The 72,089-nt window shown below is 35.8% G+C and overlaps 1 protein-coding gene across 10 annotated transcripts; it reads left to right on the forward strand.

Moving 5' to 3' along the window:
- Positions 1-31,356: 31,356 nt before the first annotated feature.
- LOC131168206 (vacuolar cation/proton exchanger 5-like) lies at positions 31,357-47,733 on the forward strand. 10 transcript variants are annotated; one of them, XR_009140252.1, is made up of 14 exons: positions 31,376-31,651; positions 32,072-32,220; positions 32,382-32,642; positions 32,726-32,793; positions 32,882-32,910; positions 37,482-37,678; positions 37,769-37,981; positions 40,063-40,197; positions 41,353-41,469; positions 41,545-41,598; positions 44,798-44,914; positions 45,615-45,711; positions 45,860-46,000; positions 47,530-47,733. XR_009140252.1 is itself a non-coding variant. In XM_058127528.1 (12 exons), the coding sequence occupies exons 1-12, from the start codon at positions 31,616-31,618 to the stop codon at positions 45,883-45,885; spliced, it is 1,350 nt and encodes a 449-aa protein (XP_057983511.1). In that variant the 5' UTR covers positions 31,376-31,615; the 3' UTR covers positions 45,886-47,475. The 10 variants fall into 10 exon arrangements, 1 of the variants encoding a protein (XP_057983511.1); XR_009140246.1 differs by lacking the exon at positions 47,530-47,733 and adding an exon at positions 46,948-47,475 and having other exon boundaries at positions 31,376-31,729; positions 31,831-32,220; XR_009140248.1 differs by lacking the exon at positions 47,530-47,733 and adding an exon at positions 46,871-47,475.
- The last annotated feature ends 24,356 nt before the right edge of the window (positions 47,734-72,089 follow it).

Below are 72,089 nucleotides of genomic sequence, written 5' to 3' on the forward strand. Positions count from 1 at the left end.
TCCAGTACACATGCCCGCAACCTATTCTTTGGAATCTGAATAGTCCTCTCTAACTGATCATCGGTCTGTAAGTGAAAAACAATACTGAAAGTGAGTTGAGTTCCCAAAACTTCCTATAGACTCTTCCAAGATCAGGAAGTAAACTGTGGGTCCCTATCTAAAACAATAGGCAGGGGCACCCTGTGCAGTTTGACTATCTCCTGCACATAAAGTTCTACCAGCCTATTCATAGAATAACTGACTTTAATCGGAATGAAATAGGCAGTCTTTGTCAACCTGTCAACAACTACCCAAATAACATTCTTTCCCTGAAGTGCCGATGGCAATCCTATGACGAAGTCCATGGAAATGTGCTCCTACTTCTACGTAGGAATGAAAATTACTATAATATCTAATTATTATTTTGGGCAAAGTTAAGTTAGAGAATATGTCAAAAACACATATTGAGATATTTTAACAACCATGTTGCTTAGGTAATATCGGACACATACTATAGAAAATTTCTTACATTCTAACAAATCTCTTTTAGGTTGCAAAATTATAAGTCAAAAAATTAAATTTACTTGTTGGAAACTAGAAGAGCACAATGTAAAGTATTTTAACAATTACAAAAAATTCTAGACAATGTCAAAGCTAAAGAAATTGTCACAATAAACAAGTTTATATTTTTTAACCATTATAATATGTGTGTATGAAATATTTATAAAAAATTAAAAATTTACCCATTGAAAATGGCTACTGTAGTATTCCACGATCAAGGACCAATGGTCAAGAGTGAACCTCTATAAATTTTTTATTTTATTTTAGAAGATTAAATTTTAATAAATATTCATAATTATAAACTACTATAATATTAATTTAGACATAAAATTAGAACGGTACACTCAAGAAAAGATAAAAAGTTTTTATTTTTTAGGAAAATTTAATTAAAAATTGATAATGGTGTCAACTCTTAATTTAGGGCTTTAATAAAAAATTCAAATGCACTCTCTTTGTAACGACCTGCTTATTAAATTGATTTTTTTTTTACACTAATATTCTACATGCTCTAATATCATACTGGGGGTAAACCTAACCAAAACCTAAGCAGTAAGAAACGGAAATCATGTAATATAACCATAAATTATTACATACAATACCAGAGTTCAGAAATGTTTTCCCCAAAATATATACATATATCACTATTCCCAAAGTAACCTCAACTAGTGAGGGCTATAAAAAAATGCTCCCAAAAATGATACTAACTCTCTGGCAGGGCACTACTGAAGCCCCTTTATTTGCGAGCCTGGTCTGCTCGCCTACCTAGATCACCTGAAAAATATTTCAACACTAGGATGAGCCAACGCTCAGTGAGAAGAAATATATTATTACTAGTGTGTGGCAAATGAGCTACTATATATATATATATATATATATATATATATATATATATATATATATATATCATGAAATCTGTTTTCATATAAACATGAATAACTGAATACGAAAGTACCATACAAATAATAAAATACACCATCCCTTTTCCCTATTACTTGACATATCAGTATTATGGTTATAATTTAAAAATACTTCTAATGTATATAAGTAGGATCCTCGTTTCTGTAAATCAATATGTAAGTAATAGTAACTAAAACTGTTCCCTGTGGCTATTTGTGTCATGACATGCCCCTCATGACGAGGTTGTGCGGCCCATAGGCTGGATTTATCCTGACTGGCCAACCAGGAATAAATCACTGAACTTCGTCAGTCGACCTGCCCACCTCAACCCATATTTGGATGGAGAGCCTAACCTCTTCAAGGGCCTAGGTGGTCGAATTTACCACGTATATCTGAATAGGTGGTTGCACTTGTAAAGTAACATAGTATCTGTAACAACGGTACCGTGCTCTGTAGCTGCAAGTCCAACAGGGTCTGATATCATATAATATTTTTCTATACATATTTATCTGATTTACCATGATTATGAAATAATCATAATAACCATGATGCTGCAAAACGTACTGAAATCTGAATAATCATAACATGGAACTGCATATTCGTAATACTGGAATTCGTATAATCATGGTACTGAGATTCGTATAATCATGGTACTAAAATCCGTAAAATCATGGTACTGAAGTTCACATAATCATAGTACTTAAGTCCGTAAAATCATGGTACTGGAGTTCATAAAAATCATGAAACTACAATTCGTAAAACATATTCCCGTACTACATACATATTCACAAGCCACATCATACTTTAATACATAATTTTCGTAAATAAATACACTGTATAATATATAGAATTTTCCTAGCATAGCATATTTCCCTTACCTTAACTTTGAAAAGCCCCTAGGGAATACAAGCCTAACACCCACAGGGCCTTCTACAAAATACCCTGAAACCAAGATATGCCAGAACATAACATCAGTATTTTTCTACCTATATCATTTCCTATAACTGGCAGGAAGTCAAAAAACTGGATAAAAGACCTTACCTTGAATTTGGGATGAAATCCAACTTCGTTTTCTTGACGATCAGCTCCAAAAGTATTGTAGAGAACTCTGCCAGGAGGGTCGTGGTAGCTTCGGATCGTCTATCCGGCAACCGGTGGGGCCGAAAATGAAGAGAGAAGGGAGAGAGAGTCGTAGGAGAGAGAGAGAGAGAGGAGAGAGAGAGCGGCGAGAGAAATGGTAAAAAATCTCGAGTTTCCACTATTTATAAGGCCAGGTTCGTCGATGAGACACGTCACCTCGTCGACGAGCCCTTCACAAAATTCGTCGACGAGACCCTGTGTTCGTCAACGAAATTCAGAGTAGCCAGAACCGTCTCTCGGTATTTTCTCGTTGATGAACACGACGAAGCCCTATGTTCGTCGATGAAATTCTGAAGACCTTCGTCGACGAGACCCTGTGTTTATCAACGAAGCTGGGCAATTTCCTGAATTTATGATTATTTAATATTATCTCCAAAATGCAATGTTGTCGACGAACTCCTTCTTTTTCTGTTTCTATTTTCTCTCCCTCTTTAATACTTAAAATGCTATTATTCTTCGGGTCACTACACTCTCAGTGTAAAGACTTGAAAATAAAATAATGAAAGAAAATGAGAAAAATAGATTTTTGGCAAAGTAGGGAGAAAATCAGTGATGGTTTTCTGAAGGAGGCATAAAATCGGCGACAGTTTTGGGTTTTAACCATGGTCAGGTAAAAGGTAAACCGTAAATTCTGGTCGGTTAAAGAGAAAATTGGCGATAGTTTTTGAGAGTTCAAGAAAATTATCGACGGTTTTGGTTGCAGTGTTGAAAGTATAAAAGGATCCCGAGAGCATTTGTCTAACGACCTGCTACTTATGGAATCTTTTTTTTTTCATTTATATATATATCATAAATACCATCTATCTGAGATACTACTGAAAACATCTCAGGCTCAAAGGAGCACCAAGGAAACTCTGTATGTCATACACACCTAAGCAGCGGTATACAAGAAACTATAAACGGTCATATATACAATACCAGAAAGCTATAATATTATGAAGTATATTTACAACACAAAATACCCAGTGACAACATCAAAAACCTGGGATCTACCCCAACTCACTAGCACCAAAATACACCCACCCTCTCAGCAACAGCAGCACAAGACAACCTCTACCCGCGAACCTGATCTACTCGCCTAGCTGGATCTCTAGAAAAATAATAAGTCACTGGGATAAGACAATGCTCAGTAAAAGAAAATATGCTATTACTAGTGTGTGGCGGCTGAGTTGCACATATAATATACTAAGATAATACTGATACTGTAAAATGAATAAACTAATATACTGTACAAAACACATGTAATGTATTTTAAAAGACAACTATGTATCTGAGTTTACTATTTATACATACTGCTAATATGATAATATAACTGCTGCAGTATGATATATTTGTATATAAGAACTTCTTCTATACCCTGGGATCTGTAAGTCATGATATAACCCCTCATAATAGGGTTGTGCGGCCTGTAGGCTGGACTTACTTTGGTTGGCCTACCAGGCAAGTCAATGTGTATCTAACATCCGCCAATCTGGCCCACTGCAATCTCTCCGAGCAATCTCCATATCTAACATCGTCTAACCAACCACCTCAACACAACTCGCTGGGGAGACTGCAATCCCTCCTGGCGCATCAAGGAAATTAAGCTATGTTAAGGAAATACGTCCCGGACCCATCCCACATAATCAAATATGCAGAGATAGAACTTAAAGATTCACTAGCTTATGAGGAAGCACCAATATAGATCTTAGACCGGAAGACACAAGATCTGCGCACCAAGGAAATTCAACTAGTGAAAGTTTTGTGGAGGAACCTTGCTATAGAAGAAGTTTCATAGGAACTTGAAGATGAAATTAGACAGAAACACCTGTATTTGTTTAGTGAGATCTAGTAGTGGTTTGTAAAGTTCAAGAATAATCATTTTAGTATAGAATAATGAATGTATAGTTGAATTTTCTTTAGATTATAGGATAGGTAGTATTTTGGTTTTGGGAGAATTTTCTTTTATAGTTGTAATCTCCTAGGACTTTGAATGTAACCACGGTATTCCTTTGCCATAAGTGAAGGTAAGTAATAAAATAAGTAGACCATTTGCCTCTATGGGATGGTAGATTGTATGGATGGTATTCAACACAAATAGTTGTTGACTCTATGAGTCAAATCCAGTTTTGATAATGACAAATCACTTGGTATTTGATCTGTGCATTGAGATTGTGAACATGAACTATGTTTAAGCATGCACGGAAGGATAACAAGTTATGGAAGCCATAAAGAATAAAGTTTACACAACTTGGCAAAATCCATGGAACTCAAAGAGTACAAGAATGAAGATGTAAGCACCAAGCTCAAGAGCGTCATGGGAATGGGTACTTAGAACTCATGTATTTACATTTTTATATAATTTAATTTGAGGCTCAAATCATACCTTAGAATGACTTTAGGACTCATGCATTTCATGAACATCATTAGGAGACATTCATGGACTTAAAAATATTTTTAAAACCCCAGAAAATATTTTTATAAAAGAGCCAAGAAAGAGAGGAAAGCAGTTTTTCAAAGTATATAAAAAAAAAAATTCAGGAAAGAGGAACTTCAGACGATCGAACTCAGCGGTCAGTAGCCCAAAGTTGCCACTTCAAAAGACCAAAGTTAACTTCAGTCATCTGAAGAATTTCTTCAGAAGACCAAAGATTAAGTTCAGTCGTCTAAAGAAATTCTGGTGAAACTCAGAACCTGGCAGAAGCACCTCAGAAGACTGAACTCACACTTGAGTCATCTCAACCCTACTCTTCGGTCGTATGAGCCCTAACCTCAGTCGTCTGACCCTGTGTTCAGGTTATTTTTTCGAAATTTAAAAAGAACTTCAGCCGTCTGGGCCCTTGACCTCAGTCTTCTGAACTTGTGAGAAAAGTTAAAAATTTAAGTTTTATTAAGAGAACTTGCGAAATATTTTTGATCCAACGGTTGAGATCTATTCTAAAGGCAAGATCACTATATATACTAAATATCTAAACCCTAGCACAGTAGTGACGATAAACGAGAAGAGAAGAGAACATCTTTTTGAAAGAAAAGTGAGAAACTTGAGCTGATTGCTACACGATTGCCTGCACTCCATTCTAAATTCATTTTCCTTGGGCAAATCCACTCAAAAAACCAAAAGGGATCTCACTCATACGTCTTGATTTCAACTTGGTATTGAGGTTTGGTTAATCTATCTAGTTTTTTCAAGAGATTCTCATATCAACATTTGTTTTTGAATATCTTTAGGAAAGTTTGATATTGAGTTTTCACATTCATATAAAGATTGTTTTTGACAAGTTCAATACTTGAGAAAGTTTTTATTAGGCCATTCATCAAAGAATAACATTCAAGTGTGTTCTTAGTTAAAAACTTGATGTTTTGAATATTTCTGAACTATTTGGTTAGATATCCTTAGAAGTGCATAACTATATATGTATTAGGAATTTGAATTGTACTCACTAGCTTTGTTGGAAGCAACTTTGAGTGTTTTACAAATTTCATTGTATTCACGATTCGGATTGTGAACCGGGTTTAAGGAGAGAGCTATATCTCTTGTAAGCAGCGGATTAGGAGGAAGTTATACTTCTTGTAAGCAGCGGATTGTAAGGGAAGCTCCATCCTAATTTAAGGAGCAAAGATTATAGTGGAATCCTTGAGTGGGTTGCTCAAGGCGAGGACGTAGACCGGGTTGGCTGAACCTCGTAAAAACTGTGTTTGCATTCTCTCTTCCCTTATCTTTTTAATTTCTGCAACACACTTCATTAATTACATTGCATATATGTTTGTTGAATAATCTCACACGAACTTGATAAGTAACTAGTTAAATTTAGACATACGGACTAAGTGGGGAATAAGTTTCAAAGAATTTTTAAAATACCCCATTCACCCCCCCTCTTGGGATTACACCTAAATCAACATTTGGTATCAGAGTGGGTTTACATAGACTTAATAGTTCATTTGTAAAAAGATCACGATGGCTTATTGTGGTGTATCCCCATTTGGTGTGGGACAAATCTCTGCAAGACCTCCAATGTTTTATGGTGAAAATTTCACCGAGTGGAAAATAAGAATGACTATTTTTATCAAATTAATGGATTGAAGAACTTGGAGAGTAATTGCTCGAGGAAACTTTGTTCCTATGAAAGTTATTGACAATGTTGAAATTCCTAAATCTGAATATGAGTTGAATGAGTATGACATGAAATTAATGCAAGTAAATTTCGGTGCTATAAATATTCTATTGCTTGGTTTAGATACTAATGTGTTTCATGAAATCAAGTCATGTCAAAGTGCTAAGGAGATATAGGAAGAACTCGATAGGAGATTTGGGGAGACCAAAGGAAAGAAGTCACCTACTTGGGAAGATTCATGCTCAAATGATCAGGTAGTAGAAAATTGTGGCCTAGTTGCATTAGTTGATATAGAGGCACACTCTACTCATTCTACTTCTTATTCAAATTCTCAAAATGATTCATGCAATGATTGTGATACATCTTGTAATAATTCTGGTAGTGAATATTATGATGAATCTGATAATGATAACATGTCATCTTATGAGGAATTACAAAAGGAATTTGCTAAGGCTTATAAAATGTTAACAAAGTTGACCAAAAAGAAAATAATGTTGGAAAGTGAAAATAAAGACTTAGCAAAACAGTTAGAAGAGTTTCGAGAGTCTCATACTTTTTAGGAAAAAGAAAAGATTGAAATGGAATTAGAAATTAAGAAATTAGTAACCAAGAATGAGGCATCACTGAAAGATTTAGAATCAAAAATTAGTGTTGAAAAAGAAAAGGAGTTGAAAATCATGAAATTAGAAAACAGGAATGATATGATGGCAGAAGAGCTGAAAGAGTTAAGATCCATGATTTCGAGTGATAATGCAAAAGATCTTAAAATTTCTGAACTTGAATGTAAAACAAACAAAATGATCGAAGAATTGGTAAAATTACAAGTTGTTTGCAAAGATTAAAGAATTTAGAAATTCAAAACCTAGAAAGAAAGATAGAGGATCAAGCTAAGATAATCCACACTTTTACTAAGGGAAAAAAAAAATTTTTGACAAGCTCTTAGGTTCCCAAAAGATGACCTTAGACAAAGAAGGTATAGGTTACAATGGAATTGAAAATAGGAGAAGAAAGAACCTATACATGGGTATTTTGTTAAAGCGTCAAAATTCTATGCTAGTACCTCCTCCGATTCGTATGCTCACACCACCTGCATATTATGTAAAAATAAAGGACACATTAAATTTGATTGTCCATTTAAAAGGAAAGGTGTGAAGTTCAAATAGGTTTGGCGAGTCAAGGAAAAATGAGTACCAAATAAACCTCAAAAACTCCACTTTAGACTTTAGGATTGAGAATTTAGTGAAGTCAGCCACACAAACAAAAGGGGGACGTGATATCTAATAGGCTTGGGAATAGTATATGCTTAAAATGTAAAATCTTAGTGTGTGTATTTACTACACTATTATTATACTAGGAATCCTACAAGAAAGTTAAGTTAATATGATTCCTTTAAGCAATATATCCAATCTAACTACCTAATGCTTTTATATCGTAATGATTAGGTTAAATGTTAAAATATTGAATAGCATGCAAATCTTGATGTATTCAAAGTGAAGGTTGAGAGACTAACTGTTAAAATATCAGGAATCTAATATCCTTGCAATGAGTAACAAAAATCATAATATTGAAGATTAAATCCACTTCCAAAATGGATTAAAGCATTGATGTTTAACAAATAATTTTTATTGCTAAACTCATGCTTAAATATTAAAATCCCAAGTTAAGCAGATTATGTTCATTGCATCAGACTGAGCCTTAGGAATAAATCATATTTTAAAAGTCATCTAATCCTAAACTCATTCTTGGAGCCTCAAAGGGTTAAATCAATGATTATTCTAGCCATAGGCACTAATAATCATAAATTCCATATCTATCAAGTGTTTATTAAAAGACATCCTATTGTAATCAAATCAGGGGCATTCTCTAAGGGAATCAAATTGTTTACCAATACATTTTTAATAAATATTCCCGTTGTGCTTAAAATGTGAAAATCTCTAATTTTGATTTGTGATTAAGCAATTTCCTCCACAAGAAATCTTTACCATACCATGAACATATCCGGTAAAGATTCATTTATTATAGGCTCGTACCCTTGCCTAAAATTGAAGACATACTTATGAGGTACCGTCCAATAATTGGATAATCAGAAATATCCAAAGAGCAGTATTCAAAAATTAATATTCTCCCAAATTGTTCTTTGGCCTATGTAGTTGGATATATTCACTTCCACGAATATATTTTGAATATTGTCCACTCATAATGAATATTCTTCTGAACTTAATGATAACTAAATTGTTAAGAATATTTGCAAAATCTCACTTCACAAGCTTTAAAACTTCAAGTAGAATCTATTAGAAGATTTTGAATATGTCAAATGACTAAGTTATATGCTATAGTTTTGAATTTATATGATAATGCAAATGACTAGGAAACCTGTGCGTTGAGATCCATAAGAAAAGAAGCAATATAGGCTTGTGACCTTGAAGTAAAAGTATTTATGACCTTTTGGTTGTCAAAGCTAAAGCAGGTAAAGTTAAGTATAAATCATTCAAAATCTTAGAACACTCGGCTAAACTGGTGAAGAATGATTACAAGGAAAAGACATAAGAATATGATAAGTGCATAATCGAAGGGGATCAAATTAACTTAAAAATACTATGGTTCTGAAACATAAGTATAATCACATTTAGTATCATAGTGTGTATTTACATTTGGTATCAAATCTTGAAGGGTATGTTTCTTGTGTGCATATTTGATACAACATGTTAACCACGTGATGTTTTATTTTTGAAACTATACTGAACTAAACTTGTTGAATGCTTGAAAATATTTAGGGGAGCTGAGGTCCATTCCTAGAGAAAGAGCATAACGAACTCATGGGCATCATAGTATCGTTATAGTTGTTATAAAATGATTGCTTATATGGCTGTGAACTAGTAGTGAAATTAATCTTTGATAAGTATAAACATTTCATTTCATCTATGCAAGTATTCAAATTCATAGGGGGAACATCTTGAAATTATTTCCTATCTTACTATGCTTAACAATATTTCTTATGCTTAGATGTGCAGTGAACTTTCTGTAGCATATACTCAATTATGGTGATTTTGTTGAATATTCTAAATGAAAAATATACTGCTTTGCCTAAAATTCCTTGAGTTAACCATATGATCAGGTTTTGAAATGCATTGATATAATTAGCACCTGTATGGTTAGTCCTTCTGGTTATATTTCTTTTTGGAATGTACTTAAAACAAATTTCTATAGCACAACTTGTTTTGAAGATCCACAAAGTGAGAGATATATACTAGAGAAATTTTTTGATGAGAACTAAAGCGGGAGAGATTTTTTATTGCATAATCTATAATGTGTATGAGTTAAAATATATAAAGTTGCCTAGAATTATAGTAAATGACTTAATTCAAGGGGAGCAACATTGCTTAATATTCACAATTTGTTCAAAATTTCATATTTCACTCATTTCTTCTCATTCGGTATCACATTTTAAAGATGTAAATAGTTGGTATCAAATTAATCAACATTTGGTATCCTCACATAATATTTGCAAATTTGGCACATTGTGTATGTTCACAGTGTAATTTACTTTCTACAACACAGATTTATGTATTAGCAAGGGGGATGATTGATGTAAAAAGGAGAGAAGTATTTTTTTTTTTTTTTGGGTCAAATCTGATAACTGAACAAGTTTAAAACTTTAAGATTTAAAATGAAAGAAGAACATAGGGGTACGCACTATTTTTCATACACCTTTTTGTTGATGTCAAAAGGGGGAGAAAATTAAGGAGCAAAAATTGTAATGAGCAAACATTTATTGGCAAAACTAATTGTGCGAAGGAGAAGAATAGCAAAAATTGTTGGCAGCACTAGTTGTGTAACAAGGGAGAAATATTAGGTCAAAGGAGGAATTAAGCTAAACAACATGTGTATGAACTTGAGCATTTCACTTGGAATCAGACTAAACAGCATGTGTATGAACATGAACATATTTTATTTATTGATTATTTAATGCATTATTTGAGGGGGAGTCTTGTTAGGCATAACACATTATGTATTTTTGCTCGTGCATTTGTCATCATAAAAAAAATGGAGATTATTGACTCTATGAGTCCAATCCTGTTTTGATAATGACAAATCACTTGGTATTTGATCTGTGCATTGAGATTGTGAACATGAACTATGTTTAAGCATGCACGGAAGGATAACAAGTCATGGAAGTCATAAAGAATAAAGTTTACACAACTTGGCAAAATCCATGGAACTCAAAGAGTACAAGAATGAAGATGTAAGCACCAAGCTCAAGAGCGTCATGGGAATGGGTACTTAGAACTCATATATTTACATTTTCATATGATTTAATTTGAGGCTCAAATCATACCTTAGAATGACTTTAGGACTCATGCATTTCATGAACATCATTAGGAGACATTCATGGACTTAAAAATATTTTTAAAACTCTAGAAAATATTTTTATAAAAGAGCCAAGAAAGAGAGGAAAGCAGTTTTTCAAAGTATAAAAAAAAAGTTCAGGAAAGAGGAACTTCAGACAACCGAATTCAGTGGTCAGTCGCCTAAAGTTGCCACTTCAGAAGACCGAAGTTAACTTCAGTCGTCTGAAGAATTTCTTCAGAAGACCGAAGATTAAGTTCAGTCGTCTGAAGAATTTCTGGTGAAACTCAAAACCTGACAGAAGCACCTTAGAAGACTGAACTCACACTTCAGTCGTCTGAATCCTACTCTTCGGTCGTATAAGCCCTAACCTCAGTCGTTTAACCCTGTGCCCAGGTTTTTTTTTTTTTCAAAACTTAAAAAGAACTTCAGTTGTCTGAGCCCTTGACCTCAGTCGTCTGAACTTGCGGGAAAAATTAAAAATATAATTTTTATTAAGAGAACTCGCGAGATATTTTTGATCCAATGGTTGAGATGTAACGACCTGCTTAATAAACTGTTTTTATTTTTGTTTTTTGTTTTTTGTTTTTTGTTTTTTGTTTTAAATAACATTCTACATGCTCTGATACCATACTGGGGAAAACCCAACCATAAACGTAAGCAGCAAGAAGCAGAAACTGAATAAACATATCCATATGTATTATATACACAATACAAAACCAATACCATACAATACCAATACCAGAGTACAAACATGTTTCCCAAAATATACACATGTCACTGTTTTCCCAAAATACCCACAACCATGCTAGGATATACAAAAACACTCCCAAAATATACTCACTCTCTGATAGGGCACTACTGAAGCCCCTCTATCTGCAAGCTTGGTCTGCTCGCCTACCTGGATCACCTGAAAAATGTTTCAACACTGGGATGAGCCAACGCTCAGTAAGAAGAAATATGCTATTACTAGTGTGTGGCAAATGAGCTACTATATCATGAAAATTTGTTTTCAAATAAACATGTATAACTGAGTATATAAATAAAGTACAAGTGATAAAGTACACCCTCCCCCTTTCCATGTTGCTTAACATAACAATATCGTAGGTTACTAATCAAAATACTTCTATTATACATAGGTATATTCCCTGTTTTTGTAAATCTGTACATACATAGTAGTAACTAAAAATGTTCCCTGTGGATATCTGTATGTCATGACTTACACCCTCATGATAGGGTTGTGCGACCCGTAGACTGGATTTACCCTGGCTGACCAACCAGGAATAAATCACTATACTCCATCAGTTGATCTGCCCACCTCAACCCATATCTGGATGGGGAGCCTATCCTCTTCAAGGGCCTAGGTGATCGACCTTACCACGTATTATCTAAATAGGTGGTTGCACTTATAAAGTAACATAATATCTGTAGCAACGGTACCGTGCTATGTGGCTGCATACACCAACAGGGTCTGATATCATATAATATATTTATATATATATATATATCTATATGATTTACTATGATTCTGAAATACTGAAATAACCATGATGCTGCATAAACTGTAACTGTGGTTCATACGTAATACTGAGAACTGTATAATCATAACACTGACATCCGCATAATCATAATACTGAAACTGCATAATCATAATACTGATATTTGTATTATCATGGTATTGAGATTCATGAAATCATGGTACTGAAATATCGTAAAATCAGAATACTGAAATATCGTAAAACATATCTTTGTACTATATTCATATTCACAAGCCACACGATACTTAATACATAATTTTCATGATTAAATAAACTATATAATATTTCAAAAGTTCCTAGCATAGCATATTTCTCTTACCTGACTACTGGAAAGCCCCTATGAAAAACAAGCCTAACACCCGCAGGGCCTCCTACACAACACCCTGAAACCAACATATGTAGTGACCCGAAGAATAATAACACTTTAATAATAAGAGGGAGATAAAATAGACACAGAAACAGAAGGAAGTTGTAGACTTTGTCGACGAACGCAGAGCGTTCGTTAACGACATTGCATTTTGGAGAATAAAATAAATTCAAGAAATTACAAGGACTCATCGACGAATACAGGGATTCGTCGACGAGTGGTTAAGAAATTTCGTCGACGAACACAGGGCTTCATCGATGAGAAAATACTAAGAGGGGTTCTGAGGCAGCCTGAATTTCGTCGACGAATACAGGGCCTCGTCGACGAAATTTGTGAAGGACTCGTCGACATATACAGGATCTCGTTGACGAAATCCCCTGTTATATATATATATATATACGAAATTCGAGAATTATTTCATTTTAAGAAGTCTCTCTCTCTTTCCTCTCTCTCTCTCTCTACGACTCTCTCTCCCTTCTCTCTTCGTTTCCGGCCCCACCAGTCACCGGATCGACGATCCAAAGCTACCACGACGCTCCTCGCGGAATTCTCTACAAGTCTGCCGGAGCGGATCGTCAGGAAAATGAAGTTGGATTTCATCCCAAATTTGGGGTAAGGTCTTTTATTGAGTTTTTGACTTTCTGAAAGTTATAGAAAATGATGTAGACTAAGAAATACTGAAGTTTTGTTCTGGGACATTGTGTTTTTAGGATGTTGGGTTAGGAATCCTGCGGGTATACAGCCAGATTTTTATAAGGGCTTTTCAAAGTTGAGGTAAGGGAAATATGCTATGCTAGGAGTTTTTATAATAATATTAGAGATTTTATAAATGCATAACTACACCATTTTACTATACAGAATTTTCAGAATATGAGTTTGAAACAGAAATTGTTTTAGAATATAAGTTTAAATGCTTGTGTGGCCTAAGGAGATTTTTATGAGATGAAGAAATTTATACAGTCATTATATTATGTCATGCTATACTGAATTGAGGGACGGCGGTACGTAACGCCTCAATCTCAGTGAGAGATTATACAAATTATATAGATAAGGATATGCATATACAGAGAAATTTTACATGCATATACAGTTTTTATACAAGTAGTTTTATGATCAGATATTTATATATATACATATACATGTATGCATATTTATTCAGATCAGTATTTTATATTACAGTTTATTACAGAACAGTATATATATATATATAGACAGTGTTATAACATGCCATGTTTTCCTATTACCATAACATACCGAACACACAGACAGAGTATATATACAAAATACATAGATAGATATACAGAGGTAGCATCAAGATGCTACAGATATAGTGTTTACAGTACAGAAAGACAGAGTTATGGTAATTCTGGAAACACGATGAAAATAGTAAAAGAGTATATATATGTATATATGTATATAGTATCAGATCCCTGAGGAAAGTTACACAGACAAATACAGAGCACAGTACCATTGCTAGATACAGATAGAGTGCAACCACATAGCTCAGATAGTATGTGGGTATCGTCAGCTGTGCTCGGAGAGTATGTAGCTCCCCAGTACACTGGGTTGAGGGGGCCGATTTGACGAGGTAGTAGCCAGTCTCGAGCTTAGGAGAGGATGCAGTTTGGCCGGACTGAGGTAGTGTAGAGTATGATGACCTATCTGGAGGGCCGACCAGATAGAGTCCCGCCTATGAGCCGCACAACCCTGTCATGAGGGGTCAAATCATGACGTACAGAGTCCCAGGGATGAAAGCACATTTATATATGTATGTTTACAGTTTTACAGTATAGTATGATATTATCAGTATGAAAAGTAGAAAAACAGACGATACCATGTGTTTTAAATTGTGAAGGAAACATATGTTTTACATATGATTTATTTCATTGCAGTTCAGCTATTATTTTTAAAAAGTATTCTTAACTTAGTTGCCACACACTAGTGATAGCATATTTCCACTTACTGAGCGTTGACTCACCCCATTACTCTAACATTTTTCAAGTGAGCTAGATAGACGAGCAAATCAGGCTCACGGATAGAGAGAGTGTTTGGTCACCCTGGTTATAGGGTGAGTTTTTGGCAGAGTTGTGTATGTTTTTGGGATAGATGATACTGGAGTGGCATTTTGTATGGTCTGTATATTCTAGAATCTGGTACTATACAGTTTATGTATAAATGGTTTTATGATTTGTGTTTCCGTTGCGTAAGAATGTTTATTGTATATAATATAAAAAAAAATGATAAGAATTTTGAGGTCGTTACAACATATGCCAGAACAAAATATCAGTATTTTTTTCTACCTATGTCATTTCCTATAACTGACATAAGGCCAAAAACGAACTAAAAGGCCTTACCTTGAATTTGGGATGAATTCCAACTTCATTTCCCCAACGATCCACTCCAGCAGACGTGTAGAGAACTTCGCCAGGAGCGTCGTGGTAGCCTTAAATATTCGATCCAACAATTAACGAGGCCAGAAACGAAGAGAGAAGGGAGAGAATTCATAGAGAGAGAGAGAGGAGAGAGAGAGAGGCGTTGAAAAATGGATAAAAATCTAGTTTTTAGCTATTTATAGGGCCAGATTCGTCAACGAGACACGTCACCTTGTCGATGAGTCCTTCATTAAATTCGTCGACGAGACCCTGTATTCGTCGACAAAATTCAGAGCAGCCAAAAACCTCGCTCAGTATTTTCTCGTCGACGAATCCCTGTATTCGTCAACGAATTCTAGTATTCGTCGATGAGTCCTGATAATTTACTAAAACTATTATTATCCCCCAAAATGCAATGTCATCGACGAACGCTCCGTGTTCGTCGACGAAATCTACGGCCTCCTTTTGTTTCTATTTCTATTTCTCTCCCTCTTATTATTTAAATAATATCATTCTTTGGGTCACTACATGAGATCTATTCTAAAGGCAAGATCACTATATATACTGAATATCTAAACCCTAGTACAGTAGTGACGACAAACGAGAAGAGAAGAGAACATCTTTTTGAAAGAAAAGTGAGAAACTTGAGCTGATTGCTACACGATTTCCTGCACTCCATTCTAAATTCATTTTCCTTGGGCAAATCCACTTAAAAAACCAAAAGGGGATCCCACTCATATGTCTTGATTTCAATTTGGTATTGAGGTTTGGTTAATCTATCTAGTTCTATCAAGAGATTCTCATATCAACATCTATTTTTGAATATCTTTAGGAAAGTTTGATATTGAGTTTTCACATTCATATAAAGATTGTTTTTGACAAGTTCAATACTTGAGAAAGTTTTTACTAGGCCATTGATCAAAAAGTAACATTCAAGTGTGTTCTTAGTTAAAGACTTGATGTTTTGAATATTTCTAAACTATTTGGTTAGATATCCTTAGAAGTGTATAACTATATATATATTGAAGGATATTTTCTAAAAATCATATATTAAGTTTGTTGATCTTTGGTATTCTAATCACATAGATACTTATATATACATTAAGTCAAATATTACCAAGATCACATTAAGATTGAAATCTTGAGAGAAATATTGTTTTTAACTAACTGTGATTAAAATCTTTTCAATCTTCAAAACTGTTTTTGTATTCAAAGATTTAACCTAAGTTCTCCAAAGTATTGAGTTTTGGTAGACTTTATAAAAAAGGGATTTGTGTGTTGAAGCATATCATTTATAAACGATTGTATTGTTTCATACATTCTGAACTTCAAATTTCATCATATGGTAATGTATTAGGAATTTGAATTGCACTTACTAGCTTTGTTGGAAGCAACTTTGAGTGTTTTACAGATTTCATTGTATTCACGGTTCGGGTTGTGAACCAGTTTGAGAAGAGAGTTGCATCTCTTGTAAGCAGTGGATTAGGAGGAAGTTGTACCTCTTGTAAGCAGCGGATTGTAAGGGAAGCTCCGTCTTAATTTAAAGAGTAGGGATTATAGTGGAATCCTTAAGTGGGTTGCTCAAGGTGAGGATGTAGGCTGGGTTGGCTGAACCACATAAAAACTGTGTTTGCATTCTCTCTTCCCTTATCTTTTTAATTTCCGCAACACACTTCATTACTTACATTGCATGTATGTTTGTTGAATAATCTCACACGAACTTGATAAGTAATTGGTTAAATTTAGACATAGGTACTAAGTGGTGAATAAGTTTCAAAGAATTTTTAAAATACCCAATTCACCTCCCCTCTTAGGATTACACCTAAATCAACAACAGTAAATTTCGAGGATGAAATTTTATAAGGAGGGGAGAATGTAATAACCCAAGAAATTAATTAAGGGAATTTTCGACGAAGGTACATGGGGGTCTCATCGATGAGGTCACGTCTCGTCGACGAGAAGATACCGAGAGAGGGTTTGTGGCAGACTAAAATTCATTGACGAGGGGTGCAGGTTTGTCGACGAAACTTCTTCAGGGACTCGTCGACGAGATGACATTTCCCGTCAACGAACCCGAGACTATAAATAGCTAAAACCCAAATTTTTTGGCAGAAACTGGCGCAGGAATTCTTCATCTCTCTCTCTCTCTCTAAAAGTCCCTCTCCTCTTCTCTCTTCAATTCCAGCTCCATTTCTTGTCGGATCGACTATCCGAGGCCATCACGACGCTTCTGGGAAAGTTCTCTACAAATCTACCGGAGTAGATTGTTGGTGGGATTGATTCGAATTCTATCCCAATTTCAGGGTAAGACATTTTATTCAGTATTTGCCTTTCCCATGGTTATATAAAATGTTGTACATAGAAAAATAGTGATATTTATTTTGGGAGATGTTGTTTTCAGGGTGTTGAGTGGGAAACCCTATGGGTGTATGACCAGGCACAGTGGGAGGTTTTTGTAGAAATCAGGTAATGAAAATATGCTATGCTAGGAGTTTTAGCCATGTTATTAGAGATTTTATGTATATACATGTATACCAGTTTATTATTCAGCTTTTATAGAATAAGAGTTTTTAATGTATGTAACGACCCAGAAAATATTCATATTCAAATATTAAAGAGAGAGGAAAATAGATACAGAAACAAAAGGAGGCCGTAGACTTCGTCGACGACATTGCATTTTGGAGAATAAAACAAATTCAAGAAATTACAAGGACTCGTCGACTAATACAGGGATTCGTCGACGAGTGGTTAAGAAATTTCGTCGATGAACACAGGGCTTCGTCGACGAGAAAATGCTGAGAGGGGTTCTGAGGCAGCCTGAATTTCATCGACAAATACAATGCCTCGTCGACAAAATTTGTGAAGGACTCGTCGATGAATACAGAGTCTCGTTGACGAAATCCCCTGTTCTATAAATAGTTGAAATCCGGGATTTTTGTCATTTTCCTCTGAGCTCTCTCTCTCTCTTGTCTCTCTCTCTCTCTCTCTCTCCCTTCTCTCTTCATTTTCGGCCCCACCAATCACCGGATCGACGATCCGAGGCTACCACGACGCTCTTGGTGGAATTCCCTACAAGTTTGCCAGAGTGGATCGTCGAGAAAACGAAGTTGGATTTCATCCCAAATTCTGGGTAAGGTCTTTTATTGAGTTTTTGACTTCCTGACAGTTATAGAAAATGATGTAGACTAGGAAATATTGATATTTTGTTCTAGGGGATTGCGTTTTCAGGATGTTGGGTTAGGAATCCTGCGAGTATACAACCAAATTTTTATAAGGGCTTTTCAAATTTGAGGTAAGAGAAATATACTATGCTAGGAGTTTTTATACAATTAATAGAGATTTTTTAAACATATTTTCATGCCTGTTTATTATACAGCTCTTATAGGAAATGAGCATAAATGTTTGTGTGGCCTAAGTAGACTTTCATGTAAAGAATGAATTTATACAGTTGTTATGAAACATCATACTATACTAGATACAAAGATATAGATAGTATATATATTTGATATAGTTTTCCAGCATATGAGATTATACAGATATAGATTTATATTCACAAAAAAATGTACATGCTTATACAGATTCTATATGGATGGCTTCATGAAACAGTTATATACATATATCCATATACATGTATACAGATACACAGATTACTATTTTATATTACAGTTTATTACAGAACAGTATATATATATATATATATATATATATATATATATATATATATAAATAGACAGTGTTATAACATGCCATGTTTTTCCTATTACCATAACATACAGAACACAGACAGAGTATATATACAGAATACACAGATAGATATACAGAGGTAGCATCAAGATGCTACAGATACAGTGTTTACAGTACAGAAAGACAGAGTTATGGTAATTTTGGAAACACAATGAAAATAGTAAAAGAGTATATATATGTATATATGTATATAGTATCAGATCCTTGAGGAAAGTTATACAGACAGATACAGATTACAAAGCACGGTACCGTTGCTAGATACAGATAGAGTGCAACCACATAGCTCAGATAGTATGTGGGTACCGTCAGCCATGCTCGGAGAGTATGCAGCTCTCCAGTACACTAGGTTGAGGGGGCCGGTTTGACAAGGTAGTAGCCAGTCCCGAGCTTAGGAGAGGATGCAGTTTGGCCGGGCTGAGGTAGTGTAGAGTATGATGACCTATCTGGAGGGCTGATCAGATAGAGTCCCGCCTACGGGCCGCACAACCTTGTCATGAGGGGTCAAATCATGACGTACAGAGTCCTAGGGATAAAGTACAGATATTTATATATTTACAGTTTTACAGTATAGTATGATATTATCAGTATAAAAAGTAGAAAAATACAGATGATACAGTGTACTTTAAATTGAGAAGGAAATATATGTTTGAAAGATATGATTTACAGATTGTTTATTGCATTACAAAACAGTTATTATTTTAAAAGCATACTTAACTTAGTTGCCACACACTAGTGATAGCATATTTCCTCTTACTGAGCGTCGACTCACCCCTTTATTCTAACATTTTTCAAGTGAACCAGATAGGCAAGCAGATCAGGCTCACGGATAGAGAGAGTGTTTGGTCACCTTGGTTATAGGGTGAGTTTTTGGCAAAATTGTGTATGTTTTTGGGATAGATGATACTGGAGTGACATTTTTGTATGGTTTGTATATTCTAGAATCTGGTATTGTACAGTTTATGTATAAATGGTTTCATGATATTTGTTTCCGCTGCGTAGGAATGTTTACTGTATATATATATATATATATAAAATGATAGAATTTTGAGGTCGTTACAATGTATGTGTGTCCTAAGTAGATATTTATCTGATATAGAATTTACATAGTTTTTTCGGTATATCATGTTATACAGTATATACAGGTATAGACAGATATTCATAGATATTTATCAGATAGATATAAACAGATTTTATTCAGTTCAGTATATTATAGTATTTATAGAATGCCATGTTTCCTAATGCCATAACACTCAGATTATACAGACAGATTACATAGACTGACTATACAGATAGATTATACAGTTATAGCATCTAGATGCTATAGTTATATTATTCATAAATACAGTATATATAGTACATAATTATAGTGTTATGGTTATTTTAAAAACATGATGAAAACAGTAAAGATGATTATAGTATATATATTTATACAGTATCAGATCTCTGAGAAAATAGACGGACAGATACAGTTTACAGAGCTCGATACCGTTGTTATTTACAGAATAGAGTGCAACCACATATCTCAGATAGTATGTGCGTACAGTCAACCATGCTCGGAGTGGATGTAACTCCCCAGTTTCTAGGTTGAGGGGGCCGGTTTAACGAGGTAGCAGTCCAATTCCGTGCCTAGGAGAGGATACAGTTTGGCCGGGCTGAGGTAGTGTAGAGTATAGTGACTTACCTGGAGGGCCAACCAGCGTTAAGTCTTGCCTACGGACCGCACAACCCTGTCATGAGGGGTCAAATTATGACATATAAACTTCTAGGGAAAAAACACAGTTATGTATATGTATACAATTTTAAAGGATTTTATAAGTATAGTATGATATTAGCAGTATGAGAAATAGAAAATTCAGATGATACAATTATATTTTAAGTTACGATAAATGTAAGATATATTTTTATTGATTTGTTAGCTTATACAGTTTCAAATGTTATTATTATAATTATGCAACTTGATCGCCACATACTAGCAATAGCATATTTCCACTTACTGAGCGTCGACTCATCCCATACTTTAACATTTTTCAGGTGAACCAGCTAGACAAACTGATCAGGCTCGTAGATAGAGTGGCCTCTTGTTTGCCCTGTGTTAGGGTAAGTGTGTATGAAGGGTTGAATTTTTTGGGAAATGGTACTGGTTTATGTAACTATGACATGAGAAATGTTGAATTCTGGTATTGTATATTACGTTTCTGTTGTATAGGTGTGTTTATTATGTACAAGAATACCTTAGTGCCCATCTGAGGCCTGAGATACTCTAGTAGGGGTATTAGAGTAATTTATTTATTAAGGAAAAAAAAAAAGAAATGGAGAAATAATAGGGTCTTTACACTGACCATCTACAATCACTCTGAGGCACGGTACTGGTATCTACCTCGTCAAACTGACCACCTCAACCTAGTCTTCTGAGGAGCCTGTAATCTCTCCAGGCACAGTTGACGGAATCCTCCACACACTATCTGAAATGTGTGGTTGCATTTTGTTCTGTAATAGCAACGGTGCCGTACTCTACTAATATCTAAACTGATTCATCAGGGTCTAATACTGTATAATACTATTTTCTATATATATACATCTCACTGTTTCATCATGATTCCAAAATAACCATAATACCAAAAACTGTTATGCAAATATTGTAATATCTGAACTGTAATAGCTGTATTAACTGATCTGTAATATCTGAACTGCATAAACTGTATATCATAGTGTTATGGCTTTAAAATTCTAGAAATCATGGTAATCTGCAAATGCTATAAAATATTTGTCTGTACAATATATGATAATATCTTATGCCACACAACTAAATAAAAAAATATTTCATAGTCTGAAAATTAAATCTTTTAATATACAAATAATTTGCATACTGAATAATAATATGGAAAACATATAATTTATTGATACATATTCTAAAATTCCTAGCATAGCATATTTCCCTTACCTTTCTGATTGGGAGGCTTGCCTCCAATTCAACCCTTACGCCCTTCCTATAATGACCCGAATAAAATGGTAGTTAAATAATAAAAGAAAAGGGATATGGAAACCGGAAACAGAATGAGGCCGTCGACAAAGGCTTTAGATAATTCGTTGACGAACACAGGGGCTCGTCGACGAGAAAATACCGAGAGGGGTTATGAGGCAGCCTAAATTTCGTCGACAAATACAGGGTCTCATCGACGAAATTTGTGAAGGACTCGTCGACGAAGAATGGGCTCGTCGACGAAATCCTCTATTTTATATATACGAAAATCCGGATAATTTAAGCTTCTTAAAGAAGCTAACACTCTCTCTCTCTCCCCCCTTCGACTCTCTCTCTCTCTCTCTTCGTTTTGGCCTATTTTTACGCTGGATTGACAATCCGAAGTCACCACGACGCTCCTGGTGGAGTTCTCTCCAAATCTGTTGGAGTGGATCGTGGGAGAAAGCTAGTTGGAAATCATCACAAAGTTGAGGTAAGGCTTTTTAAGCTATATTTGGTCTTGCGCTAGTTATAAGAAATATTGTACGCATGAAAATACTGAAATTTAATACTGAAAGTTTTCGTTTCTAGGGTGTTGATTGGGAACGTTGGGAATCCTCCCTAAGTTGAGGTAAGGCTTTTAAGCCTAATTTGACTTAGTGATAGTTATAGAAAATGTTGTACGTACGAAAATACTGAACTTTAGTTCTGGTGAATTTCATTTTCAGGGTATTGAGTCGGAAACCCTACGGGTGCGGGGCAGTTCTATTAGGGGCTTTCCAGGAATCAGGTAAGGGGATAAACTAAGTTAGTTTCTATTTTTGAGAAAATGCTTATATATATATATATATATATATATTTATCATTTGATTTATGAAAAATGTATAAGTTTATATATATGTTTTATGTTTGCAAAATAATGTGAAAATGATCGTATGTTGAATATGTGGAAAATCTGTTGTGTGGCATAAGTAAAATGTTGGGAAATACTGTTTTCTGTGAATGTGGATGATATGGATTTTTATGATGGAAAACTAGTGTACGGGCCGAGATATATATATATATATATATATATATATGATTTGCCAGCATACGAGCCGTGCTATGTGGATGAGATTTGCCAGCGTACGGGTTGTGCTATGTGATTTGCCGGCGTACGGGCCGAGCTATGATAAAATGTGTAATACCGGCATACGGGCCAATGATTTTCATGATACACATATATATGTGAAATGATATGATTGATGTGAAAATAAATGATATGAGATATCTATGTATCACAGTTTTAGTATATGTTATATGATATCAGAACCTGGTTGGCTTGGTCTAGGCTAGCACTTGCACGGTACCGCTGCTATGTGTTCATGGTCTTCGTGATCATGATATCTGTGTTAACGCCGCTGTACGAAGTGGTGTGAGATTGGATGGTCGATGTGGTTATTTTCAAGAAGTGTGTTTTTATCGCCCCTAGTGTACGAACCAGTCTAGGTAGACCCATCGGACCTACAGACTAGACTATTGACTTGGCAGTGGTTGGCCAACCATTGTCAGGTCTCGCCTTCGGACCACACAACCCAGTCATGTGGGGATAATACATGACAACAGCCAGCTAACCTACCAGGATGGTTTTTATGTTATTATAATTATTATGATATGAGATGAGAAATATTTATGAAAATGTAGTATGTTCTGCCATGTTTTGATATACATATGTTTTCCTAGATTTGATAAATAGTATTGAGTATGATATGTATGATATATGTAGAACACGGTATACTCATGTTGCCACACACTGGTATTAGTTTATTTCCTTTACTGAGAGGTGTCTCACCCCTAAATTTGATTAACTTTTCAAGAGCCCCAAATAGGAGAGCGGGAAAAGCCCCGCTGACATAATGTGGATTATCAGCCCTTTTTGGAAGGGTAAGTTTTTGTTAGGGACAGTTGGGTTTTTGTGAAATTTGTCCCTAGATTCCATTTTTGGAATGTATATACGGAGAGATAGTGATTGTAGTACTCTGGTATGTTGTATTGCACATTATGATGAGATGTATATGATTTTATACTTTCTACTGCGTAGGCCTTTCCTATATGTTCTGATGTATCTCTAGTACCCACGGGTCCAGGTGGATTGTGACCTGCTGAGCTGGAATGTGAGATGTGTGATGTTGATATTATTATATATAAAATAAAAAAAAAATGTGAAAATGAGCAGGTCGTGACACTTCCCTCACGCCCTTGGCGTACCAACCTCAAAATCCTGTAATTATATATATACAAATTCCCCAATAAAACACTAAATTTTCCAAAAAATCATCATACCCACATTTCCTGAATCTGCCTTTTCGTAATTTCCTAAACTATAATTTACCTAGGTTCCTGGAAAAATAACCACTGGAGTCCTAAACTCATGCTTGTAGGGTCCCAAAAACACCATAACCCTGAAATCATAATACCCTAATTTTATTCCATAAAACACCGGTATATTCTCATACAACACAAAATTTGGGTTCAAATATACCTGGTAATACTGAAAATACCAAAATAACCTATTTACCCTGAAATTGGGATGGTACCCAAACTTCTCAAATCAACATTCTGCTCCAGTTAGGTTGTAGAGAATTTCGCTAAGATCACCGTGGTAGCTTCTGATCGTCAAACCGGGGGAGAAACGAAGCCAAAAATGTCACGACCTGCTTATTTTCCACATATTTTTTTTAATAATATCATCATAAAATCAATACCACACATCTCACATTCCAGCTCAGCAGGTCACAATCCACTTGGACCCGTGGGTACCAGGGATACATCAGAACATACAGCAAAAGCCTACGCAACAGAAAATGTATAATCATATACATACCATCATATCATACATCACAATGTACCAGAGTTACTACAATCACTGTACTTCCACATATACATCCCAAAAATGAAATCTAGGGACAATTCCCACAAAACCATACTATCCCTACCAAAAACTTACCCTTCAAAAAGGGCAGATAAACCACACTATGTCAGCGGGGCTTTTCCCGCCCTCCTATCTGTGACTCCTAAAAAATTTGTAAAGTTTAGGGGTAAGACATCTCTCAGTAAGGGAAATAAACTAATACTAGTGTGTGGCAACATGAGTATTCTGTGTTCAACATATATCATACATAACATGTTCAGTACTATTTATCAAATCTGGGAAAAACATACATATACCATCAAAACATGACAAAACATACTGCATTTTTCATAATCATATTTCATCTCATATAATAATAATAACATAAAAACATTCCTAGTAGGTTAGCTGGCTGTTGTCATGTATTACCCTCACATGACTGGGTTGTGTGGCCCGAAGGCGGGACCTGACAATGGTTAGCTGACTACTGCCAAGTCAAATAGTAGTCTGTAGGTCCGATGGGTCTGCCAAACCTGGTCCGTACACCAAGGGCGATCAACACACTTCTTATAAACCACATCGACCATCCAATCTCACACCACTCCGTACAGCGGCGTTAACACAAATATCATGATCACGAAGACCATGGACACATAGCAACCGTACCGTGCAAGTGCTAGCCTAGACCAAGCCAACCAGGTTCTGATATCATATACATATACTAAAATCGTGATACATGGATAACTCATATCATTAATTATCAAATCATTCATATCATTTTTCACATATACATATATCACGAAAATCATTGGCCCATACGCCGGTATATCACATTTTATCATAGTTCGGCCCGTACACCGGCAAATCACATAGCACAGCCCGTACACTGGCAAATCACATAGCTCGGCACGTACGCCGGCAAATCACATAGCACAACCCGTACGCCGGCAAATCACACACATATATATATATATATAAATATCTCGGCCCGTAGTCCGGTTTTCCATCATAGAAATCCATATCATCCCCATTCCCAAAAAACAGTATTTCACAACATTTTTATACTTATGCCACACTGAACAAATTTTCCACGTATTCAACATATCATCATTTAAATAGTATTTTCCAAATATAAATCATATATATAAATATATTTATTTTTCCTGAAACCAGATGCTACATATATATACATGCATTTTCTCAAAACAAAACTAGCTTAGTTTATCCCCTTACCTGACTACTGAGAAAGCCCCCAAGACAATCTAGTCTAACCCCCGTAAGATTTCCTGACCAATACCCCGAAACCAAAAATTTCCAGTATTAAACTTCAGAATTTTCGTACGTATAACATTTTCTATAACAATCACAAAGTCAAATTTGGCTTAACAAGCCTTACCTCAACTTAGGGATGATTCCCAACGTTCCCAATCAACACCCCTGGAAACGAAAACTCTCAGTATTAAACTTTAATATTTCAACGCGTATAACAATTTTCTCAACTGTCACAACTTCAAATTTGGCTTAAAAAGTCTTACCTCAACTTAGGGATGATTTTCAAATTGCTTTCTCCAACGATCCGCTCCAGTAGATTTGCAGAGAACTTCGCCAGGAGCGTCGTGGTTGTTAGAATTGGTGTATTCCCAAGAGGGGGGTGAATTGAAATTTAAAACTTTTTCTCCTAGGTTAATCTATCCAACAATAATATATATACAACCTAGGGTCAGTCTACTCAAATTCCAAATGCGTAGATAAATATAATGTGGAAATTAAGTCATACGCATCATTCACTCATAACATACATATGTTGTAAATATAAAGTGCGAAAATGTAAATGAACACACGATATATTATCGGGGTTCGGCCAACTGTGCCTACGTCCCTGCCTTTAGCTCGCAAGCTAAAGGATTCTACTAAAGGCTCACTTAAGGGTGGAGCGACACCGTTTACAACCAGGTCAAATTAACACAGGGCTGACCTCAACCTACACCAGGTCAATTAGCAGGGCTGACCTCAACCTACACGCCTTAACAGGACGATGCACCTAGCTTTCCTAACCGGGTCTAAGCCAATCCGGGACTATTCCAGGGCTAGTCTCCCTCTTCATGCTCGTGCTTGAAAATACAACCAAAGTATATTACAATCAAATGGTAGAGTGATTGTGTTTTCGTGTAAAGCAGATATGTACCCAAATGCGCGCAATAACATAAACCACAATGTGATTCAATATGTAAGCTCAATGTGGTCTAAATGATTCAACTCTCAAAGGTATTTTCTATCAGTGTAATACGTACGTGAGAGTGACAAACAAACAGTCTTTGTATCACAAGATATGTTCAATAAATAAGTTCACACAAAGATGTCTAGTCTCAAGTATTTCAATCAGCAGGATATTTCAAGCATGTGAGTATCAAATGAAATATGAGCTCGGTTTGCAAAAGATGCGTAATCTTTGTCTTCAGCAAATAATATATAAGTGAAAGAATATTGCAACAAAGACCACTATCTCATAAACAAATATCTCTTCAAATATATTTATCAATACAAAAGCACACTAGATATTTGAAAATGATTTTGAAAAGATTTTGCAAACAAAATACTATAAGATCTTCTCAGGATATTGCAATGAAGGTGCAAGCTTAGAAGATCTAACAAGGTCTTCTTAGGATAGACTTATCAACAAAGTCCCCTAAGAATCCTTAGGTTTTGCTCTCTAATAAAATCGTGTCAAGCAAACAAAATAAAGAGAGCAAACCTATTCAAACACACTCAATCCACTTACAAATGATGTAGGCAATGATAGAAGGCAAGCTTGAGTGAATGAGGCCCAAAAATGAATAGAATAGGGTTTTTATTTTTCAGAGAATTCTTCCCTAATCAAAGTGGCTAATCTCTATTAATTTTCTCAAATGAACTCATATATATAGACATGAGAGAAAATACGACCGTTGGGGACCTATTGGGTATTATTAAGAAAGTTTAATGATGTTTAAAGCATTTTAACCTTGTTTAAAAAATATTAACTGCGGTAAAAAATCAGGGCAACCCGAGAGGTCCGGTCGACCAGAAATGTTTCGGTCGACCAAGTCTCAAATGGTTCAGTCGACCAGGGAAATATTGAACTAAGGGCATGGTCGACCAGGAGAAGGCGATTTCCTAATTTTCCGAGTTTCGGTCGACCAGGGCATTTTGAACTGCTCGATTCGGTTGACCAGACCGTTGGGAAATCTCCCGAGGACCCTTTGATCGACCAGGTAGTTGTAGTACAAAAGTGGTCGGTCGACCAGATGGTCAAATTTTTGACTCCAGGGGGTTTCGGTCGACCAGGGTCTTTTGAACTACCTGGTTCAATCGACTAGGTGGTCAACTTTTGACCCCAGGGAGTTTCGGTCGACCAGGGCCTTTTGAACTACCTTTGCTAGTTGACCGGGTGGTCAAACTTTGACCTAGGGTGTCTCGGTCGACCAGGCCAAAATGAACTGGCTTGGCTAGTCGACCGAAAGTGCATCGTGTGTGCATTTTGGTCCCTTATTGAAGCAAACAAACCCTATTCAAGTGCCTAACAAATATATGTGAAAGTGTGAGTGTCTTAGGGGCACTTGGGGTCCAATTTGAAGACATCGAAAAAGTCTGGTATCGGTCGACCGAAGGGAAAACCCCAAGGTCTCTCTATGGTCATTTTTTCATTCATGGTTTGTTTGAGCTTACGTAGTAAATCATACATGTGATGTGTGTGAGCTTATTACAAACCAAATACCTACTTACTATTACAAACCAATATAAATATATTACAATACTGAATTATAAATTGGTTTTCAAGCTTTTCTTGCTTTGTGCACATCTTGATCTTATCATTCTTAGTTCCTGCACAAAACCTCAAACACTCATTAGATACAATGAGTATTTATCATAATCAAAACCGGGCGTGACCAATAAGGTCAACAGTGGTGGCTTCAGCTTGTCGATCCGGCGTAGAACTGGCCCGGAATTGAAGAGAGAGAGAGAGAGAGAGAGAGAGAGAGAGAGAGAGTCGTAGGAGAGAAAGAGGAGAGAGAGAGAACACACCAAAATCAAAGCAAGCTTCCTGGAGAAGCTTGCACAATTATATATATATATATATATATATATATATATAATATCATATTAACTTGCCAATTAAAACAAAGTTTCTTGAAGAAACTTGTACACTTTATATATATATATATATATATATATACCTTTAACCTATATATATTACATATATATCATAATAACTTACTTATATATATATACACACACACACACATATATATATGTGTTTCAATATATATATATATATATTCCTGATCATACTATTCATTTTACTTGTTAATTTAATTAATTTATTTTATTTTATTATTATTTTTATTATTTTTTTTAAAATTTTATTTTTCCCGGTTACTACAGAAAATCTAGAGAGAATGCAGAGAAACCAAATTCTAGAGAGAGAGAGAGGGAAGAGAAAAGCTAATTTTTTCGTCAAAAATATGATTTTTGCGCTTATATAGATGACTGGCCACGTGGCTTCGTCAACGAGCCACATCACCTCGTCGACGAGGCCAAGAAGAGAGTTCGTCAACAAATTCATAACTTTCGCCGAAGTACTTCAGGTCCTAAAATCGCCCATTTCGGTATATTTTTGTTTATGAGAAACGTGTCCTCATCAACGTGTCTAAGAAGGCTGTTCGTCGACGAAGGTAAGGATCTCGTCGATGAACCAATGGGTCCAAAACACCCTCTCTCAGTATCTTTTCGTCGACGAGGCACTAAACTTTGTCCATGAATCCTTCAAGGAGTTCGTCAGCGAAACCAGGGCATTTATTGACGAATCCTGTTTTAACCTTTTGAAATTTTCCTTTTCTCTATTATTTAATTATTATAATTTATGGGTCTTCACAAATTATTTTTCCAACTATAAGGTTTCATTTGATTCAGGTATTGAAACTTGTTTGTAATCGAAAGATTGTAATATAATGGTATAATAACTTGTATAAAAAAAAGAATGTGCATTGCAAATATATACATTAAAAGGTTGAGTTAAATTGTATTTCTTAATTCATCACACAAAATATATTAGAAATTCTTATTCTTAAATTTCAACATGAAAATGTATAATCCTATACCCTATTTCACATATGATAAAATAACATGAACTTTTTTTTTTTAATAAAGAATCTTACTTAATTTCATGAATCAAACACATGTTAATATATTATTAAATACTACAAAATAATTTACACAAGTAATTTATACAAGTTATTAAAATATTTTCTTTTAACTTCAACTAAAATATTCTTTTTTCTAAATGCTAAAACTAAATAATTAAATAAAAAACAACACCACCCATTAATTCTCATAAGTCATTCCCAACTTCTCTTAACCTATCCCTCCATTTTGATCAGCTGTCAATTTTTTTTAACCCATAGCCCACTCTTGACAATCCACCCAACCAAATAATAACCTATGTTCATTTACCTCTCTCACACGAATTTGCTAATCACCTTAAAAAAAATCATTTATTGTTGGAATAGAGTAAAACTAGATTTCATATTAACTATGTCTGTATAATTATTCACAATTTGATTGCTTTTGAAAGAAACTCATCAATTACATGAATTTATAATACACATTACTTACCTATGTCTTGTGCCCTCTAAGGTTCAACCCATCTTATTCACGAGGGTTTGTTTACTCATCTGCTACACATATATATAAATTTTCAAATCGGGTCCAAATGATTTATTTTGTGTAATACATATTTTGTACGATTACGTAATATTGTAGGGGTGGTTGTATAGAGTTAGTGCCGGACCTCTATGGTGGTCCGTAGAGAGGTATGTTGAAGGAGAAAATTACGAAAAGAGTAGGGAGTAGGGGAAGGAAGAAAAGACATTATTTTCTAAATTCCAATGCAAAACTAAACTATAAGACTTTGACATGCTCTAAAATTTCAACGCTAAAACAAAAATTTCAAACCTTCATTAAATAATTATTTTACTAAAAAAAGTTGGTAAAATTTTTTTTATCGTTCAACCGTCAACAACAAAAATGGTAAGTTAATATTCATTGAAGCATGCTAAATTTTAAATAGCTATTTAAACCTAAACAATTAAAAAGAGAACACTGCAATTGACTATTTAAACCTAAACAATTAAAAAGAGAACACTGCAATTGATTTTTCGATTTTCTAAAATCTCAAAATATCTCTACAAATGAATGAACGAAGATGAAATGATCAAAACAGAAAATACAGTTATATTTTAACATTTAAGAATAAGATTTTGAGAATTATGTAGACAGCTAATTGAATATTTAAAACAAGACGCGGTTTGCTAGCTAATTAAATAATTTTTTAGGATGAAAATGAAAATCACCTTCAATAAAATCAATCGTGGGGACGCCAACTTTTCAAACAATGAATAAATAAATAAATAAATAAATAAACGGTACAGGGTCAGAGTGTGTTGGTATGCGGCAGCTACTTGCAGATTCCTGCTTGGGTGCGGGGTTCATACGATAAGAAACCACTATAAGGTCCCTCTCTCGCTGGAATTGTTGCGAAACCCGTCCAGCAGAAACTGCCAGATGCATTTGCAAACGAAGACGACGGAGGAGGAGAAGCCCCCTAGTTTTAGCATCGCAGCCTCTCGATCGAATCCACAAAGAACTTGATTATTGCGCTTGCTTTGACTTTAATCACCTCTAAATTCCTCATATGGCTTGCGATCGTTCTCATTCTCGACTCATCCAGGTTTGCTCATTGCTTAGATCCCCCTCAACCTCTCATTTTCCTTGTAGTTTACGCAGATCACGGATCTTGTTGAGAAAAGTAGGTTGGATTTGAAAATTTTTAAATTTCTGAAAAAAGAATTATTGTATGCTTGTGTATTCTTGAATTTATAATCGCGCATTCATGTAATTTTGATGTAGTGTGTTAGAATCATTCAATCGAGATGATTTTCTGCACTAATCCGGAGGAAGGATTCTGAGGCGATTAGATCGTTCAAAGGAATGTTTATAATATCAATAATTTTGTAATGGAATTCGAATTTAGTTGTTTATTGCATTGCCAATAGTTGTCCATTTCTTGAGGAGTTCAGAAGTTCTCGACGAAATTTTAATTTCTATCGCGTTGAAAGCGTCCTTGCTGGCTTTGTTGTTATTTTTGCAGCAGCCTTATTTCGAATGCTAGGATCTGCTGCTTTATTTGATGTTGGAGAACCTAGACCTTCATAGCTTCATATGGATTGCTTCTTGTGTTTTGTTTAGAAGTAAATGGATTACAAACTACAATTAGTTGGAGTACAGTCCCATCTCGAAGTAAGTTTCTCCCTACTTTGTTTAATCTGCTGGCTGGCAGAGCCGTGTCTGGTGGCATGCCATGTTAGCCAACTTCGGTGTCTAAACCGCTCGGTCTATTTTTAGTTAGTTAGAGTGTTCCTGGTGATGATTTCTAAATGAAGAGACATTCATTATGACAGATGGGAACGCTGGATGATAAATCAATGCATGAGTTTGAGGAGGAGAATCTTTTCAGTCCCCAGACGTCGGCTCACAAGACAAATTCTCTCCATGCAACTCAACATGGATCTCCTTCAGGAGGTTCACAAGTTTCCAATGTTAAATTCTCCCGGAACAGTGTTTGTAGCAGCCTAAAGATTGTTATATTCTCAAACAAACTCAATTTGCTTTTGCCATTTGGGCCTTTAGCAGTCCTGGTTCATTCATTTAGTGGCCATCAAGTGAGCTGCATTTTTCTATACTGTTTTCTATTGTTGCATTCACTGTTTATATATGTTTTTACTAATGTTAAAGTGGATGGCAGGGTTGGGTCTTCTTCCTTTGCTTATTGGGCATTACACCTTTGGCTGAGCGTTTAGGTTATGCTACGGAGTATATTTCATGTCTCTCCTTCTTCTATTTTCTTGTAAGAAAACTTGGAATTTAAATTTCTAATATTGCTTGTATTGCTCTGATGTAGGCAGCTGGCATTCTTCACTGGACCTACAGGTAGTTCTTCATAACATGTTACCTGCAGTGAGGGTTATATTGTTTTTTATTTTTTCCGTTGTACTTAGGTGGCGTTCCCTTGGTGCCTTCATCCTTCATTTTTTAATAATATTTCTATTTTCTGATAAAAAAATTTTACTTTATCTTGCTAATTTTTTATTAGAAATTGTGAATGTCTTAGAAATCGTGAATTGTCTATGGAATTTGCTTTTATAAGTATGCAAACAAGTGTTTTTCCCCCTTTTTTTTGGGGGAGGGGATGAGGAGGAGGGAGGTATGTGTTTAATGATTATTTTGTTAGATGCACAAACAGTAATATTTACTCCCTCTAATGTCCCTTAAATTGATGCCGAGGGCTTCATTGAAAAAAAAAGCTAAGTCATACTGTTATTTTCTAACTAACAATGAATTAGAATGACTAGAAATGGGAGAAGAACCAAATTAGAATTGAGAATTACTGTTGATGGAAAGAAATGACTCCTTGACTCTTTATAGGATGCTAGAGTGATTGGATTGAATATTTTGAGCATTGGCCAGCAACTGTGCACAATAAATTTTAAAATTCGTGAGCTTGAGTGAGAGGGATGTAGGGAAGCTAGCCGTGGGATGGATCCATTTGACCCTAATTGGAGGTTGATGCCAGAGAACAAATCAATTGCTGTGTGTGTGTGTGTGAGAGAGGAGGCAAACAAGTATGCCGATTGCTTTGCTTGTTTTGTCAAACTTCAATCAATGGAGAACTTTTGGATGTGAAATGAGGCCTAGAAAATGTTACCCTACCTGGTAACATTTCTAAATCAAGGGATCATAGGATTGCGGATGATCTAGATTGGGATTTTGATAACCATGTTTAAAACCAATTGAATCAAAGTAACACGACCCTCAAAAGTAAAATAAGAACCTCTCCACCTCTCCAATCTTCTAGAGGCTTTCTCAAGTCTCAACCTAAAATGAGATGGAAGTAGGACTACCACTCAAAGGAACACCCAAATACACTAGGGGACAACCTAAAATACACAACTTGCCACATAAGCAAAATGGGAAGGAACATTAGAATCACTTTTAATACCTACAATCTTATTCTTGGATAAATTAATCCTTTGATCATAAACCTTATAAAATTTTGTGAAATAGTTAGAGCACATTAGAGAAGATTCTAAGGTCCTGAGAAAGAAAAAGGAGATGGTGTCATTTGCAATTGTAAATGATAATCAAAGTGTACCTTATACATTAGGCATGTGTTTATAATTTTCTAGTTTTAGTCTTTCTAATAAATTAGAATGATGTTGTAGTGTATAAACATGTGGGTTAACACAATTTTCCATCATTCTTTTTAGCGGGTGTAATTGGTTTTATTCGGTTTGGTAATTGACAAAATCGACAACCAAACCGAAAATTTCAGTTTTTAAATGTCATGAACCAACACTGAATCATAAACTGTCGGTTAATGAAAAAACCAAACTGCCGGTTTCTCAGTCCGGTTCAGTTAGCTTTGGTTTTCAAGGTTTTGGGCTGCATTTTGAATTTCACAAGGACCTCTAGCTTCACATGGGCCTACAGTGTTAGCCTAACAATAACTGTGTTAGGAGTAATTAATGAACTAGGAGTTAATATTATAGGAAGGGAAGCCTATTCCCTTCCCATGCGTAATTGATGTGGGATGGCGGGATTGTTTTTTGGGAGGCAAGCAGCAGCAACAAAGTAGCCATTCTGCTTGGAGTGTAGAGAAGCAAGCAGACTCAGTTGTCCCACATCGCCAATCTACAAGCTGGGGCAGCCTCATCTTGTGTATATAATGTATGGGTGTGCAATTGGCTGGTTCAGCCAATTCGACCAATTGACTAAATTAATCGAAAAAATTCGATTAACTATTCATCATAACCGAACCGACTGAACTACCATTAATGCGTGAACCTTAACCGACTGAACTGGATTTTCGGTTAATTCGATTAACCAAATCAAATTATAATTAATTATAGGAAAAAATATGATTGTATGCTTTCAATATTTAATTTATATTTAACTATTAATTAATTATATAATTTGGTTAAATCGGTTAACCGAAATACAAAACCGAACTAAACTGAATTAAAAATTAACCAAATTGAACCGACCGTATTTGGTTGGTTAATTCGGTTTTCACCGAATTATGCACACCCCTAATATAGTGCGACCCAAGCCTCCTATTTTCCCAAGATTGTACTATTTCCTAAAAAAAAAGAAACTGCTCCACATTTTCTCTTACATTGTGATTTTGCTCGGAGGATTTGGAGCCAGCTATTTAATTATTTTGGAGAATCCTGAGTTTGTCGAAAGACAATGGAGGAGTTTTTGGTAGGAAAAAGGAGGGTAAGGAGTCACGCAATTGTGCCTTATTTGCTGTATATTGGGGTTTGTGGATGGAGCAAAATGCGTGCATTTTTTCAAGGAAGAAGTTGTCTTTTTTGCTTGTGTGGAAGAAGATTCACCATTTGGCTTCGCTTTGGTGTGTGGGTCATGGGAACTTTATGGAGATGCATTTTTTTTTATATTCGATGTGAGTGGCTTTCCATTTTGAATTGATATGGCGTGCTGATTATTTTGGGTTGTTTTAAAATTCGTCTTGGTTTTTCACTTTTCATTTTTCTAGGGTAACCCAGAGTTTTGAAAGGAGATGCCTTATTCTTCTGCTAGTGCGTTCTTGTTCTATCAATGAATTTCTTTTGTTGTCTAGACAAAAAAAAAAAAAAAGAAAAGATGAAAAGTGGGAAAGCTGCCTATAGGACTAGATAACATCCCAATTGAAGTTTGGAAATGCTTGAGGGATAATGCAAGTATATGGGTAAGTAGTTATTCAACACTATTATAAAAATCAAGAAGATGCTAGAGGAATGGAGGAAAAACATGTTAATACCTATATACAAAAACAAAGTTGATATCCAAAATTGTAATAACTCATGGAATCAAACTTATAAATTATAGGATGAAACTATGGGAAAGAGTAATTGAACAAAGAGTGAGATTATAAATTGAGAATCTCAGAGAATCAATTTGGTTTTATGTTTAGGAGATTGAGAAGGAAAGCTATTTGTCTTTTAAGAAGGTTAATGGAAAAGTTTAGGTAAAAGAAGATGGACTTGCATATGGTTTTTATTGACCTAGAGAAAGTTTATGATATAGTACATAGGGAAGTAGATGTACTGATGTCATTAAGAATATGTATGATTGAGTAACTACTAGTGTTAAGACTGCAAAAGGAGAGTCTAGAGAATTCCCAATCACAATAGGTGTACATCAAGGTTCTACTTTGAGCACATATCTTTGGTTTTAGTGATTGACGAACTCATTAGGAATATCCAAAAAGAGATCCCATGGTGTGTTGTTTGCATTTGATTGATGAACGTAAGAGTGTAGTAGACCAAGAGGAACAATGGAGAACAACTTTAGAGTCCAAAGGTTTTAGGATAAGAAGATATAAGATAGAATATATGAGATGTAATTTTAGTTGAGTAAGGAGGAATATTAGAGATAAAATTAAATTTGATTATCACGAAATAATAGCACTAGTAGATTTCTTTACCTTGGATCTGTTATGCGAGAGAAAGGAGAAATTGAAGAGTATGTAATACGTAGAGTTAAAATAGGTTGGATAAAATGGAGGAGGGCTTCGAGCATGCCGTGTGATCATAGAATACCTTTAAAATTAAAAGAAAAGTTCTATAGGACTACACTATAAAACCAACTGTGCTCTATCAATCAAAATGTTGGGCAACTAAGAAACAACATATCCAAAAAGGGAAAGTTTCCAAAATGCGAATGCTAATGTAGATGACAGGTATAACATTAAAAGATAAATTAAGGAATAAACATAATTGCAATAATTTAGGCATAGAGCTTGTAGAAGATAAGATAGGGGAGGGGCGGCTTAGATGGTTTGGGCATCTGAAACGCAGGGCAAATATTGCATTAGTTAGGAGGAGTGAGCTAGTTATTGTTACTCGTAGTGGAAAGGGTAAAGGTCGACCTAAAATAATATTGAATGAGATAGTGAGAGAGGATTTAATAGCTCTTAAGCTAGGACAGGAAAATGTCCTTAATTGTGTGCAATTAATTACCTAGGAAAAAAGTTTCGCCATTGCTCTTGTATGCTGAAATTTTTTACTTGTTTCCCTGCTGGTCAATATAGATTCATTCTTTATGAGTTTATGTTTTTAAATGCTACTTCAAATTCTAGTACTTTATGACACATCCAATTCCAGTGAGAATCTGGGATATGAGAATGAGGAGGAAGTATGGGAAGCATCCCACCATTTCTAACATCCCATTCCAATGGAATACAAAATTATGGTATAACAGACTTATTGGTTGTCTTGATAATAAAGAGTTCTCTGTGTATGTGTGCATAATGTTTGTTTGTTTGTGTGTGTGTGTATATATATATATAGTGTTTATTCATGACTGAATTAATGTCATTCAACATCTTTCATTTTAACCTGTAGGATGGTCTGATCTTGTTTGAAAAAGCTGTCAGATGACCATCCATCCTTTTCTGGCTGGGGTTATTACTGAAATATTTGAATTATAAATTGCAGTTGGGGGTCTTCTAAATGCTACTTTTGGGAATGCAACAGAACTGATTATATCAATTCATGCACTGCAAATTGGAATGATCCGCGTTGTTCAACAGTCATTGTTAGGCTCTATTCTTTCTAACATGTTGCTGGTGCTTGGATGTGCATTTTTCAGTGGTGGGATTGTTTATCATAAGAAGGAACAGTTGTTTAACAAGGTAACTATATTATTGTTATTTTCTAGGGTCCTTTTTTACTTTTATTTTTTTATCTTGTTATTTATGTTTTGACATTATTATGGAGCGCAGGGAACTGCTATTGTGAACTCTGGGTTGTTATTGATGGCTGTCATGGGCCTGCTCTTTCCTGCTGTTTTGCACTTCACACACACTGAAGTGCATTTTGGAAAGTCAGAGTTGTCTCTTTCAAGGTTTAGCAGCTGTGTTATGCTTATAGCATATGTTGCATATCTTGTTTTCCAGTTAAAGACTCAAAATGATTTATATGCTCCTATTACTGAGGTAAATTTCCTTAATATTTTTCCACATTTAAGTTTATTGTAGATCAATATTTTATAAGGCTCAATCGAGGCTCTCTTCAAGTCAGGCATTGCCAAAACTCCCTAAGTCTCAATCTAGAATACCAAATCCCACAAAGGCCAATGAATTATATACTAAGCCTATGCTTGGGAGAGGCCTTGGATTTGGGAAAAATGTAATAGAAAATTTTATTGAATTTTGTTCAAATCCACAAAAATCCAAATCTAAGGCCCAAAATCCATGCTTCCAAATGCAGCGCAAGACTTATGCTATTAGATTACCACTTCACCTAAAAGCTTAAGCTATTAGGTTGCGGGCTACCAATGTATATCAAGCTTTAACACTTCCCCTACATATGTAGCCCGACAGCACTTGGAGAGATAAACCCATAATAAATAACACCCATTACAGGGAATAAGTAATTTTTTAAACACCACACAGTAAACATGGGCAAGGAGACTAGAACGTAGGACCTCTTGGTAACTTGCTTTGATACCATGTTAGAATACTACTTTACCTAAAAGTTTAAGCTATTAGGTTGTGGGCTAATAATGTGTATCAAGTTTTAAATTGTGCATTTGAACAAGAGGCACACCTTTTGTGCCTTTGAAGTTGAGGCTCACATGTTTATATGGAAAGGAATGTCCTAATATGACTTGATCTCTAAGACCCTTGCACCTCAACCTTTCCAAAATAATCGTGAGCCCCATTTTAGATCATGAAATAATCTCAATTTTGTGATGTTATAACTATCTCTTGGCATGTTTTATTTGATGAATTTAATTTAGTATCTTTTGAATGACTAATAAGTAATTTAAAAATTATTCTCGTTTTTTTTTTTTTTAAATTTCATTGTAATTTTTTTTTCTCTTTATTTTTAAAAATATATGTAATCTATTTACATATTTTTTGCCTAAAAATATGAAATTCTCAAATGGCATATCCCTCACCTCATAAGGGTTAAGACACCTTTGTCTTCTAAAACATTGTAATAGATTATAACTAGCTGGAGTTGAATTTCTGTGGTGTCACTAATTAGGGTGTTGTTATGTTTTACCCTTCACTTATTGAACCTAAATTAGGTGTGATGTTTGCTATTTCATACTTGCAACCCATAAAATCCTAATTCATGGAGTTAATTCTTTGATTTTTCCAGGATAGAGGCTTTGAAATGACCAGTCATAATTACCTTGTTGTGTTTTCCAAATTCCTCTTCTTCTCATCATAGCTTTGTATAATTTAGTGGTGGTTAATGACGTATTCATACTTGCAACCAATAGAATCCTAACTTAGTGTGCTTAATGACGTGATTTAGTGGTGCCTAATGACCAGTTATAGTTATCTTATTTCATCCTAAATTAGGTGTGAGGTTTCTACTTGCAACCAATAAAATCCTAATTCATGTAGTTATTCTATGGACTTGTTGATGACCACTAAAATTGAGGAATGACTACTAATTTACCTTACTGCTAAGTGCTATACCCCCACTCCCCACATGAATTATAATCGCTTGGGTACAAAGTATCCCAAGTTTCTGTTAACATGCTCTGCGTGAGAGAGACTTTGCTTTAACCAAATATCTGAAGTTCTACTTCTATAAGATAACACATGTTAATACATACTGGGTGGCTCTATTAAGTTGGTGCTGGTTTTACTTTTCTCATTTTCAATGAATGACGACTTCTTATTATTGTATCCGTTTCTCTGTCCAAGTTTCAATAAAGCTTCGTTTTCTATAAAAGGAATGTAATATCTAATCAGGTTTAATTTGTAGCTCTGCCTATGCCGTATTTGGGGTCTTACAGAGCTAGAGTCTATAAAATACAATTAGTCAGCTTAGAGAGGATAAATGTTGCTGTAGGCTGATTTCCTATCAAAAAAATTTAGTGACACAAATGCTTGGCTAGTGATTTTTCAAGTTTTTTCAACTTGTCTATGCTTTTCTATAGTATATCCGTATTGACATTCTTTTATCATTATTGAGCAATGTGCATTATTCTTCTACTTTTGTTCTTTCCCCCATTAGCTATGTATTGATCATATGATAAATGGAATGAGTTTAGGAAGGAAGTCAGAGTGATGATAACTCAGATGATGATGAAGCTCCTGAGATCTCTAAATGGGAATCAATAATTTGGCTTTCAATTTTGACTGCTTGGATCTCATTTTTATCAGATTATCTAGTTGATGCCATACAGGTAACTTTTGTTTATTGGAATTTCCCATTGCTGGTTGAGAATACTAGTACATAAATTTCAAATTTTTCATTGTATTTTTCTTTTGAATGATGACTAAGCCAGTATTCTAAAGACAGTTTAATCTTAATTTTCCTAGATGCATCTAGGACCCACTAAAATATGCAATCTATTGTATGGTGTAGTGTTATCAATGCTAACTTGAATCCTTGTTTGTGGTAAATGCTTCTTGACACACATGATTCCACTTGTGTCATGATATTGCCATTTTTTTTCGTAATCTGTCGCAAAGGAAAGGACTATGGTTGCATTAGGTTGATGGCTAATGTTAAAACTCTTTTTACTTTGTGGACATTGTTTATTTCAATTTAAGTTTCACTTTCGTTGATCCAAGTACATCTTCTGATTTCCTATTCTTTTGGTTTTTCCCCATCTTGGTTCCTTTTCCTATTGGTCTATTAGAAGTGGTTGCCACTCATCTATGCTGTAACATTTTTTTTTGGCAAACAATGCTCATGAGAATTGGTATCATTTTATGCGTAGTCTTAAATTTAGGAAATTTTGCCAAAATTTGGTCAAACTTCTGGATTTTGGGAGACTTTGAAATGAAATTGAGTTTCAATTTCTTTTATGCAAAATTTTGGCCAAAATTTCAGAAATTTCAAAGAAAAACTGAAAAATTTGAGAAAAAACTGGTGTTTTTATTTTTTTTTCTATATTTTGCACAATTATCTATTTAAATATTTCCCAACCATAATGTTATAAGCCCAAAGAGGAAAGAAAGGAGCTACTGCAAAAAGTTTGATGTAATTGAGACATGATCCACATAATAAAAGATCATAGCCCTTAGATATCTGCAAGCCTTATGGTCAAACCTAGCCCTCGGGTGGTTGGGTGGAATCCTTATTAACAAGAGATTGAGGGAGTGAGGGGCCAGTTCCTTTCACACATTATAAGTTTCGTTTACAGTTCCATAATTGCTTATATGTTTCTAGTGTTTTTTGAAAATTGAAATCAAAATTTCCATAAATGGAGACCTTGAAATTTCCATCAAAATAAAAATTTTAGTCCTTTAGGCTTTATATTTAGGAAATTGGTTTTTTGCTTCTACGATCTTACGTTCACAAGCTTACTTCTGGTTTGTTAATTGTCTTGTAGGGAGCATCTGTTGCATGGAAAATGCCAGTTGCTTTTATTAGTGTTATCTTGCTTCCAATTGTGGGGAATGCTGCTGAGCATGCAAGTGCAATAATGTTTGCCATGAAAGACAAGCTTGTAAGAATTTATCTGCTTGTCTTCTAAATTTTTATTTGTATGCCTTTTATATAATTCACTTAATTTTCTTTGCAGGACATTTCTTTGGGAGTGGCAATAGGATCATCAACACAAATATCCATGTTTGGGGTAAGTTAATAGGAATAAAGTAAATATAGACTTGAGAATTTATATTTCATATTTACAATGCATGCTGATGCATCAAACTATAACCTATTGCATAAGTTGGTTGGATGGAAATGCAGGGGTAAGTTATAAGATAAATAAAATGTAGACTTCTAGATCTAAATTTAGTATTTACGCATCATAGCCTAGGTTCGAGTTGGTGCAGTGGGATACTTGAACTTGGCTCGAGTCTAAAATTTTGATTCGGAGCTTGAACTTGATCAATCTTAAAATTGTTGAACTTGGGCTTGATTCAATTGCAAGTTCTTAGTTCACTTTTGTGATATATATATTTTTTGATAAGTAAAATAGTATATATTAGATTACATATGTTATAGAAATAATAAAATTAAAAAGCTCATTTAAACTTGAATAGTATTGCAAAAACTTAAACTTGGCTTATCAAGCTACTCGAGTCGCTCGAGCTCAACTTGAACTCAAGTGGAAATGGGTTGGGTCAAGATGTAGGATGAGTTGAGCTCAAGTAGCTCATAAGCAAGCTTGACTCACTTACACTCCTACAGAATCTATGGCATGGTTGTATGGAAACATGGATAATGACGTTGCAGGACTTGAAATTTTAAAATCAAATCTATTTTTTAAATTTCACAGTATTCTTTCATCTTTCAAGTTTTTTATTTGAAGCAGAGGTAAGAAAATCTATTGGCTCTTTGTGTCATTTTGGTTAGCTGAGAGAGGGCACAACAGAAGGCCTCCTTGGTTAAATATTAGGATTTAGGATAAGGTTATTTTAACTTCAGTTATATTTTATAACTAGTAAAAATACCCATGCTACACAGTGGAGCAAATTTAAATGTAAAATCCTGAAAAATAAAAATTGCATGAGTTTCAAAAAAATATTGCATTGAGTATTTTGCCCAAGTTAATTGTTAAACCTCCACCTCAATTCATTTTGGAAAGTTTACAATCCACACAAAATTTACAATATAAAAAAGAAACTGAAAGTATGGGCAAAAAGTCTGAAAGCTAATAGTCATAGACAAATAAAAATAAATATTTATGTAAATTCAAATTCAGTGCAAGACTACATAAAGGATACAGATACGCATGAATTAGCAACACCTCCATCCAAATATGTGAGTCACCCAAAGAAAAGGGGAAAAAACAAAAGAAAAATATTTGGTGTCTTATTTGCACAAGATATCAATTTATTGCGCTTCAAGTAAAAATAAAATAAAATAATGATGATAATAATAAGATAGCGGGATGAAATAATCATAATTTCAGGAGGGACTCCTTAAAGGGATTAAGCAATGACAACTCTAAATTACCCAAATCTGTTCCATCTGTTTGATTATTCAATTTCAGTGCTTAATATAAACAATTACGGATGATGAATTCAAATACCAGGGCAGTGAATATCACAGTTTGGGGCCTTACAGAGTGGCAAAGTGGCCAAGAAGGAGGCCATAATTTGTGGGGGGAGGGGCAGGGGGAGGGACTTGAAGAATAAAAGAGATTGAACAATTGAAGCCACTGCTCAACCTGTGGGCACCTCTTCCACCAACCATCTGCTGCTGGTGTGGGAGAGAGGGAGGGAGGGAGTTGAAGAAGATAAGAGTTTGGAGTATTGAAGCCACTGCCGAATCTGTGGGAACCTCTATCAACCATTTGCCTCATGCATCCTTAGCCACTGCCTTGACCCCAGCAGCCAGCCCTGCTGCTGACTAAAACCAAGATGCCCCAACCTTGATAATAACAAACAAATGAAAACATAATTTTAGCCCTAAGGAAACCACCAGAGCAAGGTACTTCCTATTCATCACCAACTGCAACCAGCTGCAGGAACAGCAGCGCCTAAGCGCCATGAAGGCCTCTGTTCCCCTTATCTGGGATGTTAGCATCCTGAGAGGCTGCGCTCCCCATGCAGCAACATAAAAATAGGAAAAAAAACTCTTATGGCAACAACATGACCCATGAATCCGACCTGGGCAACCCAAACCCACGTGGCTCCCACTGAAACCCAACATGTGTCCAGCCAAGGCTGAGCTTAATTCAGTTTTACTTATACATAATACCTTATCCTTTTTTTTGGGGGGATTGCATCAGCTCAAGTTTTGTGGCACCAGGATGTCGAAACCTGTTTTCCTCAACAATTTGTTCTTTATGTTATGGATTTATCATTCATGGACAGGTATGGAACTTTTTATAATTTAGGGAGTGTTTCATCATGGTATAAATGCTATCCTTTCTGGGACAATAACAGGAAGGGAGCGACCAGCAATGATAACTCTCTTGAGTTGGGAATAAAAATGCTTTATTTCCCTGCACTTATTTATATTTTGCTTGGAAATGTCAAAGAGACTTGATATACACATAGCAATAAAGAATGTATAATTTATGCTTAATGGTTAATAAGAATGCCAATATGTCAGACTCTGAGCTATGCACTTATTTGAAAAAATATAAGTTTTTTTACATAGAAAGAATAATTGAAAATATTCAATTGTATTATTAAGTAATCAGCATATGAGTACCCCATCCCCTTTTCCCTGCCCAAAGATAATTAATAGAATAAATAAATAAGATCCCATCTCTTTTTGAAGAATTTATCATTTGCCTGTTGACTATGTTTTCAAATTGGAAAATTTTTTAAATTAAAATGTGAGAAACTGATGATGATGATGGTCTTAGCATCATGATCCATATGTTGTTCAACGAGTTCTTTGTTTCAGTTTCCATGTATTATTATTTTCACAACTGCATTCCTATTGGGGCTTATTGCATGCATATGACTTCATATATAAAAATATATATTGTGATGAGAGATTTTTTCTTTTTCTTTTTTGACATTGAGAACAAGCCTCATCAAAACAATTTTGCACTCTCTCTTGAAAAAACAATAATGTGAAAATTAATAAAGAGAAATATCTTGGAGTGGGATGTGGTTTTAGGAAGGTGATCATGGAATATCTAATTCATAATTTCTTGATCATGTTACTGCCGCATTGCATATTTCGCTGGCTAATAGCAGTTTAAGTCTTCTTGTATTTATTATAGTACAGTTTGTCTTGATGGCTCATTTATTGATATAGTTTTATACTTGTCACAATGATTAATGTTGTTATTATGCTCAACATTTTTATGATATTATATCTTGCAAATTTATATTCTAAAAATTATATTCTTGTAATATCTGCAGATTCCTTTTTGTGTGGTCGTTGGGTGGATGATGGGCCGTCCTATGGACCTGAATTTTCAACTTTTTGAGACAGCTACTCTTTTTATAACTGTATTAGTTGTAGCCTTCTTGCTGCAGGTTTGTTTTCTCAAGGTCTAAAAAAATATATATCTCTAAGCTTCAGTATGCAGTGTCATCATCAAGAAACTAGAGCAATGATGTTTTGATGCATTGATGGGCTGTATTTATGCTTCTTAGAAATTCCCACATGATTCAGAACCTTCTAAAATAAGCCTTAGGTGACATAGGAACCTAGTAACACACTCAAATGTCTTTAAAATGGAAGCTTTCTGAACTTGTAATGGGCTAACTTGCAACCAAAGACTGAGCTCACTTGAACTCAAAGTAAAACCATATGAACTTCATGTAAAAATCTATGAAAATTGGAGACCTTTCTAACCATAAGTCCAAATGACACAAAATGCCAAACCATTATCAAATTACAAAAAACCCTCCCATGAAGTATAATGATCTCATAAATAGTGAATATCACAATAAACCCAAAACTCTTGTTTCTCAACTTCTGTGTGTATTGAGACTGGTAAATCTGGAGAATTATTGCAGAATACTGAGACCCTCAAAATTTCCCTCATTTCTTTCTCTCTTCCCCATGGTTATCCATTTCATTCTCTTTTTGTTTTTGTTCCTGTTGTTTCTCCCCTTATACTCTCTATATTTTCCTATTTTTCCTCTGCATTAGGTTCACTATTATTTTTGCATTAATGTCTTATACAGCATTGCAAAGTTTTTTCCCTTTTTATTGTTTTTTTTTTTGCAGGAAGGAACAGCTAATTATTTTAAAGGTTTAATGCTCATTCTTTGCTATCTGATTGTTGCTGCAAGTTTCTTTGTGCACGTTGACCCTGTTTCAGTAGGTCAGTTTTTAGTGAATTCGTTATGCTTAATGGATGCACTGCCTGTACTAATTGATTATCTCTAATTGTCCAAAATACACGTGACATTCTTTGAGTAGTCTTATCATAGAATTGCCATGCTTACTGACTTGAAGTTGTTGCTTTGCAGAGGACAAGCACCTGAAAAGGTTGTGAAGAGCTGTGAACTCGTGAGGTGACCTTTGTCCATTTTTGCTGTACATATTTATAAATCCAGCCACTTCAATTTCCTGAGCTTCTAGATTCAAGTTTCAAAACAATGCGAGTTCAGGTACCTGGCTGATTTTTTTATTCTTTGTTTAGGCTCCAACTATGAAGTTACTATTCACTTGTATCTTGAAACTAAAATTCTATTTAGTGTAGAAGAATTTATTCTTTTGATTTTTTCGACATTGTAGAGGATAGCAATTGAGGGGACAAAAATACCTTCACTGATAGAAACTGGACTCATCATGATTGATGGTTTACAATTGTTTTAATAATATTGTCATATGACTGTCTAAGTTTTTGTCACTTGTCGTTTGAGATTTTCATTTTGGCCCCAATTTTAACATTTCCAATTCGAGTCATTTTGCATTGACTTGATTGGAATACACTGAGAGACTTGCATGAAGATGCAGGCATTAAGATACTTGTTTTGCTCAAGGGCATACACATTCTTCTAAATTTTGATTTGATGCTCAAAAAAATTATTGAGCATTCTCCAGCATCAGCCATTAGTACTCTGGTGGAATAGGCCAATGTGGGTTGGGAGTAGCCAAATACCGGCTGTGGCCAGTAAAAACCTGTAAATTAGGAAGGTACAGGAGAATAAATGCACTGTTTTGAATGCTAGAATGACACTAGGCCTTTTCCTGCTAGTTCAAAATGGAATTAAGTGCTTACCAGTTTCATCTGATGTCTTTGTTTGTAGATCAAATTCCTGATTTAGCATATTACTTTTGCCATTACTATGTAAAATTTCAAAATGGAGTTAAATCTGGGGGAACTTTTGAACCATATATTATATAGGCACCTAGTAAAAAAATGTCAGTCTCTGGAGTCTGGATGGTTCCTCTGCACAATTGTTCCTCCTTACATCCCACTTTTTTCATGTTTTATTTGCTCTGCTACTAAATCCCTAATGATGCTTTCCCATTAGTTGCCCAAATCTGTAGATGAACCAAAACTCATGATTTCTGCATTATGATCGTCATTTCGGGTCTTGTGCTGCTGTAGCAGATCTAAAGGCCTTCCTCAGACTTCTTCTGAGCTATCCTTGTCTAGGGCTACTGACGCTGACACTATTCATCTCTCAGTTGCTTAAGAAAGCTTGATCCAAGAGTTACGAAGGGCCACGGTCAATGCAGCATTCCTGACACTCATGGTGGATGAATTCACATCCTGTCTGTTGATCAAGAGACCTAATTTGATGACCAGAAAGGATTTGGTGAGCCAGCATGTGGTTGTAGGCATGTATTTTTTCAAGGACCAATCCTCAAGTCTAAATTAACAACCACTAATGTTAGATTGATGCAGCTGTCTGCTGCTATATATGACATGACCCCCGGTCCCAATTTACAATCAATGTGACTATATTTTCCTTTCCTGTATTTGTCTCTCAAAAATGCAAATATCATCTTTCTATTCAGTTATGCTTCTTTTGCATTTTTTTTCCTCGCTTGTTTTTAGCATTATTTAGAAACGAAATGGTTTTGAACTGGTGCAAAGCAGTGGACTACATTGAAATGAATTCCAATTACTACAGATGTTTATGTCATTGCTCCGTTGATATGTTGATTCTATCTCCTTTAATCTCAGGAGTCTTGAATATTTTGGTCCAGGCATCTGACTAGTTCGTGTTCGATTTGTTCATTTCTGGTGTTTCTTTTGGTGGAAATGAAATGTACCAGCATAGCTACAACTGGTTACTGCAATGTTAACTTATGTTTGGAGAGAGCTTGAATTTGTAGAAATAACATAAAATTATATTGAAATTTATCAAAAGTTACCCAAATTCAAATCTATGGCTCGAAATTTATGCTTCCAAATGTAGCATTAGTATGTATTGCCAATTTTGATTTCTTACCTTCTTCAGTTCTCTGAGGCAAGTAGAATATACCAATGAGCCACTATTTGGGGGGCACACTACCCATTTGGATTACTGTATATGGATTAAGCTCAATATGATTTTATAATTCACTTTGTCCAAAATTTGAACTTCAAACTTCCAAACAAAGGTAAGTGAAAAATATGGGCTGCTTGACTTTTTTAAACTTTGCCACCAGATTAGGTTGTGCTAGTAGCATGAATTTTGGACTTGAATTTAGATTTTTTACAGATTTGATTGAAATTTATTACAATTTTATTCAATTTTTTCTAAATTTATACTAAATTTAAATGAAGGTTCAAATTGTAAATTGCATCAGTGTTGGGGATAATATGAACGTTTTGGTGCTTAATGTACAATGGTTCTCCCACGGCTACGGATGGGCTTATTTCTTGTTCCCTACAGGGCTACACGAGTTACTTGAGATTGGTTCAATTGCGGAAAAAGGTTGGGACTGAATTTGATTATAAGTTCTGTGTTGTTTCTTTCACAAAAATTATGTCATGTAATGTTGTGTGAAAAATTATTGCTGGGATGGTTTCGTTTTATTAGAAGAAATTAAGGGCAGAGAAAGAAATTAGTAGGTGGAATAGAAGTAGGAAAGGAACACAATAAAAAAATTTGAGTGAGAAGCATGATAAAATTAAGTTATGTATTTGGTTGTCAATCTTTTTTAAAAAAAAAAAAAAAAAACTAAACAACAATAAGTGGAAAACAAAAAAAATTTCGGAAGATCTCTAAGAATAAATCAACCACTACAATCTTCACAAACATCAACACAAAACATCACGAGCGCAAGGAAGAAAATCCCAACAAATTCAATCGAATCATTCTCCTGACCTGTCGTGGAAGTTTATCTTGACAACTACATGATTGAGATATACCAGATTCACCCTACTTGGCAAAGAAATTCGTACTTTGATTCGCTTTCCTATAAATATGTTCTACTTTGTAATGTATATCTCTCAATGCTAACACAAACTCTTCCCACAATTCCCATAAGTTCAAAGCCGAACACTTCTCAGAATTAATCCACTGAACCAATAAAGTAGAGTCACAGGCAATCTCCACTTAATCAAAACTGAGATCTTTACACAGATTAATTCTTATAATAATCGCTTTCAATTAAGCCTTATTATTGGTTCCATAACCTAGTAATAAGGAAAAAGTTGCTTTAAATAATCTTCTTTCATCTCTTATCACGCCTCCACCACTACAATTACCTGGGTTACCTCTACAGCTTCCATCCACATTCAACTTAACCTAGCCTATCTCACGTTTACACCATCTGACTACACAAGGACGATGAACCCTCAAGTTTGTATTAAAAAAAGATGAAAAATGGGAAAGTTATGGGACCAGATAACATCCCAATTAAAGTTTGAAAATGCTTGTGTAATAACATAATTATATGGTTAACTAATTTATTTAATAAAATTGTAAAAACTAAAAAAATGTCAAATGAATTGAGGAAAAACACTTTAATACCTATATACAAAAATAAAGGAGATATTCAAAATTATAATAACTATCGTAGAATTAAACTTATGAGTCATACGATGAAACTATGGGAAAAGGTAGTTGAACAAAGATTAATGTTAGAAATGAAGATATCAGAAAATCAATTTGGTTTTATACTTGTGAGATTTACCACGAAATCTATTTATCTTTTAAGAATATTAATAGAACAGTTTAGGAAAAAGAAGACAGACTTGCATATGATATTTATTGATCTTGAGAAAGTATATGATATGATACCTAGGGAAGTTCTATGGTGAGTTTTAGAAAAAAAGGGTATATGTTGTAGGTATACCAAAGTCATTAAGGATATGTACAATGGAGTAGTGACTAGTGTAAGGACTATAGACGAAGAAGTTAGAGAATTTCCAATTTTTTTTTTTTATAAAAAGGGCGGCACCTAGAGAATTTCCAATTACCATAGGTGTACATCAAGGATCTGCTTTGAGTCCTTATCTTTTTGCTTTAGTGATGAACCAATTGACTAGGAGTATTCAAAAGGAGGTTCCATGATGTATGTTTTTTGCAGGTGATATTGTATTAATTGATGAAATTAGGGACGGAGTAGACGATGAGTTAGAATTATGGAGAGAAGCTTTGAAATCTAGAGGCTTTAGGATAAGTAGAAATAAAACAGAATATATGAAATGTAATTTTAGTAATGATATGAGGAATATTGGAGACAAAGTTAAACTTGATGATGAAGAAATAAATAGCATATGTAGATTTCGATACCTTGGATCTATTATGCAAGCTGAAGGAGAAATTGAAGATGATGTAATGCATAGAGTTAAAACAGGTTGGATAAAATGGAGAAGTGCTTCAAGTTTGCTATGTGATCGTATAATACCCTTAAAATTGAAAGAGAAGTTTTATAGGATAGCTATAAGACCGGCAATGCTATATGGATCGGAATTTTGGGCAACAAAGAAACATAATATCCAAAAAGTAAAAGTTGCCGAGATGAGAATGCTTAGATGGATGAGTGGTATAACATTGAAAGATAAATTAAGAAATGAACATATTCGTGATAAGTTAGGTGCAACTCCTATAGAAGATAAGATAAGGGAGAGACGACTCAGATGATATGGACACTTGCAACGTAGGCCACATAGTGCACTTGTGAGAAAGAGTGACTTAGTTATTGTGGGGGGCATTAGAAGAGGTAGGGGTAGAACTAAAATAACTTGGGAGGAGATAGTGAGTAAAGATTTAATATCCTTGAATCTATTAAAAGAAATGGTCCATGATCACATAAATTGGCGGAAAAGGATTCATATGACTGACTCCACTTAGTAGGACTAAGGCTTGGTTTTGTTATTGTTATTTAAAGTACGAAGGACTGCAATATCTATGCAAGAAGTAGGTGCACATTTAGTTAACTTGTTCGAAATGAGCCAATATTTAATATCAAGCCACACAGTTCTCACTGAATCATGAATTGATTCCATCCTGGCTCTACATTGACGAATCCAAAGTCTCCAAATGATAAGGTTAGGTATGAGACCTACCAAAATGCCTAAGTGTGAGGCCTGTCTTGCATAACTAAACTATAAATTAACTCTGGCTTTCCATGTATTTGTTGCCATACAACTAACACCCAAAGCCACTACTACTTGTTTCCATACCTTTTGAGCAAAAGATCTCGTGCAAAACACATGGTCTAGAGATTCAATCTTGGCATTTGAACAACAATCACACTGAGAGGCCGTCTGAACACATACTTTTTGAATACGAATATCAACCGGAAGACAAGCAAACCAAGACTTCCACATACAAATTGACACTCGTTTTGGCAACATAGGATGCCAGATCCATTTTGAAACTAAGAATTCCTCTTTACGCCCCCTTATAATTTCCCAAGCACTTGTCGTGGTAAATTTCCCATCTGTTGAAGGTTTTTAAATTACTGTATCTGGACCCTCCTTGCAAGAAATAACAGAGTTCATTACTCCCTCAGCTTGTTCTTCACCTAACAGATCCACTAATAAATCAACATTCCACCCATCTCTATCCCAACAATCTCGTGTTCGTAGCTTATGGTTTATGATTTCTTGAACCTTAGTACAAAGGGGACTAGAGGTTAACCATCAATCAAACCAGAAAGAGATCAACCCTTCTTTGATTTGAACATGAACATGCTCTAATACTTCAAGTATCACTCGAGCAATCGATCTCCAAAATCTGGTTCCTTTATCTGGCTTTATTTCTTTCAAGTGGTGTCTATTATTCAAATACTTGGCTTTAAAGAATTGAGTCCACATATTATCTATAGTTAACAATCTCTACACAAACTTCATATGCAATGATTTTTTTACTTCCTCAAAATCCCTAATGCCCAAACCACCCTCACAAACAGGCTTACATATATTAGGCCAGGAACACCATTTCCTTTTTCTTTTATCATTTACTCCACTCCAAAAAAAAAATTCGATAACATAAAATTTAACTTTGTGAAGACAATATTAGAAATGCCAATTACCGTTAATTGATGAACAACCATTGATGATAATACATGCTTAATTTAAACTAAGCGCCCCCCTTGAGATAAAAACTTAAATTTCCAACCAGCTATTTTTTCCTCAATTTAGCAACAAGAGGCTCTAAAATATGGGCCATAAGACGACCCGATAACAAAGGAACACCCAAGTGTGTAGCAGGGAACCCTCCTTCCGCAAAGCTAGTCATCATTAACAAGGATCGCTTTTGAGCATAAGCAATTCTCTTTGACAAAAAATACTTGACTTATCTTTATTTATTATTTGGCCAGACCAATCCTCATATTTCTTAAGAGTCTTGATAAGCATTCGAATGGAACTTCTCTTACCATTGGAAAAAATAAAAATGTCATCCGAATAGAGGAGGTGAGATACCAAAAGCGCCCCCCGAGGATGATAGCAAGCCCCTATCTTATTCTCCATAAAATTTTTCTTTAGAAGCTGAGAAAGAACTTCCTGTAAAATAATAAACAGATAAGGAGATAGAGGGTCTCCTTAGCAAAGCCCTCGAGAAAGTTTAAAGAAACATTTATAAGTGCCATTCATCATAATGGGTAACCAAGGAGAGGAAACACATTCCGCCACTAAACCAAAAAATCTCTGGGAGAATCCAAAGCTTTTCAGAACCAAGTTTAAAAAATCCCAATCGACCCTATCATAAGCCTTAGCCATGTCTACTTTGATCATTACATTTCCACCATTAGACTTCTTAGGTAGAGAATGAACCATTTCTTGTGCCAATGTAATATTTTCAAATATACTTCTATCGCGAATGAAAGCTCCCTGGTCCAGAGAAATTAATGCAGACAATAAACCTATCATCCTTGCAACAATAATTTTTGAAAAAAATTTGTAGATAGCACTACAAAGACTAATAGGCCTGAACTTGTTAAAACTTTGGGGATTCTGAACTTTTTGGATTAGAACAATGTAAGATGCAGAATAAAATATAGGAAGAGGAGACCTAGCAAAAAAAATTCTCTAGCTACATCGATCACCTCTTCTTTTACAATATCCCAACAATCATGGAAAAAAGCCGAACCAAAACCATCCGGACTTAGGCTACTATGTCTCAAGATAGAAAGAATAGCATCCCTTACCTCCACCTCGGACGGAGCACGAAAAAGAGCAATATTCTCCTTTTCAGAAACCATAGGAGATATAATATTATCAAGGTAAGCTGTTTGACTGGGTCCTGCACTTGTTAAGAAAGTTTGAAAATACCTTACTGCACCCTTGTGAACAGCCTCCATAGAATCCAACACTTTTCCATTTGGAAACTTCAATGAATGAATCCTAGCCTTCTTCCTCTTTTGGTTCACAAATGCATGAAAGAACTTTGCATTATTATCCCCCGCCTCCAACCACTTCTTTTTGGTTAGCTGAGAAATACGAATCTCCTCCCTTTGGAAAGGAAGAATCTTCCTCAATTTTTGGCAAATACCCTTCCTAAAGCCGAGCCTCTAGAACCTCCATACTTTCCTCTAGTTTTTTAATGTTCTGATGCACATGTCCAAACACTTGCTTGTTCTAGTTTTGGATTGCAAGTTTCGTATGCTTCAATTTAGCAGCAAGTCTAACTAAACCCATGCCATGGGATTCCTCCCTCCAAGCTTCCTTCACACACGACTTGAAAGACTGATGAGTGCTCCACATATTCTGATACCTGATGTAGTGATCCTAAAAATAAAAAATAATAAAAATATATATTATTAAAAAAATTAAAATTAAAATTAAATTTTTTTTAAAAATAATTAATTATTATTATTAATTAAATAATATAATATAATAATAATATAATATTATAATGATAAATATATATATATATATATATATATAATAACCTGAAGGATCCTGAGATCCTTCAAGATTAAGAAAAGAAGCAGAGAAGGGCGTCTCTCACGTCTCCGTCTCCTTTTTCCCACTCTCCTCAATTTCATTTCCGATATTCGGCCGATTGGAAATTCAAAAATATCGTTGGGCTTTGCTCGCCACCACTAACATTTCTACTAGAGCGAATTTATTGTGGGAGCGGCGTAGGCATATCTCCTGGAGTAATGCCAAATCTCAAATTTACCTCAATTTCTCTTAAACTATAAGCCCCATTAACGAATAGAAATTGCGAGAAGACTCGTGGGGAGATTCTCTACAATCTAGTCGGAGTGGGTTTTCGAATTGGAGTTCCGGGGTACCAATCCTAAATCGAGGGTAAGTTTGATAATTTAGGATTTTATTAGGCTATTTACGGTATTCAAAACTTAGGAAAATTTAAGGAAAAGTTACTCTACGAATTATGAAGAATAATATGGTGAAATTTGAATTTCAAGATTCAGGGGTTTTTGAACACCTGGGGCGTAGGCCGGGGTGTTATCGGGCTTTTTCAGGAATCAGTTAAGGGGATTAAGTTAAGTCAGTAATTTTATGAAATTTGAATCAATTAAATTGTTATGTTTATATAAATATATTTATTTATTTATTCATTTGGGAATTTATAGGCTATTTTGAAAACCAACCGTTCAAAATGAATTTTACAAACTTAGGATATATGGTATGGTATTTTTGAATAAAATGAACGGTGGAAAGCTTGTTTGTTTATATGGATCTGTTAAAATTTGGAAAATCGTGTGGCAGATGATTTAATTTGTATGGATTATTGTATATCTGAATTTGAGATTTTGAAATACTAAATTGTTTGTGAAATACTGAATTAGTTGAGAAATACTGAAAATGCTTGTGAAAATACTAGAACTATTTATGAAATGCAGGAGTTTGAACTAACGGCCAATGGCCGGGTGTTATTTGATTGGCTAAGGGTCAGGATTATTATTTTACGGTCAAGGACCGAGTTTTAATTGGCGGCTATATGCCGGATTGTATTTTGTGGCCGAGGGCCAAGTGTTTGGAATAACAAGAAATATATATGAATTGATATTTTAAATGATGATTTCTATTATCTAAATTGCATGATATGCTTTAAGAACCATCGGGACCAGTGTATTGTGAGCACGATACCGTTGCTAGTTAGACCATGTGCACCCACACTGTCTGGATAGAAGTGTAGGGGGTCTAGTCGACTGTCTGCGTGAGGTTGAAGTAAGGGCGTTGTACCTACAACTTTGCTGTGGATGCCTGCAGATGTGTTTGCAGAGGATGTTGTTTTTGAATTTGTTTGGATTGATCACCCAGTCTTAGTCCAGCCTTCGGGCCACACAACTCGTGCCATGGGGATGTAAATGGCGTGTTTGTCACAGGGAGTGTCTTATATGCATATATGTTAATTTATGTGAATACAATTAATTAATAAGATAACTTTGAGAGCTTACTGAGAAAGGTGAGTGCCCTGGTAGCAGTAATGGTACTAGAGCAGAGGGAAGGTACTTGTATGGGCGGATAATCTTCCATATCCTCGGCTAATTGGGTGTGTGAGTGTAAATTAAGAATGTTTTCATAAATGGGTTTATCTATTTAGTGAACTGGTTATTTTCTGTACACTAAATGCATGCTCGCCACACACTGACATTAACTTAGTCTTTCCCTTACTGAACTGTGCCTCGCCCCTACTTTACAAACTATCTTTTCAGGAAATCCTAGAGATCGGGTCTAGCGGACTAGAGGAACCAGACTAGAGGTGTAAATTTATGTAGGTAGTGTGTATATAGAGATTTTATTTTTGTTTAGTTTTATGGGATGTAGTTATGTGAAAATGGATACTTTTGTATATAAAGATAGTTAGAACTTTGGTAATGTAATTTGAGGATTTTATATTTTATTTTCGCTGCGTATGTGTGTTTTATATTTGATGAATAAGGTATCACGTACACTGACTTCACTAAAGTAGTACTCTGGGCCCACGTGGCGGGTCGGGGTCGTTACACCTGAAGGAAGAATGACCATACCGATGCAAATTTCTATGAAACCGAATAATTAATGGGTTATGTTATGAAGTCCTCCTATTTCCATACTCAAAATAAATATTTGGCAAAGATTGAAGAAGAGTCGAATTATAGAGGACCCTATCCAATTTTTCCTATCTCCAAGAATTTCCATTGTGACCATTACACCAAGACATGTTGCTACCAGTAACAACCAAATCCATAAGACCACAGTTGTCCAAGAAAGTATTAAATTCCTCCATAGCCGATAACGACCTCGTATGACCACCAATATGTTTCGAATCTGAACGGATGATATTAAAATCTCCCGCCACTAACCAAGGGAAACCATCCCTTTTTACAAACTCCAAATCATTCCAAAGTTCCCGGCGATCTATTTGACGAAATTTAGCATAAACAAATGAAGTTGAGATATTCTGGTCCATGAACTAAAGATACCCAAAATAACTTGATTAGACATATGTTGTAACTCAAAGTGCACTTCCTCTTCCCAAAACATCCAAAGTTTACCCCCCACCGATGCATTCGCATAAAAATTCAGAAAATTTAGAAAGCCAGCCCATTGCGACATCAAACTTTCATCAGAAAATGACTTTGAAAGAACCGAAATAGAAGACAAAAATTTCCTCATCGACTTTTGTAAACGGCTTTTAGACGTGCCTAAACCCCGCATGGTCCACACTAGAAATGTATTAATCATAAATTAAGTTTATTTGGACAGGTGATAACCCGTTGAGACTTCTTCTCACTTTGTCCATTAATATCCTTCAACTTAACAAGCGGAACATGTAAATCATCATCCGAACAATAGCCTTTTTTCAATCGAAGTTTCTCCAAAGTATTTGTCTCCACCTCCCTATTCGATCCACAATTATGTAGGACATACCTGAGCATGGTTGTACACTCTTGTTCCAAGATTTCTAAAACCATGTTACAAGATGTCATCAACTGATCATGCACTACTATAACATCTTCCACTATCAACATATCAGGTTCGGGGGGTGACAGGAGCACCCATGACTTGTTTAACGATCTCCTCCCTCTGCTCAATCTCATACTGTTTTGTGTTCATCTGCAAAATCTCCACTTCAGGTCTCGGTTCTTCAGGAACAAACTCTCCCTTTTCCATTTCACTTTGCGTAATTGTCTTAATCACTGGCAAAATTTGTGATGTCATTGCACTCTCTTGAACATGATCCACCTCTAAAGGTTCTTCAATAATGCATAGAACTATCAATTCTCTCTAAACTTCTTTCCCTTTATCCAAATGCTTCAAAGGCCAAACTTCTTGTCGATTTTCTTATCTAGCATTTTTTGTATCCTTACGTCTATCCCCAATTTTCTGTTTCCTTTCACCCACTCAGCATTCCACCTTTGAATGCCCTTGTCTATGACATTGCTCACAATAAAATCCTTACTTTTCGTACCTTACTTTCTGCCAAATTTTCTAATTTGCATAAACAACAATCGGGAAAGCGTCCACTTGATCTGCCAATAAATCCACCTCCACGCACATTCTCGCACCTGTAATCCTAGTTCGGTTAAGCGGAGCATTGTCAGTTCCCAGATATCAACCAAACCTCTTGGTTGGACATGTAAACAATCAGGCCTGTATATGTGCATCGGAAGACTAGGGAGAAATAACCATTGAGGGGCCAAGGATGATTCCTGCTTCAGATTGAAATCCTTTGTTCATCGAAAAAGATGAAATGGAAACCTAGCCAAAATCCTTCCTTCCTTCACGAGACCATCCATGAAGAAAATCTCGTTCATTATTCATTTGAACCAGTACGTGAAAATTATCCATGAAACTAACATAAGGGATCTACAAAAGGCCCTAAGACTTTATGATATTCAATTGGATAACATCAATGAATGGCCTAGAGCGCAAAAATTTCAAAACTAACGCAAATCGAAAATCTTCCGCCACTTTGTTCATCTCAGCCTCAGAGAAAATGAATCCAATATCTCCATCTACATCAACAGGATATCTTGTGGCTAGTTTGAAAGAGGAAGACGATGGGTTAACTGCATGAGAATGTGATACTACATGAGTATATGACAAAAGTCCTGAACCACCTTTCGAAAGAGGCCCCACTTTGTAACTAGCCCTTTTGTGGCTTTCCTTTTTTTGGTGGGGGTGAAGGGGGGAGTGTGGAAGCATCAAATATTGGATTAATTAAATTTATGAATTTGATTGTCAATCTAGTCGACCATTCTATTATTATTATTTTTTTTTTGGCACCAAACATGTAGCAAGTACAATTAAGGTGAGAGAGATTTATAACAATGATTATTATCTCCCAGCATGGCAAAAGTAGAGTAAGCGCAAACAATAAAAATTAAAGAAAGGAAAAAGAAATAGAGACCGGTGGATGACCACGTGGAGGTTTTATATGACAACTCTTCCTGGGAACAGAAGGGTCATTTTCTGTGCCACTGGTTGGCTGCAACTAGCAAGCGAGTTTTTTCCCATTTTAACTTTTTTTTTTTAAAATATATTAAATAATACCTCATTCTGGGAAGTATTTCCCAGAATGACTCTGACGTAATCTCGCTAGTCCAAGTAGTGATTTTTAACCAAATCTCGCTACTCCAAGTAGCGAGTTTTACTCTTTCATAAAGGGCTCATGGTGACGCGTGGCAATTCTCGCTACTCCAAGTAGCGAGATTTAATTGGGAGAAGTAACACTCTGGCAGCCACGTTTCGACGCGTGTAACTGTCTGCGAACCACAATTTGACGCGTGTTAAATCTCGCTACTTGGAGTAGCGAGATTTTGTTGTGATAATTAATGCTCTGCCATCTCCTTTTGAATTACCTCCACCCGGATTTCGACGCGTGGCAAATCTCGCTACTCCAAGTAGCGAGTTTTGCTTCAGAATAATCTCGCCAGTTCTTCCTCCTTTCTTGCGCGAACAGAGTCTGTTGCAGAGCCGAGCAGGTGACCGTTGAAGGAAGACAGCCGAGCAGGTGACCGTTGAAAGAAGACAGCCGAGCAGGTGACCGTTGCGGGCTTCATCACATTACAAGTTATATAAGGAGATGGGGTAAGTTATGTTTTCCATGTTCAGTGTTTAGATTTTTACGTTATTTTTATTTAATCGAAAGCTTTGATAATCCGAGAGAGAGTTTGTGATTTGTGTTAAAAGATTCGTGGACAAACACTACTCTTAAGGTTTGTATTTCATTGTTTTGGTATTTAAATTTAATTTTTTGCTGATAATATTTTATTTGTATTTTATTGTTTGGGTATTTGAATTTAATTTGTTGCTGATAATATTTTATTTTTTCCATTCAAATTGTTGTTCAATATTTATTTATTTATTTTGGATTGTTGTTTCATTGTAAAATGCATTATCTTTCCTGCCCTAGAAATTTTTGAAGTTTCATCCACTCACAAAATTTGTTAAATTTCCTTCTACTCTTTTGAATATAATTGTGCAATTATAATTAGATCATATGGTTTACTTTCAAAATGGGAAATTTTGTTATTCAATTCTTAAATTTTCTTGTACTGTTTTTAATATAATTGGGCACATCCACTAAAGTTGTGAACATAACATGTAAATTGTATGATTTTAATTGATGCTTTCAGTTAATGTGAGTGCACATTATAATTATAAATTGTATTGTCATATGTATAAGATCTTAGGATCTTATACCTTATTTTTCGGGTTATTAATAATTATGTTGAAAATTTTAAAATAAAAAATTCCGACTCTTATATTAATGCTAAAAAACTAAAAAAAAAAAATATGATATTTTTATAATGTACAAAAAAAGAATCTGAAAATTGAGAATTATTTTCTAAACATTGAACACATCCTTAGGCTTTTCTCTTCCCTTTATTTTTTTCTTTTTTCCAGTTAATTTAGGGCTATTTGAAAAATTAAAATTTGACAATATGTTTGGTTAATATTTATGAAAATTAATATAACTTAAATTTTGTAATTAAAAAATATTTATGTATTATTTTTAAATCAATTGATATTTTAAATATATAATTAAAAAATAAAATTACAAAGAATATATAATAAAAATAAAAATACAATTTATTATAATTATTTTAATTAATTGTTGTACTATCCAAATTTATTTTATAATAAAATCTTTTTTTTACATGACAATTGAAAAATTGTGAAAAATATTATATTATTGCTTTTATAATTATATATATATATATATATATATATATATATATATATATCTTACTTTGAATTCTATTTAAATTTTTTTCATAAACAGTTAAAAATTGAAAATAAAAACTGAAAAATGACCACATAAAGAAACATATTTATATAATATGTTTTCTTTTTCACTTTTCTAATCTTTAACTAAATAATTTTATTTTATTTTTAGATTTATGAATTAGTTCTTCAAGAAACTAATAAAAAAAAAAAAATTAGGGCCAGCACAGCACAATGATGCATATATATATATATATATATATACATATTGTTGGATGCTACGTCTTCTCAATTTCAAAAGTTAACTTATAGGATAAATCTTTCCAAATACTTAATAATTGATTATTAGTACCTTTCACAATAATTCCAATAATCTCTCTCTCATACATGAGACTCCAATTTTAACCCATCTTGAGAAGAATGTTAAAACATGTTTTTGACACTAGTATTTGGGGTGAGATTTTTTCCATACCTATATATATATATGTATGTGTGTGTGTAGGCTATGAAAAAAATGTTGCTTTGGGAATGTGTGTGTGTAGGCTATGAAAATGAAAGAAAATTTATTACCTTTTTGTCTGCCTACTCAAGAATCCAGCTATAATGTGACTTGCTGTATGGACATTAATGAGTTCTCCCTCTCTTAGACTCAGATGATCATGTTTTCGTATTGTTTGACAAGTTCTATTTGAATGAAGAGTTTTCTTAGTTCTTCAAGCTCATAGCCTAAATTTCTTTTGTATTTTGTTCACCAATACTCACAAGCCTACTACTTGGTTTCCAACAATCTACTCAATTCTAACTCACCCAAAATCACATACACAGAGGCAATGTTCACAGAATCACAGTTCTAACTATGAAAGGTTATCTCACCCATCCTCTGTCATTAGTCCATCCTATGTAATAGAACAATGGCTTTAACCAATATATAAATAGAGGCAACTGCTACACTGCACAGAAAATGCCAAAAAAGAAAGGTGCTTGAATAGCTGACCATCATTAGAATCCTAAAGTAGCAGAAGACAATTAGTTGGATTACCCGAGTTATTTGGTGGGTGCAGCAGTTCTAAAAAATGCGATTCCTTAGGGATCAAATTAAAATAAAAAATTCCATGAAAAAAGCCCCATATGTATAAGATCCTAGGGTGGGCGGTGCCTGAGGAGGCCACAGTCGACAGAGCACCATTAAAGATCCAATGGTATGAGGGCGAAGCCGGCCTCAACTAGTCACCATCGATGACGCTGACTGGGAACACTGTAGAGATGATAGCTAAAAGGTCACATTATTAGAGGAGAGTACTAATGAGTTTTTTTCTCCCCGAATTTATGTATTTTTCACCAATATATCGATATAAATGTAGTGTTCACATTTTAAAGCACTTGCCATAAGACAATCCCATTCCCATTTCATGAATCGGGATGTTATGCGTCCTAAGTAACATTTTTCCAAAAGATCCGTTCAACTCCTTTGAGTATGGCTGTTTGGATTAGCAATGAATCCTCAAAAGGCTACTTAACAAAATTGAACTTCAAATTAAGTGGCAACCCAACACATAATGAGGCGGAGTACGAAGTACCATTTTGGAAAAATTACTCTTAAGAGCACCATTTCATAGTTCTTTGGATTCTAAGTTGAATTACAATTTTGGGAAAATCCGAAGTATATGTCATATGGGGAAAATCAATGCATATTCATGTTGTTTATTCATAGACGCTGAATTCATCTATTTATTTTCTTCGTGGGAAAGTTAGGTCCAAACTCTAAGTTCATTCATTCATTAGAATTTGTATACATCTATTTGGTTTATAGTTATTAGTTATTTCGTCTCATTTACACATCACTTATACATACAATTTTGTGTTGCGTAGGTTTGTTTTATTTCCCGATCGCCGATCTAAATGGCAGGAAGCTCAAGCAGTGATCCAGTCATGATATTTTTATATATAGGGGGGAACATAATAACCGCATTAGATGGTGTTAGGTATAGTAGTCGGCCAGTTCGACTTATTCAAATTGGCCGTAGGTGTAAATTAAGTAAATTATATACGAAGATATATAAATATTTGCATATCGATTCAGATCAATATGCATTGCGGGTGACCGCAAGATACCCTGCGCGAGAGTTAAATAATACAGCGTTCTACGAGGCTGTTCCGATATCAGATGATTATGGGTTGCGTATTGTATTGGACGCACACTGTGTCGGTGAGACATATTTAACGATGCAATTGAATGTCGAGACTATTCCTCAAATGGGTGTAATTGCAGTTAGGCAACCAGATGAGCCCGCGGAGCAATTGGGTGAAGTCGGTGAAGACACCGAACAAACACATCAGGTCGATGTTGGTGGGGAGGTTCGTGCTATGTCCACGGTCGATTTTAATGAGTATCCGGGATCGTCATTCCAGCCATCGGAGTACGAAGCACCTGTTCCTCACATGTTTCCGTAGGGAGGTTGCGAAGACGTCCCGAGTGCGGTACCAGCATCGTTGTTTGTCATTGCGAACGACGCATTGGACGAGGGCATGAACATTACGAATGATGTTCATATTGAAGACGAACACATGCACGAGCAAGAAATGGGTGAAAGGTTAAATGATATTCCCGATTATGTGAACTTACCTCACCATGACAAGGACGACGCAACGTTTGACGCGCAATTCATCGGCGAGCTTCCGATGTACGGTCAAATTGACCTAGCTGCTGCAGATTTAACTGCGGTTGATGAGCTTCCCATACACGTCACTCGTTGGGAAGAATCCTCTGAGTTGAGTAAGGGGATGCTCTTCGGTTCGAAGGATCAGCTGATCCCCACAGTGCGAATATATCACGCTCGCACGCACCATGACTTCCATGTGGTGCGATCTACTCCTGAGTTGTGGGTTGCTAGGTGTAAGAACCACGATTGCGCGTGGAGATTGCGTGCCATGTATCAGATGATACACCGTTTTTTCGAAATCACCCAATATAGTGGTCCGCATACGTGTCTGAATGAACTTATATCGCAGGACCATAACCAAATCACGTCGTCCCTCATTGCTAGGGAGATAGTGAATATGATCAGGGGAGATGCGTCGATGTCGATTGCTACATTGAAGGAGTTCATTGATCGTCGATTCGGGTATTCAATATCTTATAAGAAGGTTTGGTTGGGCAAACAGAAGGCAATAGCCCAAGTCTTCGGTGATTGGGAGAAATCGTATGAAACGTTACCGAAGTGGATGGAAGCGATGCGCGCGTACAATGCTGGGACTACAGTCAGGTGGAGGTCAACTCTGGTTCCAGGTAGCACTAACAGCGCAACCTTCGTATCTGTATTTTGGTCATTTGCAGCATCTATTCAGGGTTTTCGTCACTGCCCTCCCGTTATATGTGTGGACGGGACACACTTGTACGGTAAGTACAAGGGCAAACTCCTTATTGCGACGTGCCCCGATGCAAATAGGCAAATATTTCCCCTTGCATTCGCTATTGTGCAAAAGGAAAGCCTCGACACATGGAATTGGTTTCTGTGTTCTCTGCGTTTGATTACCGACAGGGACGACATTTGCCTCATATCAGATCGACATCCAGGGATTATCGCTGCGGTGCAGCACAATCCTGATTGGCAACCACCACGTGCGCACCACCGATTTTGCCTTCGACATGTCGTCAGCAACTTTAATACGAAAGTGCGGAGTGTCAATATGAAGCGAATGGCTGAGCGAGCCGGAAAGGAGCATCAGGTGAGAAAATTTGACACCTGGATGGAGAGGATATTCGACGAGGGTGGAGAGCCAGCCAAGTCGTTCTTCGATTAGATCCCTCCTCATATGTGGACTCAGTGCCACGACGGTGGAAAGAGGTATGGAAACATGACCACCAACCTGGTCGAATGTTTCAACGCCGTCCTAAAAGGCGCACGTAGCCTTCCCATTACGGCTCTCGTGCAACTAACATTTTATCGCGTTGCACATTACTTTAATAGCCGACGGGAGTCTGCTCGTAACGCAATATCTGGAGGAAATACGTTAACTCCGCATATATTGCTAGCGATGGAAAGAAGGAAGCTGAAGGCGACCGAACAACGAGTCACGACGTTCAACCGGTCTAGGGGTACTTTTAGCATCACGACCGCGCAGCGGGGACCCCATAAAGGAAACAATGTCCAAACTTTGAGCATCCAGAGGCGCGAATGCTCCTGCGGGAAGTGGCAATCTTTACACTATCCCTGCTCACACCTTCTTGCAGTCTGTGCCGAGACACGACTAAATGCGAGCCAGTTTGTTGAGCCATATTGGAGCAGTGCCAAGCACTATGCAACATATGCTGCAGAATTTTATCCAATCATGCATGAGGCATATTGGCCAACTTGCTCGTTGCCAAACTTGCAGGCAAATCCTGCATACGCTAGACATAAAGGTCGGCCTAGGAGCTCACGTATACATAACGAGATGGATGCTCGGGAAGGTCGAAAACATATCACGTGTAGCATATGCCGTCAAGAAGGACATAACCGCACAAGATGTCCGAGAAGGACCCAACCTGGGGATGCACCTGGACCTTCGCACTGACCTATAGCTTATAGGTGATCCAGGATTTGCGTACTCTTACTCCTCGCATCACGACAAGTTTTCACCTGCTAATTCCTTATGAAAAATTTGTTTCCAAATGTTAAATCCTCAGACCGCTTTAATTTCTCGGTGAACACGCGAATGCTCCATGCTCAATTTGTCTCTGAGCAATTGAGTTACTGTGTCCATCAATCGAGAATAGTGTATGTTTAGATGAAAACTTGGTGAGACATTTTCATTTGTACACATATAGGATAAACCTTGAGATTTTTGTTCGTTTCCACCATACAAAGCACCGGGGACAGATACTCAATTCTTATGCTTTCTATGTTAATGCTTTCAATATTCTGACTTGTTTGCAGGATCGATCCAGGGCCGTCCGATACTACTGTACTGTGTATAGGCGATCGACATCGGTCCAGTCGGGCGTGGACCGATTCGCATGCTGATGTCTTATATTGCCGAGGGGGCAGTCAGAGCGTACAGGATAGGATAGGCGCAGACCCTCGTATTATTGATTGGATACGTGACGCGGGTTTTTATGGGATATATCAGATTGGCCATATCTAGTTGGATTGGCATCTTGTGACCGCGTTGGTCGAGCGATGGAGGCCAGAGACACACACTTTCCACTTGCCGTACGGGGAGGCAACTATCACATTACAGGATGTCGCGGTGTTGTTCGGGCTACCGATTGATGGGTTGCCCGTCACTGGTCGTACAGTTGGACCAGTATAGGATAGAGGCGTCGGTCTGGGGAGAGGACTTCGCCGCATGTGCGAGAGATTGTTAGGAGTGGTGCCCCCAGACAGTGAGCTTGTTGGTGCCCTCATTCGCACGCGGTTTTTAGAGGGGGAGATGTTTCGCCAGCTTCCGGCTGATGCTGATGATCAGACTATAGCGTGTCACGCACGTGCCCACATGCTGCAATTGATATATGAGACGCTGTTCTGCGACCTATCGGGGAGTTACGCACACTTGATGTTCCTTCCACTGCTCGTGGAGCGAGCAGAGATACGCCATTATAGTTGGGGTTCTGCGATGTTAGCTTGGCTGTACCGGGAGATGTGCCGCGCCGCTAACGCAAGCTAACGTGTCGCACTCACAGATCGGAGGAGCACTCCGCTTATTGCAGGTTTGGGCGTGGGAGAGATTCACTTCGTTAGCTCCTACGCGCCGCGGTGTCCGACGTCTTATTCAGAGGGATGAGGACGGACGACCGATTGACCCAGCTCCACTCGCGTGGAGGTTAGTAACTCAATTGGAAATAATTTGCTTCAGTTGTAGTACGTAGTAGTGGTTACACCTTGCTAACTTACGTTCTATTGTGTACAGGTGGAGGGATCAGTTGTTGGCGCCTAATGTTGCGCAACACATGCTGCCCTGATACAGATTCGTGCTGGACATGCACCGGGAGCACGAGGTAGTCTCCGTTATGTGTATTTAGGGCTATTTCAAGATTTGCATATATTCCCGTCCCACCTCTGACATTTACCATATGTCTACGCGCAGTTCGTATGGGCGCCCTACACGGATGACATTGTTGCCGACCTACCACCTGGTTATGCAGTTGGGTCGGACCTCTGGGTTGCCCGAGTGCCACTCATATGTTTTCATATTGTCGAGTGGCATCTCCCAGACCGAGTGATGCGCCAGTTTGGCTTTCGACAGGGCATTCCCGGTCGCTTCTGTACCTTGGGGGTCGATGTACGTGGGGAGGACTTGCACGAGATTGATGGTCGCGGTCGGGGGAACACAGATTGGGCAGCGGAACACGCCATGTACGTGAGTATGTGGGTACATAGGCGCGACTACATTGTCGAGGGAGTCCGGGCAGATGGCCCGATGCGTTTGGAGGATCCATATTACGCGTGGTACAGGTCGATCACACGTTGCTTCGTAGATATGACTGCGACGGTCTACATGAGCCTCGTATGCTTAGTCAAACGTATACCTAATTTGTTACCGTGATGATTAGTAGTTCAATGTTTTAAACACTATTTTCGTATGATGCAGGCTGACGTATTACACCAGGTCAAATCGCTATCATCAGACCCCGTTTTGAGCGATTTAGCGAGAGTTGGTTTGGACATTGTCTACGAGGACGGGCGATGGATCCCTACCCCACGCCTGACGCTGGCCCCACGAGGTGGTCGAGCAGCTCCAGTACGAGGGGGTCGAACAGCTACCTCCAGCCGTCCATCGAGTCCGACCTTCTCACCGCCCATTGTACATGAGGAGTATGTGTTTGGGCCGTCCGCTGCTGATTTTGCGGGACCCTCCAGTAGACCGGCGGATTATCAATCTGACTCTGCCGCGACGCCGTCGATGTCGTACTTACTAGACGACCCTCTCGATGCGGAGGAGGTGGACGCACCCGGCTTGCCAGCTCGGACTCGTCCAGAGACTACATATGACATAGCTCCCCGTCGACTTCACCTAGAGAGGGATTATCCAGTACGTATGGGCGGAGATGACAGACATGTAGCCCCTTGACGTGACCGGACGCCAGATGCGGAGGAGCAGCCAGGTGAGTGCAGACACAGACGGCAGCCACCCCGACACCGGAGACGACCTCCATGCGGTATCGAGTAGCCGATATATGTAGTTGTTAATTAGTTCTTAATTTGATTTGTACATCAGATATATGTTTACAGCTTCATTTGTACATAATGTATTTATTCATGATTCATTTGGGCATAATGTATTTAGTAATGACTTCATTTGTACAGCATCTATTTGTATAGAATATATCATTTCTCCTTTATTTCAACTTGTTTGGAGTATCATTTGTACATAATGTAATTGTTTGGAGTATCATTTGTACATAATGTAATTTACTTAATTCTGAATCTATAGAGCAGCAATAGGTAAAGTGACAAGCAGGTATAATTTAGTGTACTAATTTGATATGTTGAATGTATACGAATCTGATGAATGTAACGTTCTGAACATACTGGTATCAACTGTATTTCAAGAATGTTTTATTTGCACAGGTGCGTGGATGGATATGCTCAATTTGTAAACAGGACTCTACTGAAATTAGTATACTATTTTGATTGGTTTAACGTATATGATTCTCGTGAATGTAATGTTGTGAACATACTGGTATCAACTGTATTGGAAGAATGTTTTATTTGCACAGGTGCGTGGATGGATATGCTCAATTTTTAAACAGGACTCTGCCGAAATTAGTATACTATTTTGACAGGTTCAATGTATACGAGTCTCGTTAATGTAACGTTGTGAAATATAATTTAGTCTCTCTATGTATGTTTCTTAAGTTTTATTTCTACTTTTAATTTCACAATATTGAAAGTAACACCAAACGGGCCCCCGAGGAAAAAGGAAAGAAGTCAATTAGGTGCAATTCAACTTGAATAGGGTTGAAATGTATACTCAGTAAAAGAGCTGTATGATATGATGATTTATCTTTAGAACTACCAAATAAAATATAATCCTAAAAAGTGTATACCGAGCCATTTGTATTTCTACAACAGTTGGTTCGTGGCATCATTGTATCCTTCGACTTTCAGATGCTTCAGAATTGTGTTACGAAATATACAAAATTTTCATGAACATAAGAATTTTAATGTTTTGACCACAAACATATTGCTAAGAGATTCCTTTGCATGGAGCATTAATCTTTTGTTCATAATAAGATTGATATGGAAAGGAGGGTATGTCTTCTTATTTTACATATGAAGTAAGAGTTGTTGTTAATTAATGCCAGGTTGCGAATTTAAATATGAATAAACAGCTTCGAAGAAATGGAATTCGAACTAAACGAGGGAAAACATTGGAATACTTTGGAATCATTGAATGCACAAACCAAATGCTAAGCAAAGGCACAATAGAACCAATCATTAAATCAGAAATGTAATGACAATCCAAAATGTAGAAAGTTAAACATAAGCCAGACGAAAATAATAACCTATGATCTGTAAAGGAGGAAGTTGTATTAACTCCTATCGATAATGGATACATATATGATGAAGAAGTAAAAGTTACAAAACATTAAATGTAGGACAGTGTTGTCCCAACTCTATATGCTAGAACATGTAAATTTAAATATGGAAGGTAAGAGTAGATCAATCTCAATAATTTAGCGCCATTAATCATCATGCATGGGACTGGTGCTTAGAAGCTGCAAGTCTTGGAGATTATTGGTTGCAGGCTTATTCTTGATTTTATCATGATATGTGATGGGGCTATCTCTGAAAGGCATGCATGCAAGACTCCATGCCATTTATCCTTTTTATTATGTCATTGGTCTAGTCTAAAGTCTGAACTCTTAAAGATTTTAGGTTGACACTGAATGGTCTTCAATTCAACATTCTATATAGTTTAATATGTCCATGAACTCAAGTCTAACTTCATGCTTCTAAAGTAAGAGATAACTTCATGCTTCTAAAGTAAGAGATAATTTCTTGCTTGTACTATGGGGGGGATATAATACAAATTTGATATGAAAAATATTAAATTCAAAATTTTGAATAGTATATGAAACAATTTTGAAATGAGATACACTTCTTAATTTTGTTCTCTTGCCTGATCTTAATAAACATTTAAATGGATCCAAAAACATAAGGGGGCAGCAATACAATATTAATGAATTTTTTGTAAAATAATAATTGCATTATTATTATTATTATTATTATTATTATTATTATTATTATTATTATCCCCAAGATCCAGCACTATCTATGATAAGTATTTTTGTCATTTGACTTAATAAATGAAACTGTCGGATCCTTCTAATTTAAATATTAATATGAGTAAAGATATTTTCAAAAAAATAGGCTAAAATAAACAAAATTATATTTAATTTTTTTATTTTTATTTTTAAAATTAACTAAGACTTAAAATTGGGACTAAGGAATTGTGTTACAGATGACCTCCTCTTCCTCTTTCTTAATTATTCTTAAGCGATAACCACCCTTAGGCCTCCCTATTAAAGAAACTTTTTTTTTTTTTCAAAATGAATTACTAAAAAGGTGAATTACATTTTGCCAATTAATCTTCTATAGGCTGAAGGATCCTCATAGAAATCAGCATCTGCAATAGGTGGAGACAGTATATTTAAAATGCAAATACTGCCAATGTGTGAAGCTGGAAAAGAGTTTCCATTTGGCAAATTTATGGAAGTGTTGATTGGTGTAGGTGGAGAAGAATATAATGAAGGTGAACATATCATGTGATCTGTTGCACCTGTATCTAGAATCCATGAATGTACATTTTGCAGAGATGAAGAAACTAAATAACAAAAATTTGAAGGGTTACCAGAAAATTGAGAAGTAACAATGTTAACAATCGGAGAAGATGTTTGATGAGATATTGGAGATGAAGTAAAATTTGCAAGTGCTTGCAATTTATTGAATTCCTCAGAAGTAAAAGAAAACTTTGGATCCTCATTACTCTGTTGAAGAGAAAGCTCAGGAGTTGTCATGGCAGCATGTGCAGTAGGTGGCTTCCTTTTTCCTTTTGGTCCAGTCCAGCCAGGAGGAAAACCATGAAGATGAAAACATTTTTCTATTGTATGCCCATTGTATCCACAATGTGTACAGTATAGAGAAAATCTCTTCTGTTTATCCTTTGAGAATTTCAAAAAACCAGATGGCTGAATGTTTTGTTTGGCAATCAAAGCATGAGTTTCACTGCTAACAACATTATTTAGTTGTCTTTGACTTTCCTCTTGAAGTAGTAAAGAAAATACTTTGGCCATACTTGGTAATGGCGAAATCATAAGCAATTGATTTCGAATTGGAGCATAGAAATCATTCAGACCAATCAAAAATTTCAACACATAATCAAATTGCTGTCTAACCAACAAAAAATCAAACAGGTTGCAGGTACAAGTTGCCATTTTACCACAGCTACATGTAGGAAATGGTCGGTAGTTAATATATTCATCCCATAATGATTTGAATGAATTAAAATACTCAGTAATTGATAAACAACCCTGAGTAATAGAACTAAGAGATTTTTCAAGATGAAAAACTCTGGGACCATCACTTCATAAGTATCTTGTTTTCAGCTCATTCCAAAGATCAACAGCAGATGTAACATAGAGAAGACTATTTCTTCTTTCCTTGGAAATGGAATTCATTAACCATTAAAGAACTAGATTGTTTGCACGCAGCCATGCAGTATGGAGAGAACACTGATTTATAGAAGGAGCAAGAATCGAGCCATCAATGAATGCTACCTTATTTTTAATTGTTAGAGCAATGGTGATTAACCGACTCCATGCAATGTAATTATCACCACTAAAAATTTCAGAAACCAGTAATGCACCAGGATTATCACTTGGATGTAAGTAATATGGACTGGATGAATCATCAGAAAGATTGATCATACGATGACAATTTTGAGAACTGGTAGAATTATCAGCAGAAGTCATATCTGGAATTTCTCCAAGAAATATAAAAAATTTGCAGATCAAAGAATTTTTCTTTGTAAAGACCAGAGATAAAAGCAATTCACTTGAGGCTTTGCAATTTGATACCAGAATAATGTCGATACAGAATACTAATCTATCAGCTTCTCTTGATCAACGTCAGAATTTTTTTGAATATTCGTACTGCTCAGAATTTGGAGGCGCAGTGTGGCTAAAAACAGAGCTTTCATGGTTTCTTGAAACTTAAAAAAAAATTGCGGAAGGGAAGCAAGTGCTCTGTACCATGTGAAGTTTTTACATAAGCTGAAAAATTCTTCTCTATTATCTGCTTCAAATACAGAGTATATGTTTGTATTTATATAATACAAGAATCAAGAATAAAGAAAACTAACTAATCAGGCTAACTAATTAACTAATCTTCTCTTCTTCTAATTTAACTTGCGTAGCTTTGGATTTCAATTCCAACTGTTCAATTCTTGAAGCAATATTCCAACACTTATTTATCTTATTATTGATCTTATCATGAATGATGGAATCATTATATTCAATATAGTATGCACGGGCCAATCTGCATATTTTTTTTGTTTTACGCCTCGTAACTCTTCCTCAGCCAGGCTTGGGCTGAATAGCGGAGCAAGTACAACTATTAGTATAAAAAATGCGTCATTTGTCATTAATATTTACTCGCGGTAATTGCGGCCTCTTGGGAGAATCGATGACTGCATCTTTATTTATCATTTTTGGGGTTGTCCACCCGAGACAATCCATTCAACGAACCAAAAAATACCACAGCACAAGGAACCGAGTTTTTTCCTTTTTTATCATTTTTTAAAATATAGATATTAAATAATATTTTTTTACAACACATAATTAGATCTGTGTTTTACAAAAAAATAATCTCCAGTGACATGTGGTAAATCTCGCTACTCCAAGTAGCGAGATTTGGTTAAAAATCGCTACTCCAAGTAGCGAGATCTGTATTTTACAAAAATAATCTCCAGTGACGCGTGATAAATCTCGCTATTCCAAGTAGCGAGATTTGGTTAAAAATTGCTACTTGGAGTAGCGAGATTACGTCAGAGTCATTCTGGGAAATACTTCCCAGAATGAGGTATTATTTAATATATTTAAAAAAAAAAAGTTAAAATGGGAAAAAACTCACTAGCAAGCACACACGGGTGGAAGAAATTAAAACAAAATAAAAAAAAAAAAAAAAAAA

This window comes from Malania oleifera, chromosome 1 (genome assembly GCF_029873635.1).
Source record: "Malania oleifera isolate guangnan ecotype guangnan chromosome 1, ASM2987363v1, whole genome shotgun sequence".
In the NCBI taxonomy this organism is placed as follows: domain Eukaryota; kingdom Viridiplantae; phylum Streptophyta; class Magnoliopsida; order Santalales; family Ximeniaceae; genus Malania; species Malania oleifera.

Coding starts and splice junctions, on each gene's coding strand:
- LOC131168206 (XM_058127528.1), top strand. CDS start 31,616: ATGGCTTGCGATCGTTCTCATTCTCGACTCATCCAG. Junction 31,652..32,381: donor CTCATTCTCGACTCATCCAG/GTTTGCTCATTG, acceptor TCATTATGACAG/ATGGGAACGCTGGATGATAA. Junction 37,679..37,768: donor AGGAACAGTTGTTTAACAAG/GTAACTATATTA, acceptor TATGGAGCGCAG/GGAACTGCTATTGTGAACTC.